Source organism: Schistocerca gregaria, chromosome 3, assembly GCF_023897955.1.
Source record: "Schistocerca gregaria isolate iqSchGreg1 chromosome 3, iqSchGreg1.2, whole genome shotgun sequence".
Lineage (NCBI taxonomy): Eukaryota > Metazoa > Arthropoda > Insecta > Orthoptera > Acrididae > Schistocerca > Schistocerca gregaria.
Window position 1 is genome coordinate 528655727 of NC_064922.1, and position 72089 is coordinate 528727815.

General features: G+C 41.6%; 2 protein-coding genes across 2 annotated transcripts in view; both read right to left on the bottom strand.

Moving 5' to 3' along the window:
* LOC126354550 (cuticle protein 16.5-like) overlaps positions 1–2618 on the bottom strand; it is a 5078-nt gene extending 2460 nt beyond the window's left edge. Inside the window, exon 1 of the mRNA XM_050004291.1 lies at positions 2570–2618. Coding sequence (XP_049860248.1) covers positions 2570–2581 — 12 coding nt within the window. The 5' untranslated portion in view covers positions 2582–2618. The remainder of the gene's footprint in view (positions 1–2569) is intronic.
* Positions 2619–39911: 37293 nt separating this feature from the next.
* On the bottom strand, positions 39912–50360 carry LOC126356067 (cuticle protein 16.5-like). The gene is made up of 2 exons (XM_050006766.1): positions 50300–50360; positions 39912–40362 (listed from the first exon to the last, which is right to left on the bottom strand). Exons 1-2 carry the CDS (start codon positions 50309–50311, stop codon positions 39997–39999), a joined length of 378 nt encoding a protein of 125 aa, XP_049862723.1. The 5' UTR covers positions 50312–50360; the 3' UTR covers positions 39912–39996.
* Positions 50361–72089: the final 21729 nt, after the last annotated feature.

Here is a 72089-nt window from a genome sequence, read left to right on the forward strand (position 1 = left end):
GCCGAACTAATAGGTGAAAAGATTACATTGATGGCATCTACGAGAGGAAAGAACTGTCTGATACGTACCGGGAGAAAAAATAGAAGTCGAAACGGAAGACACGTGCGGTCCAGTATTAAAACTAGAGTTCAACAGACTTTTGGAGGATTTACGATCGAGCTCGAAGACATAGATAACATTCCTTCAGAATTAGTGAAAATTCTAGGGTACGGGCAACCAAACGTCTATTTTAGTTGGTATGTGCAATCTTGAGACGTACCATCAGACTTTCAGACAGATATACACTCAACCACGAATACAGCAATGCAGATGTGATAACTAATCAGCGTAGACTATGGATTGAGAGTAAGTCAAAGAAAGACGACGATAAAGAGGAGTAGCAGAAATGAGTTAAACGATGAATGTAACATAAAAAACACTGGTGACCACGATGCAGACGACGTGAAGGAATTCTATATTGAAACAAAATAACTAGCACTGAAAAAGAGAGCTTTCCTGGCAAAAATATGTCTTCTAGAATCAAACTTCGGTCTTCATTTGCGGAAGAAATTTCTGCGAACGTACGTTTGTAGCACAGCATTGTATAGATGTGAATCATGAAGTGAGAAAAAGTGGAAAAAAGAAGAATCCTAGCTTTTGAAATGTGGTGTTATAGAAGGGTGTTGAACATTATATCGACTGATAAGATAGATGGAGGTTCAGCTGAGAATGAGGGAAGAGAGAAAGATGTGCAAAAGACTGACAAGAAGAAAGGCAAGATGATAGGACATGCAAGGGGGTACCTAAGAGAAACCGAACTAAATTTTGGTGGGCAGAGTTTTTATAATATCGCGTTGTGCCACTAAGAGCACATAGAGCGAAGATTCCAGAGTCGGTATGTCGAGTGCCGTCGCTGAAGAAGGTCAGGACTAGTTTCAGCATAGTTCATAGTGACAACTGTATTGTATGATTGTCGGTTTTGGAATATCTTATTTACGTAAGAAGAGTGCGGAAGCAAAATTCTGCTTTTCGCTCGGGAAAAAGAGAACAGAAACTCTTGAAATGTTACAAACGCCGTACAAGGATGATGCTGTGTGAAAACTTAAGTGCTTCAGTGGTTCTCTTGCGTTTCAAAAATTGTGAAATGTCAGTTGATGACAAACTTGTTGTCCTCCCAATGCCCGAACACATGAAAATGTTGAAAACATTCATGCAGTCATCAACGAAGATTGACGACGGACCATTGAAGAAATTATGGAGCTGCCGGGAATTCAGTGGAGCGAACTGCGACAGAAGAGTTTGGAATGAAAACGGTGTTTGACAAATTCGTGCCACGACTACTGACTGCTGAATAAAAACAAGGTCGCATGGAAGCATGCTGAGTTTAGGAAGAAGAGTACCGAAATGAGCCAAACGTCTTTCCAAAAATTATAACAAGTGATGAAACTTGGTCCTATGCTTATGATCCTGAATCATAGCAAAACCAAGCCTTCAAATTCGCCTCGTCGCAAGAAAGCTCGCCAGGTGAAATCAAACATTAAAACAATGCTGATTTGTTTTCTCAGTGTCTGAGGAGTTGTCATTCGTAGTTTATTCCGCAGGATCAGACATTTAACCATGATCTCTACTTGGAAGTTTTGAAAAGACTGCGCAACAGTGTCCAACGGAAGTGGCTTGATTTTTGGCAGTGAGGTGGATGATCTTTTCATCATGTCAATGCCCCTACTCACACAGCCCCCTCTGTACGACAGTACATGACCAATAATGGTATGTTCCCTGCTCCTTACGCCCCTTCCCCTACCCCCCCCCCCCCCCCACCATATTCACCAGACAGTGCCCCGTAAGACGTTATTCGCTTCCCAGGATGAAAAGAGACTGGAAAGAAAAGCTTTTTTATGATGTTGCTGCAGCGAAGAGAAAACGACTGAGGCGCTGTCAGGCATCACAAAAGATGGATTTAAACTACGTTTTGAAAATTGGACTATAAGATTAGACACAACTTGACTAGAAGAAGGGATCGGTTGGTAGGACATGTTTTGAGGCATCAAGGGATCGCAAATTTAGCATTGGAGGGCAGCGTGGAGGGTAAAAATCGTAGAGGGAGACCGAGAGATGAGTACACTAAGCAGATTCAGAAGGATGTAGGTTGCAGTAGGTACTGGGAGATGAAGCAGCTTGCACAGGATAGAGTAGCATGGAGAGCTGCATCAAACCAGTCTCAGGACTGAAGACAACAACAACAAGATTAGACAGATGTATAAGTGCAAGTGGAGAGTACGTTGAAGGGGATTGAAGGTTTGTGCTTATAATGTGAATAAGTAAGTTAAAAAAATAAGTTCGGTTTCTTTTAGGTACCCCTTTGTTCCTTAAGACATCAAGGAGTAATATCTATTACTTAAAGAAGCTGTAGAGGATAAAAATTTCTGGGAAAGAGTTAGAATATAACTAGCAAAGAGTTGAGGGACTTTGATGGTAGTGTTACTCTTAGACGAAGAGACTTGGATAGGAGAGGAATTCGTGGCTGGCCATGTCATCCAGTCAGAGGACTGATGAAAAAACGTGCATAGTAGCAGTCTCTGGCGGCACTCACCAGCTTGTACATGTTGTGGGGTGTGTTGGTGTCAGCGACTGGCGAATACTGTGCCGGGACCAGTCTCTCGCCGCCTTTTATACTCGCCCACGCCCCCGCCACGGACCTGCCTCATTGCCAACAGCCGAGCACTCTGCGTAACACCTTGCCGGATACGCCCATCAGGTGGGCCACACACGGTCGAACCCGGGCAACCACGTCACTGCTCCTTAGCATACATGTGTGTATTTTTTGGTAGTGACACAGCTTAGGATCACTTGCACGCTGTTCCATAACAGGCGGCAAACAAAGCATAATACGATGCCTTCAACGGTTTATATTTGTTCGTACATCAATTGTACTGAGTCTGTTATTTAATAGTAATATGTTGTTCTATACGTTTCTCTATGTGAGCGGAGTCGTCCATTCAGAGTTTATTCTGCAGACTCGGACAGTTAAGTAGGGTTTCTACTTGGAGGTTTTGATAAGACTGAGAGAGTTGATAGTAATATGTTGTTTTTATCCGTGCTTCTCAAATTCACATTAAAACCTTAGTTGATTAATTTCTCACGATTTGCTCCTAGCGTTGTAAATTACGGAAACAGTTATCTAAACTTTTTTTCGCAGGTTCGAAAGTGAAGTTAAAGGGGAACTTTGATGAAAAACACACACTGTTTCAAAACTGCACCAAATCCGCAGTTTTGGAGATATGGCAATGAAATTTTGTACCGCACTTTACATGAAATTAACACATTTACATATAAACCCCTTTGATTATACGCATTCAACTTTTTTAAAATGAAATTTAAAGTTTCATTTTCAAAAAATAATGTATGTTCCTTTTTCTCAGAAAGTATTCAAGAGATTTCTACAAAAATTTCTCTTTTTCACCTCTTTGTATGTTGTAGCCTTCTCTCATGAGGTTTTTGGAATAGGCAAAATAGGAGAATTCTGATAATTTTTAATTATAATTCCACAAGTACAACTTTAAATTCTTGCAAAATTCCAAGCACTTTGCCCCATATCTCAGCTTTCAATCAGAATTCCAAAATTTGCTTTTGAGACAATGTTTATTATGTTTGCAGAAATATGTGTACAAAAGTTCATAATTCTAGCGTTCATAGAATCTGAGAAAAAAAATGAACTTTAAAAAAGAAACATTTTTCCTTATGTCACTTCTTCAGAAGACACCACATTTGTACTCTGGGTCGTATTTCCTTTCAAGGCTTCTCTTCTGGTTTCTTATTGTCTGTCTTCTTTCCTTTACCAGGTCTTCAACTGACTTTTCAGCTGCAGAGACGCGCTGTTAATCTCTCTTTCTCAGGATGCCTTGAGTAAAATTTCCTTTCTTGAAGCCCATTCTTTCTAATACCTTCATCCTCCGGACGTTCCCATCATTATATACAATAACTGCATCATAAGTTGCAATTCTGACAACTGTAGCAGATGCAAATTTGTCGTTAGGGCATCGTTTCCATATGAGTGAATTTAGAGACTGATTTGAATTTTGAGTTTTGCCATCAACACACTTTCTGAGAAGTGCAGGATCGGCTAAAGATGATCTATAAAACCAAAGAGTATGTATCACGGCCTTCTAGATATATTCCGCACACATTTGGTTGAAAGTTATACAAAGAATCGTTGTTCACTGAGCTGGTATTGAAGTGCTGCTTCAAAATGTGGGCGTGGCAGCGACGCCGCGTCACACTTTTAATTAATTTTCAGGCCCTTCGGATGCGATTTAAGCATTGAAACTTTGGGAACTTATTGTCCTTGAGGTGTACTAACAAATAAAAAATAAATCCAAAATTGACACTTTTTGTCAATTTCAAAGGCTGGAATATCTGAGAAACTATATACACGGTGATACTGTGATGGTGTTACGAACTTTCAGGGATAATTCAGAAGGGTGCATGTATCAATTTGAGCTAAGGGACATACGTCGGTAAACGACGGAGTCGACTGTTATAAGCGAAAATCTGGAATCTGTGTACCCGTACTATTGTTGCTAAGACTGTAGGGTGGACAACTTTCAGAGATGTTAGCATGGTCTCTGAAAAGTATACCTTAGAGCTTTGGGAACTTGTTTGTAGTAGATCTGTGTTTCACAGTAAGGAATATGAACAGAGCCGGCCAGTGTGGCCGAGTGGTTCTAGGCCGATACGGCCGAACGGCCTATACGGTCGCAGGTTCGAATCCTGCCTCGGGAATGGATGTGTGTGATGTCCTTAGGTTAGTTAGGTTTAAGTAGTTCTCAGTTCTATGGGACTGATGACCTCAGATGTTAAGTCCCATAGTGCTCTGAGCCATTTGAAGCATTTTGAATATGAACAGGTGGTCACACCTCTTAAGGGAGGCCTCTTAGAGCCCTTATTTATTTGACGTTTTTTCTTGTTTTGGCCTATACTATCTACATCGGGAATATGGAAACCAAAGACCTTGCAGTGAAAGAGATGCGTTTCGCAATACAGAAGTTGAGCAAGTCCTCGTAGATCTTAAGTTATCCACTTTAGACCCCAAGTTTACTACACTTTTTTTTCTGGTTTTGTTGTGTACAACCACCTCTGAAAGTATCCTCCCTTTCCTCAGATTGATACATTCGCCCTTGTCCAACATCTCTGGAAGTTTGTAACATCGCCATGGTATAACTTGAATAAAGCGTAACTTACTATGTAACCGGTAAAGTGTGCAAGTAATAGGAAAAGCATCCTGCCGACTGTAATTCTGAAAATGTTTACACAGACTGAAATTATACATCGCGTTGACTAACGTTTCCGCTGGAGGCAGAAGAAGGCTGTTTCTTCGTACTCTAAGCGCAGAACGCTGAATCCACAAAATGCGACCTATCTTTAAACTTCAATTTGTCACTGACTCGGGGATCCATGTAATCATTGGAGCTTCAGTTCAATTTGTAATTATTTCGGCACAAACACTAAACATTGATACAAGAAAGAATAAAATTTTCCGTATGTGCTACACGTGACATACAAGGGTACCAAATAAGAATGAATTGAACAAAGAAAAACTTAATATCGCTAGGAGCTCCTGGAAACATTTAGTAAACCAGTGTGGAATGTACTTAAGATGCCTGCTATCCGGATGCATTAATGAGAAACTAAATCACTAACATATGCATCGTGGGATGACTGTCTGACTGAATAACGAACTTTAGGTTTGACACATATGCTTTTTTCTATGTCACCTGAGTGGTTTGATGCTACCCACCACGAACTCTTGTCCTGAGTTAACCTGTTCATTTTAGAGTAGCATTTGCACCCTACGTCCTCAATTTTTTGCTGGATGTATTCGCATCCGTCTCCTATGCTGTTTTAGCTACTACAGCTCACTCTAGTACCACGGACGCACTTCTCTCATGTCTAAACACATGTTTTTTCATGCTGGTCCTTCTTCATGTCTCTCTTCAATGATTCTGCGGAGAACTTCCTCATTCCTTACCTTATCAGTCCGCTTAATTTTCAACATTCGTCTGTATCACCGCCTCACAAATAATTTGATTCTCTTCTTCGAGCTTTCTTAATGTCCACTCAATGCTGTGCTCCAAACGTATATTCTCAGAAATTTCTGCCTAGCATTAATTCCTATAATTTATGCCAGTAGACTTGTCTTGGTCAGAAATGTCCTCCTTGCCTGTGATAGTACATTTTTTTTATGTTGTTCTTGCTTCTTCCGTCGACCGAGCGAGGTGGTGCAGTGGTAAGACACTGGAATCGCATTCGGGAGGACGATGGTTCAATCCCGCGTCCGGCCATTCTGATTTAGGTTTTCCATGATTTCCCTAAATCACTCCAGGCAAATGACGGGATGGTTCCTCTGAAAGGGCACGGCCGACTTCCCTCCCCATCCTTTCCTAATCCGATGAGACCGATGACCTCGCTGTCTGGTCTCCTTCCCCCAATAACCCAACCCTTCGTCCGTCATAGGTTATTTTTCTTCATCTAATTCGTGGTCACCAATTTTGATGTAATTTTCTCTTATTCTCATTTCTGCTACTTCTCATCATTACTTTCGTCTTTATTTGGCTTACTCTAGGGCCATATTCTGTACTCATTACACTGTTCATTCCATTCGACATTTCCTGTAATTCTTCTTCGCTTTCACTGTGGATAGCAAGGTCATCACCGAAACTTATCATTGATACCCCTTCATCCTGAATTTTACTTCAACTCTTGAACTTTTTTTTTTCTTTTCCGTCGTTATTTCTTCGCTGTACAGATTGCACAGTAGGTACTAAAGACTGTATCCCTGCCTCACACCTGTTCTTATGCGAGCACTTTGTTGTAACTCTGCCAATCTTAATGTTCCTTCTTGCCTACTGTCCTTCCTACTTCTTGTTATTGAAGGTCTGATAGTTTGTACGTCATCACTCTCACTGATTCTACTCAGGAGCTTGAATAGCCGTTTGGGTGCCACAAGATACTCGGCTCTGAGCACTATGGGATTTACCATATAACTTAGAACTACTTAAACCTAACTAACCTAAGGACATTACACAACACCCAGTCATCAAGAGGCAGAGAAAATCTCTGACCCCGCAAGGAATCGAAAGCTGGAACCCGGGTGTGGGAAGCGCCACAAGTCATAGCACATGAAAGACCTGAAAATGCTGCACGCAGGTATTGTTCCAAGCACCCAAAATGCTAGCCGCACTTTTGTCAATCTTAGCATGAGGATGACTATCAGAAAGCAACATTACATAGAGAATCAGTCGTCCACAGCAAAAACGAGAAAGCAAAAGTCCGAGCCCGTCTCAGACGACCTCCGAGGTACCCAGAACCAGACTAGAAACAAGTTTCTGTGGAGGGCAACCACAGCTCAAAGAAACTGTAAAAATAGAAAACAGTCAACACTCAATAACAGCTCAACTTATCACAAAAATTATAACAATTTAAAAAAAGTCGAGAATGATGAGGGGATTCTAAAAACCCGTATAGCAGTTTGAAAGTGCTATATTCGCAACTGCCAGTTTCACATCAGTATAGATGCATCTTCAGTTTTATCTGCTAAGAATACGAATGACTTTGTGAAATTTTATGGAATGGTAGAAATACAGAACCATAGATAGTGATGGCATTCAACGAAAAACAATGACAAGTACTAATTACGGTTATCTTTTCATGAAGTAGATGGACAATTACGGAGTCACAAAACTCCAGATGTTATCCACATTACGAGACCAACCATAATGGTGGGCAGTCTTGATAAAATTGAGTACACCTGTGACGAAGCAAGCTGGGATATTTTTACTTCCTCTCTTGATTTACCATCTTCCTCCTTAAAATTTATTTTTTCCTTGACTAATTACCATTAACTTACGTGAGTATAGTGTGCATTTTCATGAAAGAGGAAGGTTGGCCCATAGTTTTAAAAAATATAACACCAGATCTAATTTTGTGTTTAGTTTTAAGTGAGTAATTGATTTTCTAATTTATTTTGAGTATGCCTAGTTAGTATCTTTTGTTATAGAGTGAAATTAGTAATTGTTTCGTAACTTAAATTCTATTGTTGACTTATGAGCAAATATAAATTCTATAATAATTATAAACATTTGGAGGAACAAATAAAGGTATTCTGAAAGGATCTATTTATCTCTATTCGAAAACATGTTAGCAAAGCCAGCCCTTAATTAATTCCATAGTAATTAACAGTTTGGTCAAGTGTATTGTTTGCATGACTATATAAGTTAATTTCATTATTTAAACAAAGAATTCGGCTTAAGCCTTGTAGTAGAAGAAACTGTTAAAAGTAACCAATGTTTTTATGTATTCAGTTAATTTAATGAGTTAAGTTTTAATTCTAATTTCTGTAAATTTAACTACAAACGATATTTAGTTTCAGCACCTATTATTGTAAGGATACGTAAGGGCCCGATTTTTGGTCCCGAGACAGTCAGTCCATGGCCGAGTTTCAGACAAGAATCCTGTGTTGGTTAGAACTACAACACTGCATCATCTTAACTGTGAAATAAGTACAACACAATTAAGCAGTGTGTTTAAGCAATGACAATGTCTATTCCATATGTACCTCATTATTCTTCAAGAACTGAGAACTGTGTGGTTAGCATTTTACTGCTCATAGATCTTCAACAGAAAACTATTGTAGCAGTATATGGATGTTCGCCTGCAAACTACACTCCTGGAAATTGAAATAATAACACCGTGAATTCATTGTCCCAGGAAGGGGAAACTTTATTGGCACATTCCTGGGGTCAGATACATCACATGCTCACACTGACAGAACCACAGGCACATAGACACAGGCAACAGAGCATGCACAATGTCGGCACTAGTACAGTGTATATCCACCTTTCGCAGCAATGCAGGCTGCTATTCTCCCATGGAGACGATCGTAGAGATGCTGGATCTAGTCCTGTGGAACGGCTTGCCATGCCATTTCCACCTGGCGCCTCAGTTGGACCAGCGTTCGTGCTGGACGTGCAGACCGCGTGAGACGACGCTTCATCCAGTCCCAAACATGCTCAATGGGGGACAGATCCGGAGATCTTGCTGGCCAGGGTAGTTGACTCACGCCTTCTAGAGCACGTTGGGTGGCACGGGATACATGCGGACGTGCATTGTCCTGTTGGAACAGCAAGTTCCCTTGCCGGTCTAGGAATGGTAGAACGATGGGTTCGATGACGGTTTGGATGTACCGCGCACTATTCAGTGTCCCCTCGACGATCACCAGAGGTGTACGGCCAGTGTAGGAGATCGCTCCCCACACCATGATGCCGGGTGTTGGCCCTGTGTGCCTCGGTCGTATGCAGTCCTGATTGTGGCGCTCACCTGCATGGCGCCAAACACGCATACGACCATCATTGGCACCAAGGCAGAAGCGACTCTCATCGCTGAAGACGACACGTCTCCATTCGTCCCTCCATTCACGCCTGTCGCGACACCACTGGAGGCGGGCTGCACGATGTTGGGGCGTGAGCGGAAGACGGCCTAACGGTGTGCGGGACCGTAGCCCAGCTTCATGGAGACGGTTGCGAATGGTCCTCGCCGATACCCCAGGAGCAACAGTGTCCCTAATTTGCTGGGAAGTGGCGGTGCGGTCCCCTACGGCACTGCGTAGGATCCTACAGTCTTGGCGTGCATCCGTGCGTCGCTGCGGTCCGGTCCCAGGTCGACGGGCAAGTGCACCTTCCGCCGACCACTGGCGACAACATCGATGTACTGTGGAGACCTCACGCCCCACGTGTTGAGCAATTCGGCGGTACTTCCACCCGGCCTCCCGCATGCCCACTGTACGCCCTCGCTCAAAGTCCGTCAACTGCACATACGGTTCACGTCCACGCTGTCGCGGCATGCTACCAGTGTTAAAGACTGCGATGGAGCTCCGTATGCCACGGCAAACTGGCTGACACTGACGGCGGCGGTGCACAAATGCTGCGCAGCTAGCGCCATTCGACGGCCAACACCGCGGTTCCTGGTGTGTCCGCTGTGCCGTGCGTGTGATCATTGCTTGTACAGTCCGGAGCAAGTATGGTGGGTCTGACACACTGGTATCAATGTGTTCTTTTTTCCATTTCCAGGAGTGTTTTAATGAGGCTTATCGAAAATTAAAGAATAGTGCACTGGTCACATAACTGTATAATGTTGTGGGGCGGGGGTTCTGAACAGTAAAAGTAAACAACTTTGAAACGCATATTTGCACCTGTCAGCTACATTATTTCCAGTAGTCAGAGTAGAAATTAGGAAACCAATTTTTCAGCCCATGTAGCAACGCGGTACGTCGACATCGAGGTCAATCAATGAAGAAATAAAGCATGACTGCTGCGTGAGCCAGGCCTAGAAAAATGCGGGGAAAAACAAGTAATGAATGGGACACTAAAGTGAACAGCACTAAAATGACTGAAAATGAACTAACGTCAAAGGAAAGTACGCGACCTCAGCAGTTTGGTCCTATAAGACCTTCCACAAATTTCCGATTTTCAACAACCGCACTGTGCGTGTTTTAATTTATTATAGACTTGAAATTTTGTATCTGACTGACGCAACGTGTAATCCAATTGTCTGTACTTCCATTCGAAGAAAACGTTTTCATAAACGTTGAAACCATGGTAAAAGCGTTTTAATAGATCTTACAATTTGCGCATGATTGGTTGCCTACTTTTTCTACACTTAATAGTGAAAAGGCACCTGGCCCGGATGGGGCACATTTGAGAATGCACAGACGCTATGGGAAAGAGCTTGCTCCGCTTCTAGCAGTGGTTTTTAAAAGGTCGGTGGAACAAGGATGGCCATAAAGCGATGGGAAAAACGCTCAGGTCATTACAGTTTTCAAGAAGAGTTTCCGAACTGATATACTTAATTATATGCCTGTATCGTTGACATCAATTTGTTGTAGTATTGTGCAACTTATTCTTTGTTGGCGCATTGTAATGTTATTGGTCAATGAACATTTCCTCTTTAAGAACCAGTATGGATGGGAAATGTCGTGAAACATGCTCGCTCTGTTCCAGAACGCCTTTGACGGAGGCAACCATTTTGATGCCATGTTCGTTGACTTTCGGAAGGCCCTCGGTACAGGTCCACAATAAAGTTTAATGAACAAATTAGCTTGCCGATTATGGCATCAGACTTGCGACTACTAGGAGACAGAACTTAAAAATTTCTTCTCAGCGGTGAAGGTCCGACAATAAATTGTGGAAAAAGACCAATAACACATGGCCTGTGATTTCGTCTTATAGACCACAGTGCTTGATCAACATATCTTGGAGCATGGTTTTCTTAGGGATACTGTGATGATGAAACATTTGTGTTGAAACTCTTTCATTAATGTTAAGTGTGACTACAGCATTAGCATGCTGACTTTGTTTATCTCTTGCTTCTGTACTCTGGCAGTACGAAACAGAACCTGTGCAAAGTGAATGAGCATGTCTTCACGTATTTGTGTTCTGTCCTTTCATGTTCCCACTTCCTTCCGTCCACCCTGTTCGAATGAGACAACAAGCCAAAGGGAGCATTTCATAATTTGCCAGAGTGCAATCAAAAAATGGTTTAAATGGCTCTGAGCACCATGGGATTTAACATCTGAGGTCATCACTCCCCTAGAACTTAGAACTACTTAAACCTAACTAACCTAAGGATACACATCCATGCCCGAGGCAGGATTCGAACCAGCGACCGCAGAGGTCACGCGGTTCCAGACTGAAGCGCCTAGAAACGTTCGGCCACTGCGGCCGACCCAGTGTAGTCAGCTTGTTTGGTACTAGCTGGTGTGGTCTGGTTTATTATTGCCAACATCTTGGTAGACAATGCTGGGACCAAAGAAGGTATCCTGATGGTGTCGACGAAACACCGCTTTTGCATACGTAGTAGAGGGCAGTTGGTACCTGTTCCCGTATCCTAAGCCTGGTCTGAAGGCTACGACAGTGAGGGCGTCGTGGCTGTTTTTCCAGTTGGGCAGGTATGGTGGGCATGGTTCTAGTAAGAGCTCGCTTCATTTCCGGACAAAGGTCCGCGGCCGTCATGTAGCCTCCTCGAAGTTTAAGTGCCAAATTGAATACTTGGTAGGGATTACGTTAGTTACTGCAGGTTCGAGTACGTTATGATATGTTTCGAGTGAAAATACGTGTGAAGTTTCGTATTTTTGAGTAGTTTCCTATGTGAATTATTTCCTGCTAATGTGACTGTCAGGCGACCACGTGGGTCTTTACCGTTCTTTCACTACGGTATAAGCTTAATACAAGTAGGGTGTGAAATTGTGTTGTTCTCAGATAGTTTTCTTTATGAGCCATACTTTAACCTCGATGCACAAACCGAACACATTGCTGTTACTTAGTAGTCCATTGTTCTTGAAGGTTGAATAAATCATTACCAGAATTTTGTGACTGCAGTACATCAGTGGAAAGTTCGTGTTAGAAGAATATTTGCGCACATTTTCTTCTCTTTGGTCGCTGTCGAAATCAGGTTTACAAATGTGGTATACTGGAGTGTAAGCACTCTCAGATCTCGCCGTCAGCGTCCATGTCCTAGCATCTCGTTCAGGGTAATGTTCAGTAATTTTGTGGACATCTACAGATGGGTGTCCAAGGAAAAGAATGTTTGATTTTGGAGTCTGTGCATAATTATCGCTTTCCCAACCGGGACCAGCACTGCGCAAGGTTATACGAATCGAAGTTTTCCAGTTTCAATTCGTCTTAAAAGTTCACTATTGTTCTTAATATTTCTTGCGAGTTAAATAATTGACTGAGGGATTCTAAACCCGTAGTATGGTTCACATGGCACAGAGCACTATGGGACTTAATATCTGAGGTCATTAGTCCCCTAGAACGTAGAACTATTTAAACCTAACTAACCTAAGGATAATCACACACATCCATGCCCCAGGCAGGATTCGAACCTGCGACCGTAGCGGCCGCGCGGTTCCAGACTGAAGCGCCTAGAACCGCTCGGCCATAGCAGCTGGCAAACCTGTAGTATAAGAAGCGTTATCTGTTGGACCCCTCCCCCCATGAACCATGGACCTTGCCGTTGGTGGGGAGGCTTGCGTGCCTAAGCGATACAGATAGCCGTACCGTAGGTGCAACCACAACGGAGGGGTATCTGTTGAGAGGCCAGACAAACGTGTGGTTCCTGAAGAGGGGCAGCAGCCTTTTCAGTAGTTGCAGGGGCAACAGTCTGGATGATTGACTGATCTGGCCTTGTAACAATAACCAAAACGGCCTTGCTGTGCTGGTTCTGCGAACGGCTGAAAGCAAGGGGAAACTACGGCCGTAATCTTTCCCGAGGGCATGCAGCTTTACTGTACGATTAAATGATGATGGCGTCCTCTTGGGTAAAATATTCCGGAGGTAAAATAGCCCCCCATTCGGATCTCCGGGCGGGGACTACTCAAGAGGATGTCGTTATCAGGAGAAAGAAAACTGGTGTTCTACGGATCGGAGCGTGGAATGTCAGATCCCTTAATCGGGCAGGTAGCTTCGAAAATTTAAAAAGGGAAATGGATACGTTAAAGTTAGATATAGTTGGAATTAGTGAAGATCGGTGGCAGGAGGAACAAGACTTTTGGTCAGGTGACTACAGGGTTATAAACACAAAATCAAATAGGGGTAATGCAGGAGTAGGTTTAATAATGAATAGGAAAATAGGAATGCGGGTAAGCTACTACAAACAGCATAGTCAACGCATTATTGTGGCCAAGATAGATACGAAGCCCACACCAACTACAGTAGTACAGGATTATATGCCAACTAGCTCTGCAGATGACGAGGAAATTGAAGAAAAGTATGATCAAATAAAAGAAATTATGCAGATAGTGAAGGATGACGAAGATTTCATAGTCATGGGTGACTGGAATTCGGTAGCAGGAAAAGTTAGAGAAGGGAAAGTTGTAGGTGAATATGGACTGGGGCAAAGAAATGAAAGAGGAAGCTGCCTGGTAGAATTTTGCACAGAGCACAACTTAATCATAGGTAACACTTGGTTCAAGAACCATAAAAGAAGACTGTCCACATGGAAGAAGCCTGGAGGTACTGACAGGTTTCAGATAGATTATATAATGGTAAGACAAAGATTTAGGAACCAGGTTTTAAATTGTAAGACATTTCCAGCGGCAGATGTGGACTCTGACCACAATCTATTGGTTTTGACCTGTAGATTAAAACTAAAGAAACTAAAAAAAGGTGGGAATTTAAGGAGATGGGACCTGGATAAACTAAAAGAACCAGAGGTTGTACAGAGTTTCAAGGAGAGCATAAGGGAGCAATTGACTGGAATGGGGGAAAGAAATACGGTAGTTGAAGAATGTGTAGCTTTGAGGGATGAAGTAGTGAAGGCAGCAGAGGATCAAGTAGGTAAAAAGATGAAGGCTAGTAGAAATCCTCGGGTAACAGAAGAAATATTGAATTTAATTGATAAAGGAGAAAATATAAAAATGCAGTACATGAAGCAGGCAAAAACGAATACAGACGTCTCAAAAATGAGATCGACAGGAAGTGCAAAATGGCTAAACAGGGATGGCTAGAGCACAAATGTAAGGATGTAGAGGCTTATCTCACTAGGGGTAAGATAGATACTGCCTACAGGAAAATTAAGGAGACCTTTGGAGATAAGACAACCACTTGTATGAACATCAAGAGCTCAGATGGAAACCCAGTTCTAAGCAAAGAAGGGAAAGCAGAAAGGTGGAAGGAGTATATAGACTGTCTATACAAGGGCGATGTACTTGAGGACAATATTATGGAAATGGAAGAGGATGTAGATGAAGATGAAATGGGAGATACGATACTGCGTGAAGAGTTTGACAGAGCACTGAAAGACCTGAGTCGAAACAAGGCCCCGGAGTAGACAACATTCCATTGGAACTAGTGACGGCCTTAGGAGAGCCAGTCCTGACAAAACTCTACCATCTGGTGAGCAAGATGTATGAAACAGGCGAAATACCCTCAGACTTCAAGAAGAATATAATAATTCCAATCCCAAAGAAAGCAGGTGTTGACAGATGTGAAACTTACCGAACTATCAGTTTAATAAGTCACAGCTGCAAAATAATAAGGCGAATTCTTCACAGACGAATGGAAAATCTAGTAGAAGCCGACCTCTGGGAAGATCAGTTTGGATTCCGTAGAAATGTTGGAACACGTGAGGCTATACTGTCCCTACGACTTATCTTAGAAGCTAGATTAAGGAAGGGCAAACCTACGTTTCTAGCATTTGTAGACTTAGAGAAAGCTTTTCACAATGTTGAGTGGAATACTCTCTTTCAAATTCTGAAGGTAGCAGGGGTAAAATACAGGGAGCGAAAGGCTATTTACAATTTGTACAGAAACCAGATGGTGGTTATAAGAGTCGAGGGACATGAAAGGGAAGCAGTGGTTGGGATGGGAGTGAGAGAGTGTTGCAGTCTCTCCCCGATATTATTCAATCTGTATATTGAGCAAGCAGTGAAGGAAACAAAAAAAAATTCGGAGTAGGTATTAAAATCCATGGAGAAGAAATAAAAATGTTGAGGTTCGCCGATGACATCGTAATTCTGTCAGAGACAGCAAAGGACTTGGGAGAACAGTTGAACGGAATGGATAGAGTCTTGAAAGGAGGATATAAGATGAACATCAACAAAAGCAAAACGAGGATAATGGAATGTAGTCGAATAAAGTCGGGTGATGCTGAGGGAATTGGATTAGGAAGTGAGACAATTAAAGTAGTAAAGGAGTTTTGCTATTTCGGGAGCAAAATACCTGATGATGGTCGAAGTAGAGAGGGTATAAAATGTAGACTGGCAATGGCAAGGAAAGCGTTTCTGAAAAAGAGAAATTTATTAACGTCGAGTATAGATTTAAGAGTCAGGAATTCATTTCTGAAAGTATTTGTATGGAGTGTAGCCATGTATGGAAGTGAAACATGGACGATAACTAGTTTGGACAAGAAGAGAATAGAAGCTTTCGAAATGTGGTGCTACAGAAAATGCTGAAGATTAGATGGGTAGATCACGTAACTAATGAAGTATTGAATGGGAATGGAGAGAAGAGAAGTTTGTGGCACAACTTGAGGAGAAAAAGGGACCGGTTTGTAAGACATGTTCTGAGACATCAAAGGATCACAAATTTAGCATTGGAGGGCAAAAATCGTAGAGGGAGACCAAGAGATGACTACACTAAGCAGATTCCGAAGGATGTAGGTTGCAGTAGGTACTGGGAGATGAAGAAGCTTGCACAAGATAGAGTAGCACGGAGAGCTGCATCAAACCAGTCTCAGGACTGAAGACCACAACAACAACAACATCTGTTGGACCAATAAATCAGCTCAAGATTAAGAGCAGCAAGTTTATATGATATGTAATTCTAATTATTTTGCCGGCCGGAGTGGCCGAGCGGTTTTAGGCGCTTCAGTCTTGAACCGCGCGACCTCTACGGTCACAGGTTCGAATCCTGCCTCGGGGATGGATGTGTGTGATGTCCTTACGTTAGTTAGGTTTAAGTAGTTCTAAGTTCTGGGGGACTGATGACCTCAGCTGTTAAGTCCCATAGTGCTCAGAGAAATTCGAACCATTTTCTAATTATTTTCTATCCCCAACATATCTTCTTCGAAAAAAATACCAAGGTACTATTTTTAAAGGCAAAAGTATGAACAACTCTGTCAGAGGAACATCCCAAAGGGACATTATAGCAGAGCTTCAATATACCGCTTCAGTTGCAAAGTTAATTTTATTTAAAACACTTTCGCGGTGGACGAGTACAAGACGCGGTGTATCACCAGCGAGCGCAGAGAACGGAGTGACTACTGCACTATTATGAGGCCACTTTCATAAGCCTTTACAAGCCTGGCAGATGAACATTCGCGTTATCCGTTGACTTACTAAGCTATTCTCAATCATCGTTTCACATCTTTTATCGGGCCAAGCCTTTTCTTCTAGGCTAAAATTCCTGCTACGCATTTCTGGACGGTGGATGTGACGTATGTAAATATAAAACGAGCGACCTCAGACGGTCTTGGCAGTAGAAATACAGTAAAGTCAAAGAAAAACAGCAGACATATCACACACCTACAGCACAGCGCTCTTTTTATGATACGCTCTGTGTACCGAATCACGTTTCGTAATGTTGGATAGACTCCTTTTGCTGCACATATCAGCGTAGACGAGAATATGTCCTTGTTCCGAAAATGACAGCTCGAATATCCAATAAAATATTTTAGGAATTTGAGACGCCATAGAGTGCACACACGGCGCAGTTCCTACATGTACATCTACAAACTCTGCAAACATTTGTGAAGTGCATGGAAGAGGGTATGTTCCATTGTACCCGTCATTAAGCCCATTCCGTTCCATATACGTATAGAGTGCGAAATAGTGACTGAATGCCTAAGGTGGTGTAATTAATCTAATCTTCTACTCACGATCACTGTGGTGGTGATATGTAGGGGGTTGTACTATATTCCTAGAGTCATCATTTAAAGTGGATTCCTGACATTTTGCCAGTAGGCTTTCTCGTGATAGCTTACGCCTAGCTTCAATTTCTTCAGTATCTCTGTAACACTCTCCCTCAAATCAAACAAACCTGTGATCATTCGTGCTGCCCTTCTGTGTATATGTTGAATACTCCTGTGATTCCTATAATGTATGGTGCCACACACTTGTGCAATATTCTAGGATTGGTCACGCGAGTTATTTATAAGCAAACTCTTTTTCAGACTGACTGCATTTCCGAAGCATTCTACTAAGTAAAGCAAGTCTGCTACCTACCTTACCCGCGACTTAGCCTATATGATTGTATTTTTTCGTTTTGTGAAGTACACAATTTTACGTTTCTGAACATTTAAAGCAAGTTGCCAATCCTTGCACTAGTTTGAAATCTTATCAAAGATTTCATTGAATATTTGTGTAGTTTTTCAGACTGTACTTCATTATAGGCAACTGCATCATCTGTAAATAGGCTGAGGTTACTATTTATATTGTCCGACAGGTTACTAATACATAACATGAGTAACAATGGATCCATCATGCTTCCCTGAGGTACAAACGAAGTTATCTCTTCACAGCTTTTTTTGTGTCATTTCGGCTCTCTATACAGTGTCATTGTAATTCATTGAAACAGATTCGACAATATGAATAAGTGCGATACAAAACGTATAGTTGGCTATCACGTCTTCTATTGCTTCAAAATTCGATGTTTGATCTTGTATTATTCATTTTGTTGGTGCATAGTTTATGGTTTTACTTTTCTGATGAGCTGGCAAAAGTTGTTTTGGACATTTTACTTCTCTGTAAAAATCAGAAGAGTGAATAGAGAAAAATTAAAATGAATGGTGTAAATAGAGGTGTAAATAGTGATGTAAATGCTTATTTAGTTTAACAATTTCATAATTCCAAATGGGGTGTTTTTTCGTGACACTCTATAGGGTGGTCCATTGATCGTACTACACGAATATGTAATAAAAAATGGGGGTTCCTATTAAAAAAAACGCTGTTGGTATCCGTTTGACGTATGGCAGCGCCATCTAGCAGGCCAACCGTCGCACCATCTGATTTCCCTCTTCAAGTTAGACGAGTTTCGTTCTTTGTAGTTTTTTCGTTTGATGCTTATTTCGTGAGGTATTTGGCCCGGTCACTGTCAATGGACCACTCTGTATATAGCTTCATTAATTAGAACATAGATATAGCAGAATGAATCAGGGGAACAGAAACGTGTACAAGTATTGTTGGGTGTCAAATCTTCCCATTACCGAAAAAGGCTTACAGAAAGTGGAATCTGAACTGTGTCACAGTGGCGAAAAGGTACGCCAGTCTTGCTCCTTACATACTCAAGCTAACTTCAGTTTCAGGTATGAGATTGTTAATATGTCTATAAATGAAGTACACGAGGTTTCACGGTACTTCTGAACGTGATCTATCTCTAACAGCGAAATAATAACACTCAAATTATGCTCTATACAGGCTAAAATGCTTCCTTCCGAGATCACGCGACTTGAGCTGCATGAGATGGACACAGAATTCGTGTTCTCCGCATCGGAGAAGAAATCTATACTCCATGATTAGGTTGACCATGCCCGTTCTATAGTGCGTATGCACATTTAGTACTACAGAGTGTCCAAAAAATGTATTCACTTTTTAAAAGTCCATAATTTGCAAACTAAATGACGGAATTGTCTCATTTTTGGTGAAAGTGTAGCTTAAAGTCCAACTTAAAGATATCATTGTAGGTGTTCGAAATAGTCACCATTAACATCCACACACAAACGATGCCACCGAACTGCAGCACGAACTACTGACTGCAACGTGTTCAGTTGGATATTTGCACATGAATGTACGATGGAGTCTCGAAGTTCATCCAATGTGCGTGGCTTTTGTCGATAAACGACGTCCTTTAGTGTTCCCCACAGGTAAAAGTCCAGACGAGTTACGTCTGGGGAACGTGGTGGATGCTCCACAGCACCTCTACGGCCTATCCATCTTCCTGGCAGATTTTCGACGAGATGCGCCCTAACACGATTTTGGTAGTGGGCTGGGGCATCGTGTTGAAAGTAAACTCTTCCGTCTCCATACCAGTCTCGGATAGCAGGTAAAATGTATGCCTGAAGCTTCTGAAGGTACACCTCGCCTGTAACTGTGCCGTCAAAGAAGAATGGCCGAATCAAGCCCCGGTAAGACAACCCACAACACACATTTACTCCTGGGAAATTCACGGCTTTGTCTAGATGGACGTCCGGATTTCCGGCGACCCAGTAGATGCAAATGTAGCGATTTACTGTACCATTGGGTTTGAACTGTGTCTCATCAGGCCACACAATCATCTCTGCAAACTCTTCATCGTTGCGCACCATGTTAGTAAACCACTCGCAGTACTCCATTCTACGATCTGGGTCGTCCTCGTTCACTGCGTGTAGCAATCGTGGGATGTAGCTTCCACTTTGCTCTCTTCGAAATTCTCCGAACACTTGAGCGATTTTCTCCCATTTCACGGGCACACTGTCGCACATACTTCTGTGGCGAGCGAGTGAATTGTTGTAACACAAGACGGGAGTAAGCTGGACTTGTTACTGTTACAGGTCGTCCAGACCGTTGTTTGTGTACACGGCATTCGGCTTCAAGTTGGTCTCGAATGCGACGAATTGTTAAACGTGTCAGTGGCTCTGTTTGATATTCATTTCGCCATTACCGTTGAACCTCATTAATGTTTTCGCACTTAAAATACCACTTCAAAACTGACTTCCTTTCATCGAATGTAAGCCTTGACCCAGCCATGTTTACTCGAGTATCTAGGTGCAACTAAGAACAAAACACTGACTATATGGCGACTGTCATCTGAAAAAACAAAACCACGCAATACAACGCTTGTGTGACGATTGCCGGTTCAAAAATGGCTCTGAACACTATGGGACTTAACATCTGTGGTCATCAGTCGCCCAGAACTTAGAATTACTTAAACCTAACTAACCTAAGGACATCACACACATCCATGTCCGAGGCAGGATTCGAACCTGCGACCGCAGCAGTCGCGCGGTTCCTGACTGAGCGCCTAGAACCGCTAGACCACCTCGCGATTGCCGGAACTACAAATTATTACACTACCAAAGATCAGATAACTCCGCCATTTAGTTTGCCACTTATGGATTTTTAAACATTGGATATGTTTCTTTGGACTCCTCTGTATTCCGTCCCAGTGTTGTAATTCTAACGCGCCAGCAGTGTAATTTCTATCGTTTACCCTATTTGTAGAGCCTTACCCGGACCTAAACGCACAGATAAAGTGTCCCAGGTGAGCGCACGGGTGGCCTTTGTCTCTGCCGCAGGTCCGCAGTCGCGTGTTCTGTGCGTCGCACGCGCGCGGTGGCGGCGGCTGCTGCTGCTGGCAGCAACAGGTGTGGCAGGCCGGCGTGCGCGTGGGCGGTGGCGCAGCGGCCCTGCCGGCACAGCCGCCGCCGCCGCCGCGCCGCCCACACACCCATCACGAAACACAGCGCGAGCGCTCTCGTGTCCAGGTAATCCGGCAGCCAAGCGGCGCGCTTGTAATTCCCTTCTATACATTTATGTACATCCATTCCAGAGGTCACAGCATCGATGCAACGGGCTGTCCAATACAGACGACGTCAAAGCTGACCTATGCCATTATTACCACTTGCACACCGGTGGAATACTTGAATCGTGCCACTACCCTAAAATCTCGATATTAGTCAACTGCTGTTCAGCAGCTAAAAATGTCAATATATAACGGCATATTTCGTGCACAAATCACCAAAAGGATTACACTACAAAGTACGGCTGAATCAAAACGGTGTCTAGAAATTACATCAAAAGTGACGCTCTCTTGCAAAAAAGAGTATAGAGCGACATGTGCATAAGAGAGGTAGTCTGAAAGACTTAATAACCGTCTTGAAAAATAAAGTTACTCCTCTAACTGCCCAGGTCACGATAATATTAATAGACTTTTCTGCAACGCTAGATTACCCTCGTTCAACGTTGTTGACACGATAGTGGTGTGTATCGACAATGTCCATTTTGTTGCTGTGTTGTTGGTGGTCAATCTGAGAAGTGGTTTGGTGTAAATTGCCTGAGAAAAGAAGAGGAGGACGAAACAAAATGAAATACGTCTGATTTAGAGAACAGGTGGTCTGATTTCAGTGGTTACATTCTCGCGACCACTTTACAGAGAACTTGGAAGTTTGAGCCTACTTATCAGCATGGCTTTACACCCCTCTGTCCTATATGCACTCAGCAGATTGCCTGGAGTGAGTGTCATAAAGACGTTGTTTTTTTTCTTGAGGCAAGATGACCCACAACTGTTGTAACTGGACCTTGATGTCATGGACACCGGCACGGGGGCAGACTTGTGCTTCTGAGCTGTTTCAACACATGTTCTGTCGAGGACAGATCTTACTAACTTACTGACCACGGACGTACCTCAGAATCACACAGGCAGTTTGTAGAGACACATGCCACATGTAGACAACGTTGTCCTGTTGGAAAGTGGCACCACAATAACGTTACGTGAGAGGTGACATATGAGGACGCAGGGTGTGTGACGTACTCTTTTCCCGTCAGAGTTTCCTCAATCACTATCAGCTATGACATGAAGTCATACCTGGTGGCTTCCCATACTGTGCTGTTATGGGTAGCACAGCTGCGCCTTGAAAAGTTTCTATCATGAAAAAGCTACTATTAATTTATATTTTAATAAATTATAACAGGTTGTACTCCTTCTCAATGTCTTGATCCACCGCTGGAAGTCGTCCCGTGGTGCATGTTGTCTACTGTACTTCACTGTTAAGTCAAAATAAGCAGTACTTACATTTTTGTTTTGTTTCAGATAACTTTATTTTTACTCAAAAAAGACGTACACGTTACGTGCACAAACTCATCTCATGTAATGACCTCATCTGCTAACATGGCTGCCCCTATATATATATGATTCCGAACTATCCTCATCGTCGGTACTGTTAAAAAAGGGATCTTTAACAAAATTACAATTGAAGCTCTCAACTGAAAACCAATGACACATTTCAGCAACTACAATAGCTCTTATAGAATAAATACAAAATTGAATTTTCAAGTTTATAATAATTTAACCGTGTATAAATGGTCAGATATGTTAACAATCCTCTTACTATTTTTATTAATTAAAAAGGTTCATGGTTCGGGGAATGTTCCTACCAACTACAGGACCTACACCCTTCAATACAATTATAATATAGTAACTGGTTTCTTTGTATCCATTCCACAAGTACATGTTTACCTAGACCCATAAGTCAGAAATTACTGTTTATGGTCGAAACATGAGTGTTTTTGAAATCGGCTTCAATGGACTGTTACGTTTCAGCCTCTCCAGAATATTGGAAGAATATGACTCACTGTTATCTATTGTTATGTGGCAGTTACCTAAAACTGTCACGCAACATACATCGTGATTTTAAATACTCATCCACTTGGCCAGTGAAGTCGATCTCTTCATCATAACCACAGACACAATTCAGGTCTACCAGTGGCTGCCCAGCTTATTCTTTCTTCTCTTTCCTCCTTTAATTACGGTGAGACCTTTGTTATTCTCTACAGACCTGAAACTTATCATCTGGAAGGGGCGACGTAGAAGTACACTTAGAAGGGCAAGGCGAGGCCATAAAAGTATTCAGTGCTGAAGGCTGACATTCAGCGCAGGTAGTCCAAAGCAGAATTCGCTTCACCCACCCCCACACTCTGGGCAGTCCAGAGGACCAGCTATCTGCAAAAACAAAACGTAACACTGGGATAATCCTTTTAGAAAAGATAAAAATCTAAGCCAGGTGCAGCCTTCCAGGAACGTTACAGTCGGATAACAATCTTTTGCCTTGCGAGACACACCACTGGAGAACGTTCGTTTGGAATTAATTCATAGTAATTCTTCCTGTAAAGCACGCACTTTTTCGCTTGTGTCTACAAGCAAGCCTTTCTCCTGTCAGCTTCATAATTTTGACATAGAGTGGAGAGGTTTTCTGGCTTCCTCCTCCTGCCATTGAACCATTGTTAATAATAGCGAAATCCGCAGGAGCATCATTTTGTTTAACTTATTTACAAAATGATTACCGGGCGAAACTCGCAATGACTGCTGCTACTGCTCTACGAATTTCCTACTCTGACTGAAACAGCCTAATTTCTGAAAGTTAACACAGAGGACACTTGCCGCAGGGGAAGCGAAGAATAAAAGTACTCGCAGACCAATGAACGAAGAGTAAAGACTTGTTACCAGATGAGAGTTGCTGTTATATAGTAGAATGACTTCAGTTCAGTACTGACCACAAAGGGTGAGCTGGACTAGGAATCTCCAGCTGTTACTGCCGCCACCATCTTCCCTTTTGTACGTGTGTAGTAGAATGGGCCGCCATTGCAGTCATCAGTTCGGTAGAGGTGCAATGTTTGCTAACTTTCATCAGTGGCTAACTGCACAGTTCTAATGTTTTTCAGCCAGGTGTTTACTTCTATCAAGCGCTTTGGCCGTATTACTGGCGTTTATACTTATTTTTATTGTTTTTTTCTTCAATCCATGAACCATTCTGGCAGTCATTGGGCATATCCAGGAATTATTCTCATAATTATGCTTTTATCGTGTTCACCCATATAGTCCAAGGTTATATTCCACAGTTATTAAATGTTCATTTGTTTATCTCGTTGGGTAATCCGTATGTCTTTGTTTTTTGGAAATAAACTTGATTGTTACATTAACTAGTTGTTTCTTTTGTATAGAAGACTCCTCCTCTTTTTAAGGTATCGATGTGTAATTTGACTGGGCTAACCCTAATAATTATGATTCAATACGACTTTTTCATTTGTGCAGCATTGTCTCTTCAATAAAATCTGCATGATTTTACGGAGAGTTTCCTTTCCCTGTAGATCACCCGAGCGAGGACTTATAGAATCTCAGGGGTACGCTTAATAGCTCAACCATCACTTCACACTATCCCCAGGTCGCCGCCATACTTGTCGACAATTGTAATCTTAGGTAGTGCAGAATCGTGATTCATCACTGAAGACCATGCGAGACAATCACCATCAGTTCACGCTTTCCAGAAGTAGACCTCCTTAAAACGCAGCCAAAATGTTGCAGGATGACACAGTTTGTTTGTTCTCGGATGGCAGACACGGTTGTGAAGGGATTACGTTGTGGGCGGTGTAGAATTCGGCCATCGTCCTAGTGGTAATCAGATGTGTATGCCTGCCTGTACGTTCCCATGTAGTCGAACATAAGGCCAGGCCACTGTTACATCGCAGTGTGCCAGAAATCTGAATAATGTACGATTCGGTCAGTCAAATGGAGACCCAAAATGAGGCACTTTTCCAAAACTGTTCGGTGTTGATAACAGGTGTGTGGCATCTCCGTGTCCCTCGTTATGATCACTCAACACTGATATCTCGCAATGTCTTCTGGGTGCAAATTATTAAAAACAGATGGTGCTTCTCTGAATTTAACTGAAATTATATTCAGTAGATGTATACTTGTAACAACTTCACAGTTCTTGTAGAAAGATCTTCCAATATTTACTATGGCATCCATCTTGAGTCCAATTTCTTCTTCTGACACCAAAGCAGTTCCTCCCCCTTCTAGAGGCCTCCAATGTACATTTTCTATGCATCTTTTCTCTGTTCTGCCTTTACCAGTGGTATTCCTTTTGCTGTCTTAATGATGACACCTATCCTTTTTTTTTATTTTATCGAATGCTGCTTTGTCCCTTTCTGTACGCTGAATCAGTCCTCTCGAAGAGAGTTCCTCTTTTTTCTATTTCTTAGCATCTCTAGGGCAGTCATTTAGCCTTGGCTTCCGTGAACTTCCTGTTAATATCATTGCTAAGTGTCTTATCTTACTGCAATCCTGTCTTTTCGTGAGCATTTTTGTACATCCTTCTTTCGTCGATTGATTCAAGCAAAGTGCCTGACAAAAAGTGGAGTACTCAGAAGAGGGCAGAGGGGAGGGGGGAGGGGGAGACAAGGAAACAATATGGAACTACACTGGTGGAAAAGTACGTCTTTTTTCTGGTGGTAACAAAATAGAGTCAAATGTAGAAATAACTTGGGACTATGAGTCCACTTAATCAGTATGATGTTGTAACCCTTCTGGCCTGGATCCATGCACCTAATATACAACAACACGACCGTTTCTGAAGCGTATTGACAGTTATTTTCACCGCTTGTATGTCTAATACTTCAGTTGGATACTTGTGATCCCAGAATTGCAGTGCAAGTATTTATAACGGAGACTGAGACTAGTAGAACTCACCTTGGGTAACTCCACTTGTACGTTTGTCGTTTTAAAAATCGGTTTCCAGTTGCAAAAGAACAACTATTTATTATCTTTGTCATAAATGTGGATCATTGTTTTGCAAGTAGTTTTGCTGGATCCGTGTATATACAGTGTTCCAGGAGAAACCATAAATATTTAGAGATTGTAGTATAGACTGATTCGAATTAAATGTGCGGTACAACGTGCTGCAGTGTTTATTGGTTACAGAGATATGGCTGATTACAGAGATGTGTTTGAAATTCACGTGGTGGTGTCCCAGTTACTATATGTTGAAGTGTACCCTTGTGGTTGGTTGGCTATGGTGTGATACACTCCATGTATGGTCTGTCACCCAGATGCGTTTTTTACTGCTTTACCACCCGAATAATTACCTGGCGGCGCCGTCTAATTTATCTCAATATAATCAAGAAGATTGTTGTTGCACATTAAAAGATTGCTTGTTGGAAATGCAAACTACCATCTGCGCGCATACCTAAACATTCAACATTCTTAAGTTTGATATTAAGAATTCGACTGCGAAAATATATAATGTCAAGAATACTGGCTAAATTCAGCACTATGAGTCATTAAACTTTTAAACTGAGAAATTAGCCCTGAAAAACCTCAATGTTCCACTTTTTTTACGCTTTAGTTTTGTCGTACCTGTTGCACAATGGAAACATCACCACACTCTTGTCTTCAAAGCGCGTCGCATTTGCTGAGCTAGAACTGCCTACAGAGATGCGCCTGGTGCGATGCGCTCTCTCTCTCTCTCTCTCTCTCTCTCTGTCTTTTTCTTTTTTTAAAAAAAGGAGCCAAATTTTACTTCGTTCATATCAAATCTGAATAAGTAAAAAAGATAACTCGTCTTTTGGTATCGACTTTGGTTGCTGACAATGACTTGAGATAAACTATTACATCAAATGTAATTAATGTTCTGATTATGAAAGTTCTATATAGAAAAATAATCTCTTACTTTGGTTGGAAAATATAAATATACAAAAAAATTACAGTTCATGAGTGGACAAACGTTAGTAGTCTTTGATATCAAATGAGATCTTTTCAGAAATGCAACGCGAAAAAATGACATTAAGTATTCAACAGTTATTCCTACCCCACAAATTCAAATTGAAAATTATGCATAGCTATTAATCTTACCCTGTACTAAAGCCTCTGGATGCCAGAACCACGAATGCGTAACTACAAACAGCAGTAATAAAGTACAAATCTGAAATCAGTTACCTTAAACTAAATCCTCTTCTATTACTCATCGAAATAATAGTAATTAAATAGTCTTCTCAAAATGCTTTTCAATCGCTTTCGTCATCTCAAGTAATTAGTCATTAAATCAACATGTTCCACATTCTCAGAACATAACTACAACTGCACCACTCGGCTTATGCCTGGCTACCTACCCATGACTCACTGCTGCGAACTACGGTTTCACCTCACCTTACCATCAACAGTGTGCATCATCTCCCGTACATCCTGCAAAGCAAAGATGGTCCAAGCAAGCCTCCAGGCGACAGGCATCTCTGATGACATTGCGAGCTTATAATTTCAAACAGTACAAACGCGTTAAAGAGTTCTTGAAATGCAAACAGTATTAAAATGCATATGAAGGTATCTACAGTCCCCTATCACAACACACAAGCCTGTCCGGCCAGAATTTTGCTGAGTAAGATTTGTAATTCAAAACGGTTGATCTGCAAAATTCGTTAACAAACTTCAATTTTTTTAAGTACTACGATCATTATGAACAAGTACAAATAATACAATAACAATAGTTAGCATAAAAGAAATAAATCGTTGTGCACAGGTGCAAGAACAAAATCGTAAACATCAGTATCCTTGAGATACGAGTTAACAAATGTGAAAGTCTTAATGACATAGACATCCCCTAGTTAGTCTTTTATATATTTTTTGTTGTAAGTTAGTGCTAGTACGTTTTCATAACATTACTTGCTCTATGATAATCACACTGCACATTGTTTGTGAAATTTCTTGCTAAGAAATTAGTTGCGAAACAAATGTTAGATTTGCACTGCACTAATTTTTTAAAATGTTTTACCTAAAGATGGCTCTGAGCACTATGGGACTTAACAGCTGTGGTCATCAGTCGCCTAGAACTTAGAACTACTTAAACCTAACTAACCTAAGGACATCACACACATCCATGGCCGAGGCAGGATTTGAATCTGCGACCGTAGCAGTCGCACGGTTCCGGACTGCGCGCCTAGAACCGCGAGACCACCGCGGCCGGCTTACCTAAAGAGTAATGTCGTCGGTAAAATATATGCACTTGAATTCGACAATAACATGACTATACACAGTAGAGCACCAAAATCTTGTAGAATCGTTTCTTGAAGTGATGATTGTCGAAGACTCAGAGTAAGATAAATATTTTTTGCATTCCACTAACACCGAGTGAGCAGCCTCGGAGCAGACTCAGAGGACACCATATCAGTGTATTAAATTCTCTGCTGACAACCCAAAGCCAAATGTATCACACAACTATGCTATCAGGTTTACAGTTCCATATTTCACAGTATTTTTGAACTGCAATTAAATAAAACTATTTTTTTAAGCGCAGTGAAAGAAATATATAGAGTTGATGACATTCTCGGGCGACCATAAAACTCACAGAATCAGTCAATAGTGCTACAGTGCTTAGTCAGAGGTTTATAGATCCTAATGCTAAGCAACTAACATAATCCCTATCTGCTTTATACAGTCATCAGTTAATGTTCCTCTGCTTTCAACAATCTTGCATGCAGCGAAACACATTTACAATAATTGTATCTAAGAAATGCTACTCTCTGCAGAATTTTGCCAGCTCGTCCAGTTACTGGGGAGGAAAAAGGGAAAAAAGGGCACGTTTTCTTGTGCACAGCATGCCACTTGCTCCTTTTGAAAGAAATGCGTTGTTACGAAGGCAGTCGTCAGTCTGTCGAACACAACATAAGGAAATTTGTGGCCACAAGGGTATTAGATCTAAGTATGTACTGTACAAAGATTGCTGCTAAACATCATGGAATAAAGAAAAATCATATGAAACAGAGGGTGTTGACCTGCTGAGAAAAACAACTGTAAAACAGTTATATATAAGCAAAAGAAAAAAAACAGTATTTTCTCTGCCACCTTATCTCAACAACCTCTTTTCACGATGCAAACGGAATCCCTTATTCACGCAAAAAATTACTGAATCTAAAAATATTACGAAGTGTGCGAAGTAAGCAAATCACAAATCCCTAAAAATATTCGCATCTTCCTACACATCATCAATACATCGCTTGAAAATATGTCACTGAATCCATATCTCGATGACATCACGTCATATTAACTATCAAAATTCCTCCAATGCGTCATCATTCATTTTCAGATGAACATAATTGTACCTAAAACGTTTGTCTCCCTGAAAAAAAAGCAAGCTTGTTCTCGTACCTGTGAAACTACTTTTTTATGTGTCATCGTGTGTTTTATCTCCATCTCACTTTTTTTTTCACCCTGCTATATCTCCAAAAATAAATTGCATGGCGCATAGTGCGTGAAATATAATTTGTAAGTAAATTGTATCAAGATATGCTTATGAGGCAGAAATACAGGACAGTGTTCACTTTGCATCATTAAAAAAAATCAAAATGTACTCAGTAAGGAAACTTTCATCTAATAAGAAAAATGATAAGATGCATATATATAGGTTGAAATAAAAATTTGTCTTAAATATGTTTATGTTCCAAAATGCCATATTAAAATACTCTTGCGGTCTGCAGTCTTGCTCCAAAAGTGGGCTTGGACAATATAAAAAATGTAAAAGCAGGTATTATTGGTGAAAATTTATGCTTTTGGAAATTTCGTGTACACCAAGAGAGCGTTTAGTTCTTAATGATCCCACCTCAAAAGCGTTGCGGTGACAAATTCGACGAATGTGATAAGGAGCGTTGTAAGTTAAAAAATAACTTTCTGATGGTGTGTTTACCTTTGTGTAATATTCGATATGAACGAACAAAGGCTTTTTCACCTACCTGGAAATTTCTGTCTCTGTCTTTTTTCTTTTGAAGTCGTCTTCTCTACTCTGTTGCTTGCGTGAGGTTACTAGTACAATGTCTACTATCGTGATGACGTAAACTAATCCGACCTGGTGGTAGTCTGTTTTTTGAGCACTAAATGAGGAGAGAGCAACGTAGATTTGTTCGGTTAAGATGTATCATATCCTTAAAAATGTTGATGTATTTGCCCCATTCTCTGTATTCATTGTGACAGTGAAGTCTGATAATTTCCCAGTTTCCTTCATGATTCTGTCAGCTGGATTGAATGAGGCATGGTAGCGGAATATAAATATTCGCTTAATCTTCCTGTTGTTCAATGTACAAATCAAAAAACTTGATCTACACTGAGGTCCATTGTCAGAGATAACTATGTCAACATGTTCCACTTCTCCTAAAAAGTTCTTAAGAAATGTCGCTGCCTCAATTTTGGCAGCTGCTTTCCTCAACGGTGTGAAAGAACCGAATTTCGTATTAAGCTTTGATAGCTATAAAAATGTACGAATAACCTTGCCTACTAGTGGTAACAGCTGCATACAAGTCAACGGCTATTAAATGACGTAGTTCAGCAGGAATGATAGAATGTAACTGAGCAAAGTATGAAGTAATTGATGTTTTAGCCTTTTGAAATAATTTACATTTCGCTATAACTCGTCTAATTCATTTTTCGATGATTCAAAAGTACAAAATTTGTCGTGGGTATGTAAAAAAAAAGTTTTGTGTTCCATGTAGTGCTGTTCAGGCTTCAGTCGTTTCAAAAGAATGTTGTATCTTAGAAGGTAATCGAGTTTATCTGGTTTCGTCACGCCACTGTTGGTGAATGATTTTCCATACCGGATCTTTGTCTTATTCTATTAAAGCCTGTCTTATTCACTTAAAGCTGATGAAATGTAATTTTCTAATTCTACTTGTTGTGCGTACATTGGGCTGAAATTGGATTGACATAAATCTGTAGGCGAGTCAGTTTGTTGTTCCTCCTGGAGATCGTGATGAAACATCTGCTACAACATTTACTTCACCAGCAATGTATACAATGGTAAAGCTAGATTCTTGTAAACACATTGCCCATCTTATTAATCGATCATGAGAAAGTTTGGCTGTAATGAGGAATTGTAAGGTTCGGAGGTCTATGTAAACTTTAGTGTGTCTCTCAAATAACAAATGTCGAAATTTAGCGAAAGCCAAAATTGCTGCCATTTCCTCGAGTTCAGTGATGGAATAATCGCGTTCAGAATATAATAGTACCGGACGTGAAAATGCGATACTTTTTGCAAAATAACCCGACTTTCTTCAATCTCTTCGAATATATGTACGCCAATTGCTGTCTTTGAACCGTCAGTAGCCAAACAAAAGACGCGAAAATGGTCGGGATGTGAAAGTAATGTTGCACATAGCAAAGCCTGTCTTAAAGTGTCGAATTCCGTCTAAGCCTTTTCGTCCCAGTTTGTGTTTTTATCATTAAGCTGACATAATGTGGAGTGTCAAAAGCCTTGTAGGGAATGAGACAAAGGCAGAAATTTATGAGTTTAAGAAAACTTCTCACTTGGCATTTAGTCGGTGGAGTAACAATGCCTCCAATGGCCTGAAGTTTGTCTGGATCAGGTTTAAACCCAGAAACTGAAATCATTTGACCTAAAAATTTAATTGAAGTCTTTCTAAATTCTACTTTATACAAACTGACATGAGTACGCCATCGACATGTATAGATATTGATTCCGTTCGTTAATTCATCTGGTAGAATGGAATTCACTCCTCTGATAAATGCTGCCGATGTCATAATTAAGCCGAAAGGGAATTTGCAAAATTGGTAACAGATTCCAAAGCAAGGAAACTCCATGTATTTACCACGATTTGGATACAGTTCAATCTGCAAAAACTGGACTGCAAATCGAGAGTGGAAAATACGGTACACAATGAAATTTTTGTAACAATTCGTCCAAGGTTTGTGGTCTGTCTGTTTCTGGTACAATTTACTCGTTCATTTGCCTCGAATCCAGAACAAATCTGAGAGATTGTAAATGAATAGAATAGTGTGATGTCTTCCTACAAAAGTATTGTGCTGTTTCACTTGCAATTCGTAAGTCAGGCTTTCGAAAGCACCATAGTATAGCAACTGCATTAATCACTGATGACATTAAGCATGCTATGGACAGACGTGAAGCTACTATCCTAACACTACTTGACTTTAGCAAGGCTTTTGACGCAGTTGACTTCGATATATTACTAATTAAAATGAAACAGCTGAATTTCTCAAACAGTGCAATACACTGGTTCGACAGCTACCTCAAAAACTGAAGTCAACAAGTCATTTGTGGGTCGGAAAAGTCATCATGGAAAAACGTGCGCTCTGGAGTTTCCCAAGGCTCCGTCCTTCGTCCACTACATTTCTCGCTGTACATTAATGATATTTCTTCAGTGATTCACTCCTGCAACTACCATCTCTATGCCGACGACATCCAACTGTACATAAGCGCAAGCCCCAAAAACATTGCTGACGCAGTAGCGAGAATGAACGCAGATCTTTGCTCTGTTTCTCGATGGGCACAGAACCTATGTCTAAAACTAAACCCCAAGAAATCCCAGGTCATACTTATATCTCATCCAAAGTTAATCAGCCGGTACTTTCGCGAAACAGTCCCTCAAATACTCCACAATGGTACCCAACTACCATATCAAAAAACAGTAAAAGACCTTGGAATAATTTTGGATGAACACCTAAACTGGGAAGAACAAACAGTCACAGCTTGCCGGAAATCGCTCTCCTCCCTACATGCAATTCAAAAATTTAGAAAAATATTCCCAACCCATGTTAAACAAAAATTAGTCCAAACACTAGTCTTGCCTAATCTTTACTACTGTGATGTAGTTCAACACGGCACAAATAGTGAAAATTCTAGATGCCTCGAGCTAGTGATGAATGCTTGCGTTAGATACGTGTGCAATATTCGGTTGTATGATCATATCAGTCCTTCATACTCCCAGCTAGGTTGGATACGCCCACATAAGGCACGCGATCTCCACACGATGTGCTTAGTACATCGATTTCTTAGCCACTGGTGCCCCCAATACTTATCTTCTCACATTAAACACCTATCATCATTCCACAATCGCAATACCAGATCGGATACGTCTAGTATCATGGCTGTACCTTTACATAACACAAAATCTTTCTCCGTGTCATTCTCCATCTCAGCCATCCGACTATGGAACGCGCTCCCCTGTGATCTGCGTCTTATCCAGAACTACTCAACATTCAAGAAGGAACTCAAAACTTACATATTAGGGACGGTATAGCCACCATTGTTGTGCCCCTCTCATCTCTTTCTTTCTCCTCTCCATCACAGCTTCGAATTTTCCCATTATATTTCTCTTCCTCTAACTTATCTACCTCTTATACATCTCTTTTACCCCATTCTATCGTCTTATGTCTCTGCTCGATGAGAATAACTCACAAGGTGCAAGAACATAACGAGAAAATTCCCAACTAACAATAGGACTGACATTCACAAAAGAAAAGTATGTTTACTTTCATATACATAGTCATTACTATTATTATTATTATTATCATTATTACTCTTGATTGTTATAATTATTTTTTATTGTTATAGATATTATTGTACTGCTGTTATAATCTCTATTTTTTTTCTTTAACATCAATACTGCATAATACGTTATATGTCCTTAATGTTCTGTAGAAACTGTAACTCGTTCAATATGAGTATGCCTGGTTAGGTGTAAGAGAGGGCCTGAAGGCCCTAATATTGCCAGGTAAAATAAATGCATAAATAAATATATAAACAAAATAAATAAATAAATCCGCTAATGTTTCCCGGTATGACGTCAATACTGTAATTTTTGTTTGAAGTGGTCAGATGTTGCTTCGCAACTGTCTAGTTTAATGTGTATTACTTGTAAAATGTTTGTAGGTTATTCGTCATCTTTGTTTGCGCAAGAAAAGTCTGTGTTATTTAAGAGTGTCGCGTACCAATCAATGTTTTGTTCGAAGTCAAGAAATGTAGTCTATTCTACTTTTATTAATCTCTCTTGGAATGAATAACTGCTTCAACATATATGCTCTGCACGATATCCCAAAGACGTATCAAGACGAACTATAAAGTTAGAAACCTTCTTCTCTAAGATTTCTGAGGGACATTACGCAACCAGTGGACATGTATTCTACACAGCAGGTAAGATCAAATCATCACTCAGAAATATAAAAATGTAGTGACAATTTTCTAATACCTGACCATTTTAACATTATCTCACAGGATGTGAAGTAGTGTGACTGTTTGGATGCTCATTTGTAAGATTGGAAGAGAGTGGCAGCAATTTTGTCTCAGAGAGTTTTTAGTTTTTTTATCCCATTTTCTACACTTCCGACTAACTTTCGTATGGGTACTGATAATCTAATCGTTGGAAACCCCTAAACCAACACCTTCCTCCCCCCTTTCCCGCCCCACACACACAAAGACCGTTTTTGCCAAACAGGTCTATAAACAAAACTGTACAAGCCTAAGAACTCACTGTCTACCATAAGAAAATTCAGAAGTTCCATTGCACTGTAGCCAAAGGGGCATCTCTGTTACAACAGTCACATTGAGAAACAGAAATGAAGTAAGTGAAGTTTATGATGCAGTCATACCCCTAGCATCATAATTCACTGTTAGAAGCTCACTTACAACAAGAAAATTTCGGAAGATATCTAAATCATAGCGGCTGCCTATACATGGCGTATATGATAACTCTTTACAACGTACCATAGTGATATAGATGAATTCGAGGCAAAAAAATTGATACGGGACACGTGATATCTGTTGAGCCAGGAGACGTGATCATCCTCATCGTCGAGAGATAAAAACTCTTTGTTCTCGCATCTACAAACTGTGAAGTTACTTCTATGTAAATTTCATCTAAAATATTGTCAATATTAGTAGTATGAAGTTAACAGCTAAATCACTTTGTTTATGTGTCCTTCTTACTCGGGACCGAAGGAGGTGGCGCAGAGGTTAGCACACAGGTCTCGCATTCGGGAAGACGACGGTTCAAGCCCGCCTCCGGCTATCTTGATTTAGGTTTCCCGTGGTTTCCCTAAATCGCTTCAGGCTAATTACCTTGTGGATGACATCGGAAGTTCACTGAGGCTTTTTGCGGATGACGCTGTGGTGTATCGAGAAGTAGTAACAATGGTAAATTGTACTGAAATGCAGGAGGATCTGCAGCGAATTGACGCATGGTGCAGGGAATGGCAATTGAATCTCAATGCAGATAAGTGTAATGTGCTGCGAATACATAGAAAGATAGATCCCTTATCATTTAGCTACAAAATAGCACGTCAGCAACTGGAAGCAGTTAATTCCATAAATTATCTGGGAGTACGCATTAGGAGTGATTTACAATGGAATGGTAATATAAAGTTGATCGTTGGTAAAGCAGATGCCAGACTGAGATTCATTGGAAGAATCCTAAGGAAATGCAATCCGAAAACAAAGGAAGTAGGTTACAGTACGCTTGTTCGCCCACTGCTTAAATACTGCTCAGCAGTGTGGGATCCGTACCAGGTAGCGTTGATAGAAGAGATAGAGAAGATCCAATGGAGAGCAGCGCGATTCGTTACAGGATCATTTAGTATTCGCGAAAGCATTGCGGAGATGATAGATAAACTCCAGTGGAAGACTCTGCAGCAGAGACGCACAGTAGCTCGGCACGGGCTTTTGTTAAATGTTTCGAGAACATACCTTCACCGAAGAGTCAAGTAGTATGTTGTTACCTCCTACGTATATCTCGCAAAGAGACCATGAGGATAAAATCAGAGATATTAGAGTCCCTACAGAAGCATACCGACAATCCTTCTTTCCACGAACAATACGAGACTAGAATACAAGGGAGAGCCGATAGGGGTCCTCAAGGTACCCACCGCCACACACCGTAGGTGGCTTGCGGAGTATCGATGTAGATGTAGATGTAGATGGTTCCTTTGAAAGGGTACAGCCGATTTCCTTCCATAACCCGAGCTTCTGCTCCGTCTCTAATGACCTCTGTGTCGACGGGACGTTAAGCGCTAATCTCCTCCTCCTCCTCTTCTTACTCGAAATCTACTGTGCCTGTGCTGAACAGTAGGCCATTTCTCTAGGGGCAAAATTCTTTTTTCTTTCATTTCCCTCATGGGAAAATTTAAGTTAATACTGTTAACGAAATAGCTTACTAAGACAGAGCCGTAACAGAGAGAGAGGATATTGAAGATCACGTGAGACGCGCATGTGCTGTAGCTAAGGCGGCAATTTGAGGTATTTTTCAGGCTTGATAAACCACTATTGCCCTCTATCAAATTGTTCATCTCGAATTCCCGATGAACAGTAATCGTTCGAATCCTGCGTTTGGAATTTAAAGCGGCTGGAGGGCACGCTAGCTGCCTGTGGTGGCCGCACCGCCTTGCTCTCTCTTCAACGTACGCCAGCCGAGTCTGTTCTCCAGGGGCCGACACAAGCGACCAAAGTTACTTCTGGGGTTCCTCAAGGAACCTTTATAGCGCCTCTGCTGTTCTTAATCTACAGAGTGATTTAGCTCAGCTGCTCACCTGTGAAATCTACTGAAACGTTTTAGGATTCGTAATTCTGTTTTCATATAAATTAACGGTGAAAAAGTCGTCAATTCCCAATTGACACAGAATTCATCAACCTGCCACGGCATAACAGCCTGGATAATTACAATGGACACTATTAAAATTTAGAAAATCAGATCTGAAGCTGGCTGCAGAACGATTCCAATGTTGCGAACGTACGTTCTGCGTAGGGACCTCGAATATAAGAGAAATAGGGCGCTATGTGTAACCGGAGCACGAAAATAAGTAACTAGTAGTGGTAAAAGGTATCCTCCGCCATGCACCACACAGTGGCTTGCAGAGTTTGTATGTGGATGTAGACACGAGTCAGCAGCATTTGTGAGCGTCCATTTTCTTCCTTCCAGATACACTTCAAAAATGGTTCAAATGGCTCTAAGTACTATGGGACCTGAGGACAACACACACATACCTGCCCGAGGCAGAATTAGAACTTGCGACCGTGGCAACAGCGCAGTTCCGAAATGAAGCGCCTAGAAGCGCTCGGCCACAGCGGCTGGCCAGATACACTCTACGATCGAAAGTATCTGGACACCTATTAGTGAACGTTAACTTGGAATCTGACAATTCTTCGCCTTTGTGATAGATTTAACTATGCTGAAGACTCTTTCAGGGGGTGTCTGAATGTCTGTGGAGGGATGGCAGCCCATTCTGCAAGATCCGAAAGCAGAGAAATAGTTGTGCTGAGTGCTGGGGTTTGGAACGAAGTCGACATTCCAACTAATCACAATGGTGTTCCATTAGGTTCAGTTTGGAACTCTAGACAAGCCCTCGCATTTCGGGAACATTATTGTCCAAGGAGAATTTCCTCACGGATGCTGCATTGTCATGCTGACACAAACATTCATGGTTTCTTAGTTATCCGTTTACCGTACACAATAACAACGTTCTAAAATGTACTCATATTCTTCCACATTTAGCGTTTCCTTAAGCACAATGCGGAGACCACACTCTAAACAAGAAATATCCCCCCATAACGTAACACCAATTCCTCCGTACTTCACTCTCGCCAATACACAAGGTGTCAGGTAATGTTCTCGAGGCATGATCCTGTAAGGCGGAAACTGATCAATCGTGCAGATCGTAATAAAGTAACTACGGTACTTGTTAATTAAACAACAGCTGATGTGGAACCATTACAGTGTCTTTCATACTACGATACCTTAATTAACAGTTATGAAACTCGATGTCGACTTTCGTCGATTTTGTAATATTTTCTACACCCTTTTCATTCGGGCCGTATAAATACTTGGATCAAATTATAATGCAAAAGAAATAATTTTCGTTACTAACAAATTTTAATTGGATCATAAATGGTCATAGAATTGAACTTGTCCATTAGCTCACCCAGTCTAAGAATCTGTGAACTTATTCCTTGCTGAAAATTGTTGCGCGCTGCAAACTCGTGGATTCAGCTGTATTCAGCATTAAGTTTTAATGTCTTCTCATAAAGTCATAGCAAAAGTCCGAGAAAGCAGACACTATGCAACCATACAAACTGTTTTACATTAAAGTTTTGATCTGCAGCTCCACAAAGGGCCCTTACTTATGTTTCTCATAAGATACATTTGGCAAACTCGTCACCAAGTACAGGAAGCAGTCATAAACTTTTGGAAGTGATTTATAGAAGTGCTTCATTAACCCAATCTTGATGCGAAGAGGAAGTAACAATACCTTGCTTCGTTGAATAATTAGTTCATTTATCATAGTCTGTGAACCTGGTTAGAGGGAGTTTCTTTCGAGATATTTAGTTGCCTTCCAATCCTTGTCTTCGGCTAGGCTGCCGAACTCAGAAATGAAACACGGCATTCTTGTGTAGCTGGATTATTGAGTAAGTAAACATCCCAGGTACTCTCAAATATCCACGTACGACTTGAATCATAAGTGGCGTTACAGAAATGTAATAAACTGTCACTATCACAACCGAAAAAGAACCATATGATCTTCTTTTAGAGAACGATACTTCGGGTAGCAGAATATGCTTTGCTTTCAATCTTGACCCAAGAAATTCGGAGGCATCTTTTGTAAGATTCGAATAACGAGTTAGATATTTAGTTTGTTTTAACTAAATAATTCTGGTGCAGAATCTCCTTCTGTTTTATAATTAGCTTCATCATCTCATTCATTTTATGAGTTGCTCTCCTGTTACAAAGGAAAATATTCACTATGCTTAAATGATCATAGGCTAAAGAGGTATTAGGATATTTTATATCCTCCTGATTATTTTTGTTATGACTTTCAGCGTTAACCATGCAAAAATAGCACCGTACTTTCCTACCAAGGCATTCTGCAGTACCGCAGAAGGAATATCGAGCTTCTCGTGGCGCTATTACACGACCTTACTCGAACTCAGTGGGGTTTTGATACTGACGTCTTCATCGCCTTAGAGGTATACACGTCTAACAACTTACCACGTCCAATCTCAAAGGTAACTAACGCTCACCACAGTTATAGCGTGTATTTAAAACAAACCTGATTTGCATCCTCATAGTAGCGCTTTTAGCGCCAATCTCATTCGACTGGCTCGAAATTTGAATAGACAGCATCTTTCAGATGTAGAAACAACTTTTGTTTATGTCGCACAACTCTTTCTTGGTGTCGCTATGATTTTGCATCAGCGTACGTTTAGGAGCACAAGTATAACCTCACAACACTATAGCATGACAACAATGAAATAACGTTTCACGCCCAACAACCAGATGGGTGTGACACGTGTGGCCAACTATACCATCTTTTAAAATAATTGATATAAAATTTCTCTCTGTAGGACTTTGGTTTAAATGAAAATGAGTTTACTTGATGTGTGGAAAAACTGTATGTGACAGGAAAAAGCTAATAAGACATCTGACATCAATGCCAAAATGTACTTTAGGAACAATGAAAATTATGCAGACATCAAAAACCATGTTGCATAGTGTTACCCAGTCTATTTATTTGAACTGGATACTTCATAATCCCTTCATCTTTTCATTTCAAGAAGTATGACTTTTTCTAGGGCTTCCTTCACATTATTCTCATTGAACTTTTATTCTGACTTCATCATTTTAAAAATTTAGGTTTTTATACTATCTGTTTTGTCAGGTACAGCCCAAATTGCTTCTCCGATACAACCCGAAAGTACCTCTGTGACAGTTTAACATGCACACTGTTATTATATGAGCTAGACAATGACACAGCATGCAATATAGAGAATAATATCAGTTATATCTAAATGTAAAATGTAATTCACTTGATTATAGGGACACATATAGTCTGTTAACACAACGAAGTGCTCTGCTGTTTTGATTCAGAATAGTGTGAGTGGTCTTGTTCTTCCATAGTTTAGACTGGAGTGGTGCTAGAGTTAAGAAACAGCCCTTGTCCTATATCATCCGCTATAGTACATTATCCGATCTTCCGGTCTCGCGCGGGCAATCATAAGTCAACACAAATAATAGGAGGCATTAGTTTAGGCATAATCTTCTTAGCGCTCACCGATTTCAAAGCTAAAGCTCGGAATTCAAAACAAAATAAATTTTATTTTTTGCAAAAAAGTGAAATAACATCTCACATATTACAAAAACATCAGAACGCCTGGCTGGCTTCATATGTGTCCTTTAAGGAAGGCTGGCGCTGCAGCATATCCCAGGTGAGCAGGAGCGGCAGGAGCGGCGTAGGCAAAGTGCGCTGGGACGCCGGGGGCGGCGTAGGCAAAGTGTGCCGGCAGCGCTGGGGCGGCGTAGGCCGCAGGGGCGGCGTAGGCCACGGGGGCGGCGACTGGACCCGCGTAGGCCAGGGGGCCGGGCGCAGCAGCGATGGGACCCGCGTAGAGGGCAGGGGCCTTCACGACGGGCGCGGCCAGGCCCACGGGGGCGGCGGGGGCGGCGTAGGCCAGTGGGGCGGCGCCCAGCAGCCCAGGGGCGGCCTTGGGGGCGGCGGAGGCGACGGCCAGGGCGGCGGCGAACAGGCACTGCAACAGAACATTGAGGAATTTAGCGGTCTCTGTCACAATAATTTGCCAACTGCGGCACATAACGTAAGAATGACTGAAGTTCGATGGCACCATTTCGAAGTTATCATGTACCTTCCCATATCATTAAAAAGTGTTTGGGGCGTAACGGGATGCACTGGGTTATTCATACCCTTGTAGAAACTCATTTCTAAGAAACTGCGAAACTATATATAACAGCACAATTATAACTGCACAACACTACGGCATGTCAACAATGAACTACAGTTTCCTGCCTAACCGCCAGGTGAGTGTGGCATCCTGAATACCAAGCATCAAGGCAGTCGGGTAGATACTGCATTTGACTCATTACTCAGCGCTTATTAATGAAGCCCATGTGGGGTATTGAACGGGATTTATGACTGGATTCTGAATCTCCTGGTAGGAAACAAAGTATATGATCTTGAGTGGAGAGTCACTTAAAGATGTAGAACTAACGGGAGCTATACCCCAGGGAAGTGCATTGAGATTCTTGCCATTTGTCCTCTGTATTAATCAGGTAACTGATATTACTTCTAGTAACCTAAGAGTAGTGAGCGAAGGCGTTTCGTAGCTGATGTACCTATATACAATGAAATACTGTCTGTAAAAATCAGCACCGATTGAGATCTTGACGACATTTAAAGTCATTCAGAGACTGTTGAACTGTGTTAAACGTTCAGAAATGTAAAATTTTGCACTTTGCAAAACGGAAAACACAAGGTATTGTAAGACTACAATATCAATGAATCACAGTCGGCTGAGTGATACAAATACTTAGGGTACGTTGTAGGTAAAGCAAATAGCAGAGTTCAGACCATTGTTAGACATCTGGGACAATGCAATGAGTATATAATGAAGACTACTTACACAACCTAGAACACTACTAAGTAATTGGGATCGATACCAAGCAGAACTGAAAGGGGAAACTGAACGGATAAAAATTAAGATGTAACTTCTTTTTCTTTGTTACTAGGTGCAAGTAGGAGGGCTTGGCACACGCTCTCTGCCCAAGGGGCTCCATAACGTTCCTAACACTGGAGCTCCCAATAACTATTAAACCCCTCCCCCGTGTGCCTGATCGGAGCCTGCTGAAGGAACGACCATCTGTCCACTCACAGGGTGAATGGGAGAGTCCAGGCGCCCACTCTCCACATTGCTCCTCCGCTTCGAGCTACACGATCGCGTTACCACCCGCCACTCACTCTGCTGTGAGGGCGGATTCACCGCGTCGGGTGCGCAAGGAGGTGTGAGCAAAACAAGCGTCCGGTGCGACGCGCCAGATTCTTCCCCAGCGCTACACCCCGAGGCAGCAGCCTGAAGGTGACTGACCGTAGCCAAAAGCACATTCAGCTGTTCGCGAAATGCCACCAATTCCTCCTGCGTCGGCACACAGAATGCACAAATCCTAGTCATCCTACTACGACTAACTGAAGAAGTGAACTATAAAAGCAGTCAATTCTAGATATACAACTTGCTACCCTCCTGATGAGTCACCAATGGATGCTGATGCGTTAACTAGCTACGTAGCTCGCTGTTCAGTGGGCAACTATTGCGTTACAGATAGAATGAATTTAAACTTACAAAAACGCGAAATTAAACTCTTAAACCGAGAAACACGCACGAAATTTAAGAAATGTACTACAGGAAAACACAGAAAAAGATAAACACTTAACTTGTCACTCTATAGTAGTACTCCTGTAACTAACCCTGTAAGTCCTATTTGGTATCATCCCAATTACTTGAGCAATATTCTAGGTTTTGTAAGAAGTCTCTGTATATAAAAGCCACCCCAATCCAATAAGGATAGAATTTGAAATCTGGAGAGTGTTAATATCATACTGTAGACACCATTTAAAATGAAATTTTGAAAGAAGGGATGAAAGGTTCTTAAAATTGTGTCGCGTACAAGGCCATTAGGAACATGAAATTTGGAGAGGATGTTGATCTTATGCTGTAGGCACCGTTCAAGATGGGATTTTCCGAAATTTCACCCCTAAGTGGGTGAAATAGGGGACAAAGGTTTTTTTTTTTGAAAAATGTCCCTATGAAGTGAATTTTGAAGCTTTAACTACCAAAATTAGTAGTTGGTTTCTCGATCATAAATAAAAAATTCGTGTTTCAGCTTCTTGGAAACTCAATCCCTAAGGGGGTGAATTAGAAGATGAAATGCCTTAGGAAAACATTTTATTATAAATGAATTTTCAAAGCTAAATTTAACAAAATTTGTTTTTAGCTTTCTGGTTGCAAATAAAACATATGTGTTTCAGTGTTTTTGGAAACTCAATGTCTAAGGGGGTGAAACAGGGCTTAACTGATTCACTGACTCGTCATAGCCTATGCCAAACCATAGAGGAGAGAAAATTGAAATTTTTTGTTTATCTTATACTTCAGGCATCGTTACGAAGGAATTTTTTGTAGTTCCACGCCTAAGGGTTTGAAGTAGGGGATGAAAATTTTCTTGAAATTATCTCATTGCTAAGGCAGTTAGAAACTTGGATAGGGTGTTGATCTTATATTGCAGCATCGTTGCTATTAAGACAATTTTGCAGCGTGAAATACGAAAATTAATATTTTGTTTTACTCTGCTTGACAATGTGCTGATTTACACACGATCAATGGGCGTAACAACATAAAAATTCGATTACATAAAAAGAAGAAAGGAAGTTATGCAATCAACGCGAGCGAAGCGGCAGGTGCTGTGCTTTACCTGCTGCTAAGTGTTTGTATGAGTCGCTTGGTTCCGATTCATTGATATTGATATGGTCTTTGAACTACTTTTCTTCTACATCTGTTAGTGACTATCTATCAAAGATAACATACTGTGCTTCGTACAGAGTAATTCAATCACAAACTTCGTTTGATACCCCGAATGGTCGTACTTTAGTTGCACTAATTGACACTGAGTCAAATATTGTATCTACCTAACCGCCTTGATCCATGGCTTTCAGAATATCACGCATGAAACTTGAGAGTTGGGTTTTGCATGACAGATGTTTCCTGAATCCGTTCTGGATGGCATTATATTTGAGATACCTCACTATGCTTGAGTTCGTAATACGCTCTTATATTTTACAACAGATCGACGTCAATGACAGTGTATGTCAAATGAGTTGTACGAAGCCCAAAAGGTTACTGCGCGCCAGTAAATAAACGATGCGGTAGTCAATGAATCTCACATTCGTAGCTGCACTTGCTAAAAACTAACCACGTGTAAGGACGTTGTCCTTCGCAGTACATTAATACATTAACTGACGCGTGTTGCTACTGAGGCAGATGTCCCTCAGAGACAACAGGCCAGTACCTCTATGTGCTGCTGAGGGCCAGCAAGTTCAATTGACACTTCTAACGGAACTGGCTACAAAGGACGTGGTGGGTTACGTACGACGGTGCACTGCTTTAAGACATTACCGAACAGTACATCTACAACTGTTGGAACACTGGACTCAAGTCGTGATAATACAAAGGCATTGGACACATTCAGAGTCCAACTACTCACGGCCGCGCAGCGTGGTAACCTGCTCATATAATTCATGGTGGAACGACTTTACAGTGCTTGTGGGGCGGCACTTTATAGACAACAACGCCAACGCAAACTCACGAACTGCCAAATTTGCATTCTCGCGGCGTGGGCGCTTCTGCAGAGCGTTACGCACAGTATTTCGAAACAGTGGAACTGTAAGTTTGTCCCGCAACATTGATATCAGGCAGGCTTATAACTTCGAAATTATTTTGGTTTGCAACAAATGAAAAGGACAAGAAATCCTTTAATCTCACACTTCATACATCGAAAAGCTTTCGCTTTGTTACGGCAGCAATATCGCCCAAAGAAAGTATATTCACGCACATCATCGTACATTTATTTGCTCATCATGTGATTCTACGAGAAAAATTTTAGTAATATCCAACCTGAAATTTACAAAATATTGAAGTAAAGGACGGTCAACTTGCTTTTAGCGCTCGTAAATGTAAACTTTTGCACTTGATGAAACGACATGATCTAATAAACGTTGGCTACGTATTACAACCGTCTTCGTCTCAGTTATTTCGTCTAAATGTAGAGTAGCGAACATCTCAGACAGATGCTGATTGTGAAACATGCATCTTATACTGAAATGCTGAGTAACTATATGGGATTCGTCCCGACTAGCCGGAAATAGTGGAGGGTGAAAGCTCACCAATCGGTCTAAAGGCCACAAATTACGTGGCAAACAGTTGGAGAAGTATAGTTAATAACTCCAGGTTATATACATAGAAAACACAAGCAGCACTTTTCAGGCCAAGCCTATCAACATTGTTCACCACTAGTAGAATTTTCCTATTTTACAATCTCTCACAACGTGTCCCTTGGCAGTAGCATGCTTCAGTTCATCCACAAACCTGTACTTCAGTGGGGTACCTATCGGATGGTACTGAATGCTAATATCTAGGGGCGTAGGGTTACCGATTTTGAAACAACTTCCTGTTAAAATAGCTACATAGGGTGAGATGTGAGTTGAGCTATTTAGCAAATCCCTAAGATGCTTTAAGTTCGATTGCCGGCCATCTGCAGGGAACGGAAGTTTCCCATTTGAACACGAAACTATAAAGCAAAACCATGTAACTTAACGGAAATTTTTGTTGGAAGGAAACTACTGATATATTAATGAATGGGTCATATCTACACTCAATGAGAAACTAATGGTCACTACGAAACTTTGGTTTATTGCCATAAACCAAGGAGCGAATGAATTACCCACTAAATATGCAAACATTTAATAAGTGGGCAAACGATCGTAATTACAGAATCTAGGTTTGGCACAGATGAGTGGACACATGAAACATAATCATGAATCTACAGTGTGTTGTAAAACGATACCCACAAACTTCGTTTGGTTGTAGGAGGTGTCTTGAGAAACAAATAGAGGATACGAACACGTGTCCGGCAACGTCATCCAATAATTCAACAAAGAGTCGAAGTTATAGACGCCAGCGCCTGTCACTAAATAACCCCTCAGCAGAAAACGTGATTTTGTACGCTGACGGACCGTAGGCGGAATGCCTAGCAATCTTTTTTGTTATTCAGTGATCACAACTGACTGCCATGATCGGCAATTGAGAAGACGGAGTTAGATGCTGCGTAAAAAGGCTTTGTCTCCTATGAATGTGATGACATGGTGTCTCGGTGGATGACGGTTTCTGACACAGGCCTCCGTTCGAGTTCATTTTTCTCCTGGAACCCTCTATAGTCTCCAATACGTCGTATACGTAGGAGTCATAGCCAATCTAAAGATCAATTAGCTTGCGACTGTGGCAATCAAAAGTGTTCAAATGTGTGTGAAATCTTATGGGACTTAACTGCTAAGGTCATCAGTCTCTAATCTTACACACTACTTACCCTAAATTATGCTAAGCACAAACACACACACCCATGCCCGAGGGAGGACTCGAAACTCCGCCGGGACCAGCCGCACAGTTCACGACTGCAGCGCCTGAGACCGCTCGGCTAATCCTGCGCGGCTGTGGCAATCAGTCACGATTACTGATGATAAACAACAATGCAACATGTTCCATTTACGGTCCATCAGCGTACAAAGTCACGTATGTTGCTTAAAGGGTAGCCTAACGGCAGGCGCCGGCGTCTATGACTTAGCGTCGTTGGACGATGTTTCCCGACAAGAGTTCCTATCCTCAGTATATTACTCAAAGCACCCTCTACAACTCCTCGAAGTCCCCCGGTATCGTTTTGTAACAGTTTGTATATCACGGATACCAGACAATGACTACGGGAATGGTTAGTGGTTTAAGAAATAACTCGGAAAAGTAACTATAAACACCAGTAGAGTCGCCGAAGTGCATAATGGAAGCAACTTCTTGCTGCCAAGCGACGGAAGAGAGCAGACTTCCTGGGGAAAGACACGCTTTATTGCCCAGACGTCTTACAGGAGGATGTCTCCATATTAGAACCGAGTACAGAGGGCGAGATAGACTGACGGTAAGAATTTCCGCATAGGAGTGCTAAGAATCGCCGGCGATGCAGTCATCGAATCGAGAGGGTTGCGAGCCAAGGTAACTTTCATCGGGGTCTAACTGCAGAGTTTCAACGTTCGCAGCCAGCTAGTTGCTTCCATCATGTACTTCGGCAATTCTAATGATGTTCACACATATTTTTCCGGATTCTTTCTTTAAATCACTGACCATCCGCGGAACCACTACCGTATTCGCGGTATAGTTTCTTGATTATGCTTTCATACATCTACCTACCGTCCCAAGCCTAGATTTGATAACTACAATCAGTTGTCCGCTTACTAAATGTTCGCACACTTATCTCAGTGGATCATTAATTTTTTTTTCAAGATGAACATCAACAAAAGCAAAACTAGGATAATGGAATGTAGTCAAATTAAATCGGGTGATGCTGAGGGAATTAGATTAGGAAATGAGACACTTAAAGTAGTGAAGGAGTTTTGCTATTTAGGAAGTAAAATAACTGATGATGGTCGAAGTAGGGAGGATATAAAATGTAGACTGGCAATGGCAAGGAAAGCGTTTCTGAAGAAGAGAAATTTGTTAACATCGAATATAGATTTATGTATCAGGAAGTCGTTTCTGAAAGTATTTGTTTGGAGTGTAGACATGTATGGAAGTGAAACATGGACGATAACTAGTTTGGACAAGAAGAGAATAGAAGCTTTTGAAATGTGGTGCTACAGAAGAATGCTGAAGATTAAATGGGTAAATCACATAACTAATGAGGAGGTATTGAATAGGATTGGAGAGAAGAGAAGTTTGTGGCACAACTTGACTAGAAGAAGGGATCGGTTGGTAGGACATGTTTTGAGGCATCAAGGGATCACAAATTTAGCATTGGAGGGCAGCGCGGAGGGTAAAAATCGTAGAGGGAGACCGACAGATGAGTACACTAAGCAGATTCAGAAGGATGTGGGTTGCAGTAGGTACTGGGAGATGAAGCAGCTTGCACAGGATAGAGTAGCATGGAGAGCTGCATCAAACCAGTCTCAGGACTGAAGACAACAACAACATGGTAATATGGTTCAAATAGCTCTGAGGACTATAGGACTTAACATCTATGGTGTTCAGTCCCCTAAAACTTAGAACTATTTATAAACCTAACTAACCTAAGGACATCACGCACATCCATGCCAGAGGCAGGATACGAACCTGCGACCGTAGCGGTCGCGTGATTCCAGACTGAAGCACCTAAAACTGCTCGGTCGCACCGGCCGGCTCTGTTTGTGGTAATAAATAGATTTTTATGATGACCGCTAGTTTCTGTTTAGTATAGATGAGCCTCTTCATTAACATATCCTCGTGTGGTGTAGTACCTGTACTTTCATGCTCGATTGGGCTAGCCCTAGTAGCTTTCCTTCAATAAAACGTTTCCGTTGCGTGACAGTTTCCTTTTAAATTTTAATGATCTTATGGAGAGGTTCCCTTCCCTGAAAGTCACGAGGAATCGTACTTAAAACGTCTTACTCGTATACTAAACAGCTCAACCGACACCTCACAATAGTATGCACTATCATCGAATATAGTTTTGTACAGACTGTTTGTAAGCATCCGAAACGCTTACGGATTTCTCCAAAAACATTACTTTGCCTTACAGCGGTTCAGCTACTCCTACGAATTATAGCCATTTAAATAGCAGTAGTTCTTACGCTAAATCACCTACATCTAAGAATATTAGTTATTTGTAGCCCTACATTTTTACGCACTGTCTGTGTTCAATACATTGCAACGTTCTTCAGTAGACTGTGTCTTTTCGCTGTTAGAATTTCCCTTATTCTTAACTTAGATTCTCTCCAATAGGTGCAAAATTGACGTCCAGTCCGTATTACTTTAGAAAAGCATGAATTACTTGAAATGTGCTCCCGTGACTCAAAATGTGTAACTACATGAAAACCGACATTACCCTAAAGTTAAGTGGTGCTGATCTCCCTCACCCGCAACTCCCCTCCTGAACGTATTTTGAGAGAGTTTAATCAAAATAAGACTAGGACACAGGTTGGAGCGCACCTATACAAAATATGAGAACTTAAAGGTAATTATCACATGCCGGAAATTGACTTTTATGGAAAATGTAGACTCCAGTGGAGGAAATGACACTAGGTGTAGTCATATTTGTTTAACTATCATCTCGAAAAGAACACTTACGTTGTTAATTATTTATTTATTTGCAGATACCTGTCTGTAGTCCCGGTACATATTTAAATCCGCTCCGCAGCCCCTAACACGACGCCAGGCAAAACAAATTTTTGCAGCTTACCGATACCGTGGAGTAACGAGCGCTAATTCGGTTTCCTCGGCAACGGAAACGTTGCAGCTTTATTTGACTAATCCTGATGGCTAATCAAGTCACGTGAATTGGTCGAAGAAGGCTGAATAATTTCCACTGCTGTTGAAAAATAACTACCGCACGATACTCTTCTTCACCGTTTTGGCTCCACTAGAGGCTTGCTAATATACCATGACGCGGGCATTTACCTGTTTACCAGGTCTTCAGAGATGTATCTACATGTAGAAAAGAAAATAATTATTTATCTTCATTTCTTTCTAGGTGATAAGTATAGCTATGCGACTTGAATGGTGCATTTTTAACACATAGTTAAAAATAAGAGTGACAGTATTTCTACGGCGTTATTGCGATGCTGTGAATGTCCAATTATAACACCGAAATACTACTTGTACTTAGTTAATGTAAAACTGAATTATGTGATCAGAATTATTCCTTACTGCTAAAAATATAGGGTGTCCGAAAAGTCTTTGCCTGATTACATAAATTGATAACTCAGGCTAGAAGTAAGATACAAATATGAAACTGGTGTCTCATTGTTAACAAACTATCAAAGTTTTTTTCACACATCAGTAAACTTCCACATGAGCACACTTGGTAGCGCGTAGCACATCTAGGCGATATTCAATTAGCCAACATCATTGGAGGGATCGATTCAACGACTGTGGTTATCCGTTGCCGCCGGGTTTCAAGATGTGGCACACGTGTTCGGTAGACCTCGTCCTTGACATAACCCTATAAAAAGAAGTTTAATGGGGATATGTCAGGAGAGCGTGGAGGCCAAACCGTTGGCTCATCACGACCAATCCATCGCCCAGGAAAGGACATATCGACATAGGCACGGACGTCCAAACCCCAATGAGGCTGTGGACCGTCTTGCTGAAACAAGACATCGGGGTGATACTGAAGCAGCTGAGGAACAACACACAGTTGCAACATGTTAAGATACACTGCAGATGTGATGGTAGCCTCAGCGAAGAAAAATGGCCCGATAATTCGATCGTGCAATAGCGCGCACCAAACATTCACCTTTGGACTACTTCTGGTGCACTCCATGACCTCGCCAGGGGTTGTGAACCCCAAATGCGCACATTATGGCGATTCACTATTCCACTGACAAAAAAAAGGTCGCTTCGTCGGAAAAGGCAATTCGTCTGAGATAACCATTATCGTCCTCAATAAGTGATAGCATTTCGACCGCAAAGTCATATCGATGTGTACTGTCATTGGGCAACAAGTCCTGAACGATTTGCACTCCGTATGCACGAAACAATAAACTTTGATAGTTTGTCAACAATTAGACACCAGTTTCACATTTTTATCTTACTTCTAGCCTGAGTTATCAAGTTATGTAATCAGGTAAAGACTTTTCGGACACCCTGTACTTTCTGTGACCTACGTAAGCTAGGCTTGCAATTCTGTGAATAAATATTTCTGTGGATAAATTTTAAATTTCGGTGGTTGCTTAATTTTGAAGCAGTTTCGTGTGTGTCAGTTTACACGCAGAAAAAAAACTCTTTTTTTTAGATACTCGTGTAATGAACACCGTTCCACGTGACGCTAGAGGGTCTCTCCGCGTGTTCGTTTCCCGGCAGGTTGTCTGCCGATGGGAAGCTAGGTACTCACCAGCTTGAACATGTTGGATGCGTGTGTGGGTGTGTGTGGCCTGTGGTGACGGCGCTGAGTGCTGGCCCACCAAGGCGCGGCCAGCTTTTATAGCGCTGCCGCCCGCTGACAGCTCTTCCTGATCGTCCGAATCCACGGAGAAAGCCCTAGGCAGCCATCTGCATGCGCGGGGCGCCGCTGGTGCGGACGTGCAGCTATTCCCGGTGGACCGCGAGCCCATCTCGCCAGAGAGGACGCCCCTGGCACGTGTCACCGCGATGTCGAGGCGGCGAAAGACGGCCCGCACGCCAAAGGAGCCGACTAAATGCTCGCTACAGAACGGATATTAAAAGGAGCACCTCAAGAAGAGGGTGACAGCGTTGCCACGCAACAAGAGGAAGCACCGTCCTATTGATACGGTACAGACTGCCGCAGGTGTTCAGTGAGAAAAGAAATCCACTGACATCTAAAACGGGACACTTCTCTAGCACCAGACATTTGCAGAGACATAGACTGCTACGAATTGGAGGCAAGAGTATTTGCAGCAGACGCTGGCAGTTGATCATTGTCGTGCTACTTGGGAACCTATGCATGCACTGGACGTGTTCGATGCTTGACGCCCCGAATCTTTCATATTCTTCATTGTTGTTGTTGCGGTTTTCAGTCCGAACACTAATACAGCTCTCCCTGCTACTCTATCCTGTGCAAGAACCTTCATCTCCGTGTGACAGACGCAAGCTGCATCCTTCTGAATCTGCTTTCTATATTCATCTCTTGGTCTCCATCTACTGTTTATAACCTCCAAGCTTCCCTCCTGATCTAATAGAGAACGTCATGACGGATACAGGGATTACTGAACACAAGGTCCTTGTAGCGAGGCTCAAAACCATATCAACCAAAACCACTAAAAATAAATGAAATATATATATATTTAAATCAGCAGATACAAATCGCTTGCTGCTTTCCTACGAGAGAGTCTCCATTCCTTCCAAGCTAATTATGTAAGTGTAGACCAGACATGGATCAAATTCAGAGATGCAGTATCGACAGCAATAGATAGATTGATACCGCATAAGTTAATAAGAGACGGGCCTGATCCACCATGGTGCACGTCAGGAAACTGTTGCAGAACCAACGAAAAAAACATCCCAAATTCAGAAGAACGCAAAATCCCCAAGACTGGCTAAGTTTCACGGAAGCTCGAAATTTAGTGCGGACGTCAGTGCGAAATGCTTTTAATAGTTTCTACAATGGAACATTGTATCACAATATGTTAGAAAGAAAAATGTTAGAAAACCCAAAGAGATTCTGGTCGTATGTAAAGACAACAGTGGCAAGAAACATTCAATACCGTCACTGCGCGATAGCGATGGAAACGTTACCGATGATGGTGCCACTAAAGCGGAGTTACTACATACAGTTTTCCGTAATTCCTACACGAAAGAAGGCGAAGTAAATATTCCGGAATTCGAAACCAGAACAGCTGTTACCACGAGTGACATAAAATTTAATATCTTAGGTGTTGCGAAGCAATTCAAATCACTTAAGAAAGGCAAGTCTTCCGATCCAGAAGGTATACCAATCAGATTCCTTCCAGAATATGCAGACACAATAGCGCCTTTCCTAGCAAACATATACAACCGCTCACTTGACGAAAGGTCTGTTACTAAAGACTGGAAAGTTGTACAGGTCACACCAATATTCAAGTAATGAAATGGGAGTGACCCATTGAATTACAGACCTATATCACTGACCTCAATTTGCGGCAGGATTTTGGAGCATATACTGTACTCGAAAATTATGAATCACCTTGACGATAATGACTTATTGATACATAGCCAACACGGATTCAGTAAATATCGTTCTTGTGCTACACAGCTCGCTCTTTATTCCCATAATGTGTTTTCACGCAATAGGGCTGAGAGTATCAGTAATATAATACGCGAGTTGGGGTGGCAGTCACTGAAAGGCTGTTTTCTTTACGGCGAGAGCTACTTACGAAATTTCAATCACCAACTTTCTCTTCCAAATGCGGAAATATCTTTTTGACACCCATCTACTTAGACAGAAAAGATCATTATAATAAAACAAGAGAAATCAGAGCTCGAATGATCATATAAAGTTGATTGTCGGTAAAGCAGATGCCAGACTGAGATTCATTGGAAGAATCCTAAGGAAATGCAATCCGACAACAAAGGAAGTAGGTTACAGTACGCTTGTTCGCCCACTGCTTGAATACTGCTCAGCAGCGTGGGATCCGCACCAGATAGGGTTGATAGTAGAGATAGAGAAGATCCAACGGAGAGCAGCGCGCTTCGTTACAGGATCGTTTAGTAATCGCGAAAGCGTTACGGAGATGATAGATAAACTCCAGTGGAAGACTGTGCAGGAGAGACGCTCAGTAGCTCGGTACGGGCTTTTGTTAAAGTTTCGAGAACATACCTTCACCGAAGAGTCAAGCAGTATATTACTCCCTCCTACGTATATCTCGCGAAGAGACCATCAGAATAAAATCAGAGAGATTAGAACCTACACAGAAGCATACCGACAATCCTTCTTTCCACGTACAATACGAGACTGGAATAGAAGGGAGAACCGATAGAGGTACTCAGGGTACCCTCCGCCACACACCGTCAGGTGGCTTGCGGAGTATGGATGTAGATGTAGATGTAGATGTAGAACAGAAAGATTAATGTTCTCCTTTTTCCTACGTGCCATTCGAGAGTGGAATGGTAGAGAAGTAGTATGAAAATGGTTCGAAGATCAATATGCCAGGCTCTTAAGTGTGAATTGCAGAGTAACCATGTAGATGTTGTTTGTTGTTGTTGTTGTGGTCTTCAGTCCTGAGACTGGTTGGATGCAGATCTCCACGCTGCTCTATCCTGTGCAAGTTTCTTCATCTCCCAGTACCTACTGCAACATACACCCTCCTGCACCTGCTTATAGTATTCATCTCTTGGTCTCCCTCTACGATTTTTACCTTCCGCGCTGCCCTTCAATGTTATATTTGAGATCCTCTGATGCCTCAGAACATGTCCTACCAACCGGTCCCTTCTTCTTGTCAAGTTGTACCACAAACTCCTCCCCAATTCTATTCAGTACCTCCTCATTATTTATGTGATCTACCCATCTAATCTTCAGCATTCTTCTATAGCACCACATTTCGAAGCTTCTGTTCTTGTCTAAACTCTGTATCGCTGTTTCACTTCCATACATGCCTACTATACTCCATACAAATACTTTCAGAAACTTAAATCTATACTCGATGTTAACAAATTTCTCTTCTGCAGAAACGCTTTTCTTGCCATTGCCAGTCTACATTTTATATCCTCTCTACTTCGATCATCATCAATTATTTTGCTCCCTAAATAGCAAAACTCCTTTACTGCTTTAAGTGTCCCATTTCCTAATCTCATTCCTTCAGCATCACCCGACTTAATTCGACTACATTCCATTATCCTCGTTTTGCTTTTTTTGACGTTCATCTTATATCCTCCTATCAAGACACTGTCCATTCCGTTCAACTGCTCTTCCAGGTTCTTAGCTGTCTCTGACAGAATTACAGTGTCATCGGCGAACCTCAAAGTTTTTATTTCTTCTCCATGGATTTTAATACCTACTCCCAACTTTTATTTTGTTTTCCTTTACTGCTTGCTCAATATACAGATTGAATAACATCGGGGATAGACTAGAACCTTGTCTCACTCCCTTCCCAACCACTGCTTCCCTTTCCTGCCCCTGTACTCTTATAACTGCCATTTGGTTTCTGTACAAATTGTAAATACCCTTTCGCTCCCTGTATTTTACCCCTGCCACCTCCAGAATTTGAAAGAGCGTATTCCAGTCAACATTGTCAAAGGCTTTCTCTAAGTCTACAAATGCTAGAAACGTAGCTTTGCCTTTCCTTAATCTTTCTTCTAAGATACGTCATACGGTCAGTATTGCGTCACGTGCTCCAACATTTCTACAGAATCCAAGCTGATCTTCCCCGAGGTCGGCTTCTACCAGTTTTTCCATTCGTCTGTGAAGAATTCGCGTTGGTATTTTGCAGCTGTGTTTTATTAAACTGATAGTTCGGTAATTTTCGCATCTCTCAACGCCTTCTTTCTTTAGGATTGGAATTACTACATTCTTCTTGAAGTCTGAGGGTATTTCGCATGTCTCATACATCTTGCTCACCAGATGGTAGAGTTTTGTCAGGACTGGCTCTCCCAAGGCTGACAGTAGTTCTAATGGAATGTTGTCTACTCCCAAGGTCTTGTTTCGACTTAGGTCTTCCAGTGCTCTGTCAAACTCTTCACGCCGTATCGTATCTCCCATTTCATCTTCATCTACATCCTCTTCCATTTCCATAATATTGCCCTCAAGTACATCGCTCTTGTGTAGACCCTCTATATACTCCTTCCACCTTTCTGCTTTTCCTGCTTTGCTTAGAACTGGGTTTCCATCTGAGCTCTTGATATTAATACTAGTGGTTCTCTTTTCTCCAAAGGTCTCTTTAATTTTCCTATATGCAGTATCTATCTTACCCCTAGTGAGATAAGCCTCCACATTCTTACATTTGTCCTCTGGCCATCCCTGTTTAGCCATTTTGCGCTTCCTGTCGATCTCATTTTTGAGGCGTTTGTATTCCTTTTTTCCTGCTTCAGTTACTGCATTTTTATATTTTCTCCTTTCACCAATTAAATTCAATATTTCTTCTGTTACTCAATGATTTCTACTAGCTCTCGTCTTTTTACCTACTTTATCCTCTGCTGCCTTCACTACTTCATCCCTCAGAGCTACCCATTCTTCTTCTACTGTATTTCTTTCCACCATTCCTGTCAATTGTTCCCTTATGCTCTCCCTAAAAACTCTGTACAACCTCTGGTTTCGTCAATTTATCCAGGTCCCATCTCCTTAAATTCCCACCCTTTTGTTGTTTCGTCAATTTTAATCTTCAGTTCATAACCAATAGATTGTGGTCAGAGTCCACATCTGCGCGTGGAAATTTGAAACCTGGTTCCTAAATCTCTGCCTTACCATTATATAATCTATCTGATACCTTCTACTATCTCCACGTAGATGTAGATGTACTAAATTCGTGATCCGTTGGTGAGTCAGAATGTGTCCTACCAACCGATCCTTTCGTCTAGGCCGGTTGTGCCACAAATTTCTTTTCACCACAACTCTATTCAGTACCTCCGCATTAATTATGTGATCTACCCATCTAATCTTCAGCATTCTTCTGTAGCACCAAATTTCCAAAGCTTCTATTATCTTCTTGTCTAAACTATTTATTTCCATGTTTCACTTCCATACGATGCTACATTCCATACAAATACTTTCCAAAATCACTTCCTGACGATTAAATCTATACTCTATGTTAACAAATGTCTCTTCTTCAGTAACGCATTCCTGCCATAGCCAGTCTAGATTTAATATCCTCTCTACTTCGACCATCGTCAGTTATTTTGCTCCCCGATTAGCAAAGCGCACCCACTACTTTAAGTGTCTCATTTCCTAAGCTAATTCCCTCAGCATCTCCTGATTTAATTATACTACCTTCCATTCCTCCCCCCCCCCCCCCCATGAACCATGGACCTTGCCGTTGGTGGGGAGGCTTGCGTGCCTCAGCGATACAGATGGCCGTACCGTAGGTGCAACCACAACGGAAGGGTATCTGTTGAGAGGCCAGACAAACGTGTGGTTCCTGAAGAGGGGCAGCAGCCTTTTCAGTAGTTGCAGGGGCAACAGTCTGGATGATTGACTGATCTGGCCTTGCAACATTAACCAAAACGGCCTTGCTGTGCTGGTACTGCGAACGGCTGAAAGCAAGGGGAAACTACAGCCGTAATTTTTCCCGAGGACATGCAGCTTTACTGTATGATTAAATGATGATGGCATCCTCTTGGGTAAAATATTCCGGAGGTAAAATAGTCCCCCATTCGGATCTCCGGGCGGGGACTACTCAGGAGGATGTCGTTATCAGGAGAAAGAAAACTGGCGTTCTACGGATCGGAGCGTGGAATGTCAGATCCCTTAATCGGGCAGGTAGGTTAGAAAATTTAAAAATGGGAAATGGATAGGTTAAAGTTAGATATAGTGGGAATTAGTGAAGTTCGGTGGCAGGAGGAACAAGACTTCTGGTCAGGTGACTACAGGGTTATAAACACAAAATCAAATAGGGGTAATGCAGGAGTAGGTTTAATAATGAATAGGAAAATAGGAATGCGGGTAAGCTACTACAAACAGCATAGTGAACGCATTATTGTGGCCAAGATAGATACGAAGCCCACACCTACTACAGTACTACAAGTTTATATGCCAACTAGCTCTGCAGATGATGAAGAAATTGAAGAAATGTAAGATGAAATAAAAGAAATTATTCAGATAGTGAAGGGAGACGAAAATTTAATGGTAATGGGTGACTGGAATTCGAGTGTAGGAAAAGGGAGAGAAGGAAACATAGTAGGTGAATATGGATTGGGGCTAAGAAATGAATGAGGAAGCCGCCTAGTAGAATTTTGCACAGAGCACAACTTAATCATAGCTAACACTTGGTTTAAGAATCATGAAAGAAGGTTGTATACGTGGAAGAACCCTGGAGATACTAAAAGGTATCAGATAGATTATATAATGGTAAGACAGAGATTTAGGAACCAGGTTTTAAGTTGTAAGACATTTCCAGGGGCAGATGTGGACTCTGACCACAATCTATTGGTTATGACCTGTAGATTAAAACTGAAGAAACTGCAAAAATGTGGGAAATTAAGGAGATGGGACCTGGATAAACTGAAAGAACCAGAGGTTGTACAGAGTTTCAGAGAGAGCATAAGGGAACAATTGACAGGAATAGGGGAAAAAAATACAGTAGAAGAAGAATGGGTAGCTCTGAGGGATGTAGTAGTGAAGGCAGCAGAGGATAAAGTAGGTACAAAGACGAGGGCTGCTAGAAATCCTTGGGTAACAGAAGAAATATTGAATTTAATTGATGAAAGGAGAAAATATAAAAATGCAGTAAATGCAGCAGGCAAAAAGGAATACAAACGTCTCAAAAATGAGATCGACAGGAAGTGCAAAATGGCTAAACAGGGATGGCTAGAGGACAAATGTAAGGATGTAGAAGCTTATCTCACTAGGGGTAAGATAGATACTGCCTACAGGAAAATTAAAAGAGACCTTTGGAGAGAAGAGAACCACGTGTATGAATATCAAGAGCTCAGATGGCAGCCCAGTTCTAAGCAAAGAAGGGAAGGCAGAAAGGTGGAAGGAGTATATAGAAGGTTTATACAAGGGCGATGTACTTGAGGACAATATTATGGAAATGGAAGAGGATGTAGATGAAGACGAAATGGGAGATACGATACTGCGTGAAGAGTTTGACAGAGCACTGAAAGACCTGAGTCGAAACAAGGTCCCCGGAGTAGACAACATTCCATTAGAACTACTGACGGCCTTGGGACAACCAGTCCTGACAAAATTCTACCAGCTGGTGAGCAAGATGTATGAGACAGGCGAAATACCCTCGGACTTCAAGAAGAATATATAATAATTCCAATCCCAAAGAAAGCAGGTGCTGACAGATGTGAAAATTACCGAACTATCAGTTTAATAAGCCACGGCTGCAAAATACTAACGCGAATTCTTTACAGACGAATGGAAAAACTGGTAGATGCAGACCTCGGGGAGGATCAGTTTGGATTCCGTCGAAATGTTGGAACACGTGAGGCAATACTGACCTTACGACTTATCTTAGAAGAAAGATTAAGAAAAGGCAAACCTACGTTTCTAGCATTTGTAGACTTAGAGAAAGCTTTTGACAATGTTGACTGGAATACTCTTTTTCAAATTCTAAAGGTGGCAGGGGTAAAATACAGGGAGCGAAAGGGTATTTACAATTTGTACAGAAACCAGATGGCAGTTATAAGAGTTGAGTGGCATGAAAGGGAAGCAGTGGTTGGGAAGGGAGTGAGACAGGGTTGTAGCTTCTCCCCGATGTTATTCAATCTGTATATTGAGCAAGCAGTAAAGGAAACAAAAGAAAAATTTGGAGTAGGTATTAAAATCCAGGGAGAAGAAATAAAAACTTTGAGGTTCGCCGATGACATTGTAATTCTATCAGAGACGGAAAACGACTAAGAAGAGCAGTTGAACAGAATGGACAGTGTCTTGAAAGGAGGGTATCAGATGAACATCAACAAAAGCAAAACGAGGATAATGGAATGTATTCGAATCAAATCGGGTGATGCTGAGGGAATGAGATTAGGAAATGAGACACTTAAAGTAGTAAAGGAGTTTTGCTATTTGGGGAGCAAAATAACTGATGATGGTCGAAGTAGAGAGGATATGAAATGTAGACTGGCAATGGCAAGGAAAGCGTTTCTGAAGAAGAGAAATTTGTTAACATCGAGTATAGATTTAAGTGTTAGGAAGTCGTTTCTGAAAGTATTTGTGTGGAGCGTAGCCATGTATGGAAGTGAAACATGGACGATAAATCGTTTGGGCAAGAAGAGAATAGAAGCTTTCGAAATGTGGTGCTATAGAAGAATGCTGAAGATTAGATGGGTAAATCACATAACTCATGAGGAGGTGTTGAATAGGATTGGGGAGAACAGAAGTTTGTGGCACAACTTGACTAGAAGAAGGGATCGGTTGGTAGGACATGTTTTGAGGCATCAAGGGATCACAAATTTAGCATTGGAGGGCAGCGTGGAGGGTAAAAATCGTAGAGGGAGACCGAGAGATGAGTACACTAAGCAGATTCAGAAGGATGTAGGTTGTAGTAGGTACTAGGAGATGAAGCAGCTTGCACAGGATAGAGTAGCATGGAGAGCTGCATCAAACCAGTCTCAGGACTGAAGACAACAACAACACCTTCCATTATCCTCGTTTTGCTTTTGTTGACGTTCATCTTATATCCTTCTTTCAAGAGACTCTCCACTCCGTTCCATTCATCTCCCCCAACCTCTTTACTGTCTCCGACAGAATTACAGTGCCAATGGAAAACGTTAACGGATTTATTTCTTGTCCCTGCAATTTAATTTTTACTCCACATTTTTCTTTTCTTTCCTTTACTGCTTGCTCAATATACATATAGTATGACATCGGGTATAGGTTACAACCCTGTCTCACTCCGTTCATAACCACTGTTTCCCTTTCATGCCCCTCGACTCTTATAACTGCCATCTCTTTCCGCACAAACTATAAATAACCTTTCTCTCTCTGTAATTGACCACTGCCACCTTTAGAATTTGAAAGTGAGTATTGTAGTCAACATTGTCAAAAGCTTTCTCTAAGTCTACAAATGCTGCCAACGTATGTTTGCCTTTCCTTAACTCATCTACTATGACAAGTCATATTGTCAGTATTGCCTCATGTGTTCCTAAATTTCTCCGGAATCCAAGCTGATCTTCCCCTATGTTGGCCTCTACCAGTTTCTCCTTTCGTATACAAGAATTTCACATTAGTGTTTTGCAACCTTCATTTATTAAATTCATAGTTCGGTAATTTTCACACCTGTCAGCACCTGCATTCTTTGAAATTATTTTATTTTTCTTGAAGTCTGTCTCTTATATCTTCCTCACCAGATGGAAGAATTTTTCATGGCTGGTTTTTCCAAGGCTATCAGCAGCTCTAACGGAATGTTGTCTGCTCCCATGCCTTCTTTCGACTTAGGTCTTTCAGTGCTCTATCAATTCTTCGCACAGTATCATCTCTCTCATCTCATCGTCTTCTATATCAGGATATATATCTTGGGAATCCAGAATCACAACGATTTTTGCCTGTTTTCGACATAAATATTGGCAAGATATCGAGCCAGTGAATACCGAGACTGCATGAAAATCTGTACAGTAATTCCTCAGACAAGCCTGCACGTACAAAAAGAAGCGTGCAGGCGACTTCCGTTTGTATATGTAGATACAGAAGATTTAATAAATTTTAAATATTTGTACCGTAAGACCTTTCTTCTAGCCAAATTTCATGATTCTAGTTCAAAGAGATGTACCCTATAGGTTTTCGTGAGCGAGCTTTTGAGTATTGAAATATGTGGAATGAATGGCAGTATGTTCTAAATGCATTGACTTAGGTGCTTAAAATATTTACATCGCCAAGGGACTATAGACCTTAGTGTGTGACATAAATTTGAATTTTATATGCTATCCCCTTCAAGAGAAAAAGGGATTTTAACAGATGGCGAAACGAACAGACAGAGGAATGAAAAATGGAAAAAAAATGTTACGCAGTTCAAATTAACAGTTTTCTGATTTTTCACTCTATTTGTACAGTGAAGCCATGCTATTTACCAAATTGCATGATTCTAGATTAAAAGGAACTACTCGAAGGGTTTTGTTGAGTGAGTTTTCGAGTATCAAAATATGTGACATAAATTTCAATATCTTTAGATTGCAATGACTTATAAGCTCAACGTTTTTACATTGCCAAGGGACCGTAGATCTTAATATGTGACACAGATTTCAAAATGACCTAATTTTATTTAACTGACAGATCGCGGTTTCCCAGTAATGTTGTCACAAATTATGTCAAATTAGTACGTCTACCCGTTCCTGAGAAAAAGGATTCTGTACAGTCGGAAAGACAGACAGACACACAGGCAGACAGAATTATAAGGATTTCGTTTTTACAATGTGAAGTACGGAACCATAACAATGGCTAAAAATATATTTTTGTGTTCTACAATTACAAATAAACCAATCATCAGATTTTTACGTTTACTTGTGTTGCGAAGCCTCGCTGTTTGCCAAATCTCATGATCCTAGCTCAACGGGAGTACGCTCCAGGTTTTGATGAGTGAGTTTGCGAATATCAAAATACCTGACATAAGTGGTCTTATCTTTTGACTGAACTGACTTAGAAGCTTAAAATATTCTCACAACCAAGGGACCATAATCCGCAATATGTGACATAAATTTGAACTTGATAAGACCACTTGTTCCTGAGAAAAATAGGTCTTAACAGTCGGACAGACAGAGAAGCAGAAAGACGGACAACATAGCGATCCTACAATAATTTCCTTCTTGGTGATTGAGACACGGAACACTAAGAAAGGACCTTAAAGCTGCTTTCAAATTATTTATTATTCTACCGATGTTCTGGAATAGCCCATCAATTTACGCTTATACTGAATTTGGCTCCATTTCGCCTATCTGCATTGTATCGTCATATTGACGACACATTTGTGGTGTAGCCACATCTCACCGAAATATCGATCTCATGAATAGCGTCCATCCGGACATCTTGTTCGCTTTCGAGATATAAAGAGAAAGGAAAATTGCTGTTCAAGATTTTTTCGTTGAATGAATACCAGATTAGCAACTCGGCCACTCTGAACACTATAAGAAGATTCTTTTGCCAGCGTGCAGTTTTCACCATCCTATGAAGAAAAGGTCTGTTTTGAATATATTAATATGTAGAGCTACAACGGTTTGTGACAAGAACCACCTGGATTCAGAATGATAATTTCAAGCACGCAAACCGAAGCTATGTTTATGAAGTTTGAGATATGGTTCATCTATTGCTAATTCTATTTAATTACTTCCATGTAATCGGAAAACAATTTTCGAGCCGCACACACCTTCTAGCTCCGGAGATGCGCTTCCCGGACGAATAAGACGATTGCGGTTTTGGAGCAGCGCAATAGTGGACTACAAGGCACAGAATCCATAACGCACCGTTGGCGCGGATAAACAAGGAAAATTTATAGTTGTATCATTGTCTCATTGCTCTAGATCTATACCACACTGAAGTGCCAAAGAAACCGGAATCGGCATACGTATTCAAATAGAAATATGTAAACAAGCAAAATAAGGCACTGTGTTCGGCATTAATTACACAAGACAAGTTCAAATGGCTCTGATCACTATGGGACTTAAATTCTGAGGTCATCAGTCCCCTAGAACTTAGAACTACGTAAACCTAACTAACCTAAGGACATCACACACATCCATGCCCGAGGCAGGATTCGAACCTGCGACCGTAGCTGCCGCGCGGTTCCAGACTGTAGTGAATACAACCGCTCGGCCACACAAGGCAAGTGTCTCGCGCAGTTGTTAGATGGGTTAGTGATGCTACAATGGCAGGTTATCGAGTTTTTATTGAGCTTGAACGTGGTGTCATAGTCGGCGCACGAGCGACGGGACACAGCATCTCCGAAGTAGTGATAAAGTGTGGATTTTCGCGTACAAGCATTTCACGAGTGTACCGTTAATATCAGGAATCTGGAAAAACTTGAAATCTCCGACATCTCTGTGGCCGGAAAAAGATCCTGTAAGAACGGGACCAACGACGACTGAGGGGAATCGTTCAGCGTGACAGAAATGCGACACTTCCGCAAATTTCTGCAGATTTCAGTGCTGGGCCATCAACAAGTGTCAGCGTGCGAACCATTCAAGGAAACACCATCGATATGGGCTTTCGGTGTCTTAAGACCCACTCGTGTAACCTAGATGACTGGCCAACGCAAAGCCTTACCCCTCACCCGGACCCGTCAACACTGACATTGTACTGTTGATGACAGGAAACACGTTGACTGGTCGGACGCTGTAGGGAAGCAGCCTACTCACGCCGTATAAAATTCACAACAGTCTTTCCTTTGTGTGCCAGCCTAGTCCGCTGTAACTAGCTGTGACATCATAAATGTTGCAAAATGCTTTAAAAATCAAGTAAATAACCTGAAACGTTTCTAGAATGTCAGGAGTAATACTAAATCAGTATGTGTTGAATATCAGTTCAATAACTTTAACCAGTTTCGAAATTTGGACATTTTTCTGTAAAAATCATTGGCCCAACAGAAAAGAGCTAGAAACTTAAAAATTTATATTTAGATTCCTTTTGCATAATAATTTAGTAGAACGGTATTCTGGATCTCAGAAATTAAAATTTTAGTTGAAATTCACGATTTTCTGGTTTTTCTCTTAAAAATTAAGAAAGCAAGATAGGTTAAGTAAGCGAATAAATAAAGCTAGGATGTTTAAATTTAAGTAGAAGGGAGATCCGCTATAATCATAAAGATATGAGAAGTTTCAACAGAACAACTATAAAACTATAGCGATAGCGTTTCTCCAAATGGCAAGTTCAGAGCTCGTTACTGCGTGTAGTGTAATTAAATTAATTCTCTCGCCCCAAATATGTGACTGAGCCACGTCAGACTTTTATTATGATTACTTACCTGTGTGCTGATTGCACGTTTAAATTGAGAGCTTCATTGGCCATCAGCAAAGGAAGCAATGATTTATTCAATAACTTGTAAGTAGGCTGTTTAGGTTTTTTTATTGGTAACGCTGCCGCCACGTAGCGCTCTGTATGAAAATCACTGGCTGTGCCGTGTGCAGTCTGTGGCTGGTTTGCATTGTTGTCTGCCATTGTAGTGTTGGGCAGCGGCAGCTGGATGTGAACTGTGCGTAGCGTTGCGCAGTTGGAGGTGAGCCGCCAGCAGTGGTGGATGTGGGGAGAGAGATGGCGGAGTTTTGAAATTTGTAAGACTGGATGTCATGAACTGCTATATACATTACGACTTTTTAACACTATTGAGGTAAATACATTGTTTGTTCCCTATCAAAATCTTTCATTTCCTAACTTTGCCTATCAGTAGTTAGTGCCTTCCGTAGTTTGAATCTTTTATTTAGCTGGCAGTAGTGGCGCTCGCTGTATTGCAGTAGTTCGAGTAACGAAGATTTTTGGTGAGGTAAGTGATTTGTGAAAGGTATTGGTTAATGTTAGTCAGGGTCATTCTTCGTGGGGATGTTTGGAAGTCAGATTGCGTTGCGCTAAAAATATTGTGTGTCAGTTTAAGCACGGTCTTGTATAATTTTTCTAAGGGGACGTTTCAAACTTAAAGTGGTGCATTACTAGCCCAGCGGCTAGTCGGGAGAGCGAATTTAATGAGGCGTTCTCTTAGCCGTCCGCACCGCGGCTTTATATATAAGAACGCTGCGTGAGACCAGATGGCCAGACCTGCTGCTGGAGTAATCCAAGCAGCAAGAGAAGAAAAATTACGAAGCGTGAAGACGTGAAGACGAACAAAACGTGAGGACCACAACGACAAATTGCGATCTCTGACGCAGGAACAGCAGGCCCTCCTTAACCTGCCCAAAACGTGCAGTGAATGCACGAGATTTCACGCACGACGACGACGAAGAGAGTAAAGGCCCCAGTTCTCTCCAGACGCTGATTAACGCACCATCTGTGCCGGGAGTCTCGTCGCATTGGTATCATTGATATAAACAGCCTCGAATGTTGTAATAAGTTACTAGGGATACGCGTAACCATGAAATCGTTTTCGAGTGATGTGTTAATTCTGGGATAACTTTAATGATCTATCTTCAGCTTGCGTATGTCGTATTTTCACGTGCCGCCGCGGGACAGACATTCTACCATTATTTAGCGTGGTGTTTGATGTACATTGTTATCAAATTATGGCGAGAATTCACTTAAACATTTAATTTGAACAGTTATAGTTGCATCAGCGCATTAGACTCTGAACTGCTCTGGTAGTTGGATTGTGTGGATTCCTTTTGGTCTGTGACTTTTAGAATATAGTGAACATTTTAGAGTGAATCGTTTTTGATTACGAATCCTAGAAAATTTCCTAATTCCTCACAGCTATAAGCTGTAGCTATAACTGTATTTCTCGAATGAAGTGGGCAATAGGAATTCTAATTACGGGCTTCACGTTTTTCTAATCACTTCCTGGTTGCCAATATTGTAGTTAGAGAGCCAGTGTTGAGAACGGCAATTAATAGAATTAAATAAATCATAGGAACATTTTAATAACAATGTTTCCACCCGCTGCCCCACATATGGTGCATGTGCCGGGAAATGCATCTTTTCTACAAGACATTCCACATTTTATTATACAAATATTCCCACCCACTGCCCCACATATGGTGTATGTGCCGGGAAAGAAATTCAACATTTATCATTTTAATAACAATAATTCCACCCGCCACCCCACATATTGTGCATGTGCCGGGAAATGCTTCTTTTCTACATTACAAAACATTTATTATTCAATTATATAAATTCCACTTGCCGCCCCACAACGCGTCTCGTTTCAAATTCTATCAGGTGGATGGACGTTTACGGGCATGGAGTCAACCCCATTGATCCAAGGAACCTGTATGTCAGCAGGTGACTTTTCAGCCTGGTGGAGGCTCTGTAATGGTGCGGGGCATGTGCCGTTGGAGTGATATGTTACCGCTGATATGTCTAGATGTGACTCTGACAGGCGGCACTACGTAAGTATCCTGTCTGGTCACCTGCATCCATTCATGTTCATTGTGCATTCCGACGAACTTGAGCCATTCCATCAGGACAATGCGACACACCGCATGCCCGGAATTGCTACAGAGTGGCTCCAGTAACACTCTTCTGAGTTTAAATACTTGCGCTGCCCACCAAATTCCCCAGACATGAACATTATAGAGCATATCAGGGATGCCTTGCAACGTGCTGTTCAGAGGAGACCGCACCCCCCCGTACTGTTACGGATTTATCTGCGGCCCTGCAGGATTCATGGTGTCATTTCCCTCCAGCACTACTTCAGAAATTAGTAGAGTCCATGCCACGTTCTGTTGCGGAACTTCTGCGAGCTCGCCGGTTCCGTACACGATATTAGGCAGGTGTACCAGTTTCTTTCGCTCTTCAGTGCAGGTTGATGTTTTTATATTTGCACAGGTATAGCGTTATTGCATTTACTATTAACATTTATTAGTGACTGATAGGAGATTATTATGACGAGGCTCAGTGCAACTATTATTGTTCGCAGAACACACTGCCTGACACGAAAAAGTGAAGCACCCAGTAGACATGACTTCGTACCAACGATGGTTATTAAGAGTTACAGGTAGTTTAGTGTTCAGTTTATCTTCTTTATACGTGGGTTCACAGCTTCTAAATACTTCCGTAAAAGAAAAACTGTAACCTGTATATTTACACACACATCAAAAAACGTTTTGCATCATCCCAGATCCCAGAATCCTGAAGACAGACGTTAATTGTGGACACTGTATCACAGACACAGTCCCGTTGACTGTTTACAGATGTCACTAAACCCACCCAAAGATGTAAACAACCATGGACGAGCAGCGCCTATTAGACGAAGCGGGTCCGGCACCGATCAGTTCCATTAATTCCACCAGGAAGGAGGTACACGGCTGTGTTGTCTGAAGTTCAACCATGCCTAGACGGTCAGTACAACCGTTCTAACGCGTCCGCATTGTTACTTTGTGCCAGGAAGGGCTCTCAACAAGAGATGTGTTCAGGCATCTCGGAGTGAACCAAAGTGACTTTGTCCAGACGTGGAGGAGATACAGGAAGTCAGGAAATGTTTATGACATGCCTCCCTCAGGCCGTCCAAAAGCAACTACTGCACTGGATGACCGCTACCTACTGACTATGACTCGGAGAGACCCTGACAGCAAGGCCACGATGATGAATGATGCTTTTCGTGCAGCCACAGGAGGTCGTGTTACGACTCAAACTGTCAGCAATAGGTTTCATGATGCTCAAATTCACTCCCGACGTCCATGGCGAGGTCCATCTTTGCAACCACGACACCATACAGTTAGGCCCAACAGCATGACGAATGAACTGCTCAGGATTGGCAACACGTTCTCTTCACCGATAAGTGTCGCATATGCCTTCAACCAGACAAGCGTAGGAGACATGTTTGGAGGCAACCCGGTCAGGCTGAACATCTTAGACACACTGTCCAGCGAGCGCAGCAAGGTGGGGGTTCCCTGCTGTTTTGGGGTGCCGTTATATTGGGCCGCTGATGGTCATGGAAGGCGCCGAAACCTCTGTACGATACGTGAATACCATCCTCCGAGCGATAACTCAACCGTATCGACAGCATATTGAAGAGACATTCGTCTTCATAAACGACCATTCGCGCCCCCATCGAGCACATATTGTGAATGACTTCCTTCAGGATAACGACATAGATGTGGCCAGCATGTTCTCCAGACATGAATCTTATTGAACATGCCTGGGATAGATTGAAAAGGGTTGTTTAGAAGCTAGATTAAGGAAGGGCAAACCTACGTTTCTAGAATTTGTAGACTTAGAGAAAGCTTTTGAAAATGTTGACTGGAATACTCTCTTTCAAATTCTGAAGGTGGCAGGGGCAAAATACAGGGAGCGAAAGGGTATTTACAATTTGTACAGAAACCAGATGGCAGTTATAAGAGTTGAGTGGCATGAAAGGGAAGCAGTGGTTGGGAAGGGAGTGAGACAGGGTTGTAGCTTCTCCCCGATGTTATTCAATCTGTATATTGAGCAAGCAGTAAAGGAAACAAAAGAAAAATTTGGAGTAGGTATTAAAATCCAGGGAGAAGAAATAAAAACTTTGAGGTTCGCCGATGACATTGTAATTCTATCAGAGACGGAAAACGACTAAGAAGAGCAGTTGAACAGAATGGACAGTGTCTTGAAAGGAGGGTATCAGATGAACATCAACAAAAGCAAAACGAGGATAATTGAAAGTATTCGAATCAAATCGGGTGATGCTGAGGGAATGAGATTAGGAAATGAGACACTTAAAGTAGTAAAGGAGTTTTGCTATTTGGGGAGCAAAATAACTGATGATGGTCGAAGTAGAGAGGATATGAAATGTAGACTGGCAATGGCAAGGAAAGCGTTTCTGAAGAAGAGAAATTTGTTAACATCGAGTATAGATTTAAGTGTTAGGAAGTCGTTCCTGAAAGTATTTGTGTGGAGCGTAGCCATGTATGGAAGTGAAACATGGACGATAAATCGTTTGGACAAGAAGAGAATAGAAGCTTTCGAAATGTGGTGCTACAGAAGAATGCTGAAGATTAGATGGGTAAATCACATAACTCATGAGGAGGTGTTGAATAGGATTGGGGAGAACAGAAGTTTGTGGCACAAATTGACTAGAAGAAGCGGTCGGTTGGTAGGACATGTTCTGAGGCATCAAGGGATCACCAGTTTAGTATTGGAGGGCTGTGTGTAGTGTAAAAATCGTAGAGTGAGACCAAGAGATGAATACACCAAGCAGATTCAGAAGGATGTAGGTTTCAGTAGGTACTGGGAGATAAAGAAACTTGCACAGGATAGAGTAGCATAGAGAGCTGCATCAAATCAGTCTTAGAACGGAAGACCACAACAACAACAGACAGGAAGATAGTGGCAGCGGAGTGTAGCCATGTATGGAAGTGAAACAAGGACAATAAATAGTTTGGACAAGAAGAGAATAGAAGCTTTTGAATTGTGGTACTATAGAAAAATGTTGAAGATTAGGTGGGTATATCACGTAACTAATTAGGTGGTATTGAATAGGAATGGGGAGAAGAGAAGTTTGTGGCACAACTTGACTAGAAGAAGGGATCGGTTGGCAGGACATGTCCTGAGGCATCAAGGGATCACAAATTTAGCATTGGAGGGCAGTGTGGAGGGTAAAAATCGTAGAGGGAGACCAAGAGATGAATACACTAAGCAGGTTCAGAAGGATGTAGGTTGCAGTAGGTACTGGGACATGAAGGAGCTGGCACAGGATAGATTAGCATGGAGAGCTGCATCAAACCAGTCTCAGGACTGAAGACCACAAGAACAAAACATGGACCACATTACCCACCAACCAATCTGAGGGATCTAAGCCGAATCGCCGCTGAGGAGTGGGACAATCTGGATCAACAGTGCCTTGATGAACTTGTGGATAGTATGCTACGACGAATACAGGCATGCATCAATGAAAGGGGATGTGCTGCTGGGTGTTAGAGGTACCGGTGTGTACAGCTATCTGACCCACCAACTCTGAAGGTCTCGCTGTATGGTGATACAACATGCAATGTGTGGTTTTCATGAACAATAAAATGGGCGGACATGATGTTTATGTTGACTTTAATCCAATTTTCTGTACGGGTTCCGGAAATCTCGGAACCGAGGTGATGCAAAACATTTTTGATGTGTGTATTTATTTACTGCGCTATAGGCCACTTCGGCTAACATGTCTTTATCAAGCAAATGGAAGATATCAACATAGAAGAGTAAAACTTAGCTTATATACAGTCCAGAAAATTCAAGAATATAACAACTACACTCTTAAAATAGGCATACTTTATTGTACATTACTTTATCATACATAGGCAGAATTCACTATGTCACATGAGATGTGGCGTAGAAATCAAATTATCTATTCACATTTTAAGCCAAACCTGAATAACAGTATGCTCTGTGTAGAATACAAACGAGAGAGCAATATAAAATATGTAAAAGATCAATATACGGTGCAACTTAACTACGACGATTTTGTCCTTTCGCTCCTTCATCAATTTGTTGCCCAATTGGCAGTCTGTCTCTCCCAGGAGCAATTCCCAAACTGCCAGTTAATTTCTTCAAGCCTGATGCCGAAAGAGGATCTCTGTATTCTTTAAATGTGTCGATACTAGCGATAAACAGCAGCACCACTGGTGCTCGTTTGACGAAACAGCCTTAGGAGTAAAGCGCAGTTCCCTTGTCCAGATCCATGGTGACTGTCTTGAAACTGTGACGCATACTGGTTCTCGTGTTTCAGCCCTACGTCGCCGTACCAGTAGCGGTGCCTAACGGCGAGTCAAAACACCAATACCGCTAACAATACAAATACTGAAGCGCAAAGTCTGAAAATCATTCCTATAACGCAGGATGCCTAACGGTAAACAGTTTTGGTTCTACACTGGCTCAAGTAGCTGAAGTTTAATTAAGACATCCCGGTATAATGGAAAAACTGTCACCTACGTAGATTTCTGTTAAGTAATGTTAATTCTGAGCAGTTCCAAGAACGACACAGCACATCAGTATTATAAAATGTGCATCGTATTAGTCCAGCCCATGACGAGCTGGAAATCAGTACGGATTAGAAATTATCTACAAGCATGTCTAAGCTGTAATGCAGTAACATTGACAAAGATCCATATCACCATATTCCTGTTATTAAATTCTTAGGACTGTGCTGAAAGGTCTGCGTGCCGATGTTACGTGTATTGATTGGTCGAATCATGCAGTATTGAGATTTATGGTGCATTCAGATGTGATAGTGGCCCAGTATTGGACGGCGCAAACGGCTACGTTTGGAGTGGTGCTGTGACCAGCCGTACGCTGTGGCGGAGCAGTTCTAGGCGCTTCAGTCCGGAACCGCGCTACTGCTGCGGTCGCAGGTTTGAATCCTGCCTCGGGCATGGCTGTGTGTGATGTCCTTAGGTTAGTTAGGTTTAAGTAGTTCTAAGTCTAGGGGACTGATGACCCATAGTGCTTAGAGCCATTTGAATCATTTGTAGCCTGGTATCATGGACTGCTGATTAATGACGCTGCGTTGTGTCCAGCGACGAATCACCGTTCATCACTACCCTGGATAACCATCGTCGGCGAGTGTGGCGGCAACGTGGTGGGATGTCTGATTCCCCCAATGTTTTGGAGAGACACAGCGGTGCTACTGCTGACGTCATGGTGTGAGGAACCATCGGGCATGACTTCAGCTCACAGCTAGCAGTCTTTGAGGGAACTGTGGTGGCACAATGGTGCATCATGGACATATTGCGTCCTCTTATTGTGTTACCTCTCACGGGACAGTTTAGTGGTGCCATTTTTCAGTGGGACAATGCTCATTCACTCACCGCTCGTGTCTCTATGAACTATCTGCTTGATGTTGAGGTACTCCTGTGAATACAAGCTTCCCAGTTCTGTTCCGAATACAACATGTATGGATCCAGCTTATACTTTGACCCTATCCCAGTGCCATTATGCGGTATATCATTGGCGACTTGCAATAGTTGTGGGCCCTCTTGCCTCAGGTGAGGATATGAAAGCTTTGTGACACACTTCCCAACCGAATCCGTGCGTGGTTCCAGGCAACATCGTGTGCATGTCATAAATGGTCTCATACTGCCAAGTTCTTTGGAAATTTGGCTCGTTTTTGTGAGCACTGAAATAACATCACGTACGCTCTCAAACTGTGAAGTTTCATTTCGTTATCTCCTTCCCTTCTGTGTGGTTCACCCTTTACTTTTATCAAGTGGTGCTTATTGAGGGTTTAGGTCGGAGATCAGTCACTTAATTTACTGAGTGAATACGTATGAAAGTGCGATTGTTTATTTTCAATCATTTTGCAATGTGTGCAGTTATTTTAATTGTTGCGTAAAGCCGAGACAGTCTTTTATTCCCTGTTTTGGTATTTAGTACTCTTTGGTGGTTGGCGGCGCCCAAGGCATCGGAACATTATTAACAGCAATCAGATACGAATTCTAAGGCCCCAGTTACGATTTTTCGTACTGGTAAATTAATTTTTGCTGTTTTTATTTTAGGCATCTTATAATGGTGATGTACCTGAGACACGCTATAATAACTGAAGTTATTAAATTCTTTTCAAACATTTTGCAGAGATGTACTTTTTATTAATTGTTGCCTTAAGACGAAGCGATTTTTTATTCCCCTGTTTTGATATTTTGTACTCTTTGAAGGTTTTCGGCACCCAGGACGTCGCATCATTGTTAACTGCAGTCTGATGTGAATTCTGGCGCCCAGTTACGATTTTTGTATTATCTGTTTTAGAAGTTTTGATTTCGAATCGGATATTGGAAATAAAATACGCAAATTCCAAGCCGTCTGTGGTATCTTTAGCAGAACATTGGGCCAAAAAAGAAACCTTCATGATATTCTATAAACAAATGGCGGTTCCTGTGTTGTTGTCCAATGGAACGAAAGCTAGGTTACCAAATAAAAAAATAATAAAAATAAATAAATAAATTTCAAACAGCGGAAATGAGGTATCTACGAAAGATGAAGGCCTGCACAATAAGAGTTGTGATTAACTGAT